The 70,379-nt window shown below is 36.1% G+C and overlaps 9 protein-coding genes across 10 annotated transcripts in view; 7 read left to right on the forward strand and 2 right to left on the reverse strand.

The window, feature by feature from the left end:
* The first annotated feature begins 385 nt into the window (after positions 1-385).
* LOC109008907 lies at positions 386-13,155 on the forward strand. Its single transcript, XM_018989189.2, has 7 exons — positions 386-741; positions 2,534-2,563; positions 9,879-9,971; positions 11,125-11,266; positions 12,124-12,433; positions 12,567-12,621; positions 12,965-13,155. Exons 1-7 carry the CDS (start codon positions 601-603, stop codon positions 13,037-13,039), a joined length of 846 nt encoding a protein of 281 aa, XP_018844734.1. The 5' UTR covers positions 386-600; the 3' UTR covers positions 13,040-13,155.
* Positions 13,156-14,017: 862 nt separating this feature from the next.
* On the reverse strand, positions 14,018-14,952 carry LOC109008908. Its single transcript, XM_018989190.2, has one exon. It carries the CDS (start codon positions 14,839-14,841, stop codon positions 14,263-14,265), a length of 579 nt encoding a protein of 192 aa, XP_018844735.2. The 5' UTR covers positions 14,842-14,952; the 3' UTR covers positions 14,018-14,262.
* An 8,828-nt stretch (positions 14,953-23,780) lies between these two features.
* Positions 23,781-26,748, forward strand: LOC109022077 (protein BOLA2). The gene is made up of 3 exons (XM_019004877.2): positions 23,781-23,957; positions 26,224-26,246; positions 26,348-26,748. Exons 1-3 carry the CDS (start codon positions 23,895-23,897, stop codon positions 26,541-26,543), a joined length of 282 nt encoding a protein of 93 aa, XP_018860422.1. The 5' UTR covers positions 23,781-23,894; the 3' UTR covers positions 26,544-26,748.
* Positions 26,749-29,159: 2,411 nt separating this feature from the next.
* LOC118349623 (replication protein A 70 kDa DNA-binding subunit B-like) lies at positions 29,160-30,203 on the forward strand. Its single transcript, XM_035695115.1, has 5 exons — positions 29,160-29,319; positions 29,398-29,497; positions 29,599-29,723; positions 29,804-29,882; positions 30,053-30,203. Exons 1-5 carry the CDS (start codon positions 29,160-29,162, stop codon positions 30,201-30,203), a joined length of 615 nt encoding a protein of 204 aa, XP_035551008.1.
* Positions 30,204-37,921: 7,718 nt separating this feature from the next.
* Positions 37,922-41,495, forward strand: LOC109008910 (receptor-like protein EIX2). The gene is made up of 2 exons (XM_018989192.2): positions 37,922-41,013; positions 41,155-41,495. Exons 1-2 carry the CDS (start codon positions 37,943-37,945, stop codon positions 41,156-41,158), a joined length of 3,075 nt encoding a protein of 1,024 aa, XP_018844737.2. The 5' UTR covers positions 37,922-37,942; the 3' UTR covers positions 41,159-41,495.
* Positions 41,496-42,129: 634 nt separating this feature from the next.
* LOC109008911 (50S ribosomal protein L15-like) lies at positions 42,130-45,808 on the forward strand. Its single transcript, XM_018989193.2, has 4 exons — positions 42,130-42,707; positions 44,855-44,938; positions 45,021-45,110; positions 45,305-45,808. The coding sequence occupies exons 1-4, from the start codon at positions 42,318-42,320 to the stop codon at positions 45,566-45,568; spliced, it is 828 nt and encodes a 275-aa protein (XP_018844738.1). The 5' UTR covers positions 42,130-42,317; the 3' UTR covers positions 45,569-45,808.
* Positions 45,809-54,942: 9,134 nt separating this feature from the next.
* LOC109019685 (NAC domain-containing protein 82-like) lies at positions 54,943-58,886 on the forward strand. Its single transcript, XM_035694477.1, has 5 exons — positions 54,943-55,079; positions 55,501-55,743; positions 55,848-56,122; positions 57,281-57,769; positions 58,510-58,886. The coding sequence occupies exons 2-5, from the start codon at positions 55,584-55,586 to the stop codon at positions 58,663-58,665; spliced, it is 1,080 nt and encodes a 359-aa protein (XP_035550370.1). The 5' UTR covers positions 54,943-55,079; positions 55,501-55,583; the 3' UTR covers positions 58,666-58,886.
* LOC109008913 (NAC domain-containing protein 82-like) lies at positions 55,524-66,694 on the forward strand. Its single transcript, XM_035694476.1, has 5 exons — positions 55,524-55,594; positions 62,176-62,324; positions 62,429-62,703; positions 65,317-66,102; positions 66,264-66,694. The coding sequence occupies exons 1-5, from the start codon at positions 55,584-55,586 to the stop codon at positions 66,465-66,467; spliced, it is 1,425 nt and encodes a 474-aa protein (XP_035550369.1). The 5' UTR covers positions 55,524-55,583; the 3' UTR covers positions 66,468-66,694.
* An 872-nt stretch (positions 66,695-67,566) lies between these two features.
* Positions 67,567-70,379, reverse strand: part of LOC109008914 (2-oxoisovalerate dehydrogenase subunit alpha 2, mitochondrial-like) — a 5,888-nt gene continuing 3,075 nt past the window's right edge. For both annotated transcript variants that reach the window (XM_018989196.2, XM_018989197.2), the window contains exons 3-9: positions 70,290-70,379; positions 69,997-70,154; positions 69,697-69,796; positions 69,214-69,325; positions 68,968-69,107; positions 68,678-68,863; positions 67,567-67,926 (exon numbers count right to left, since the gene is read on the reverse strand). The exon at positions 70,290-70,379 is cut by the window's right edge and continues 93 nt beyond it. In XM_018989196.2, coding sequence (XP_018844741.1) covers positions 67,759-67,926; positions 68,678-68,863; positions 68,968-69,107; positions 69,214-69,325; positions 69,697-69,796; positions 69,997-70,154; positions 70,290-70,379 — 954 coding nt within the window. In that variant the 3' untranslated portion in view covers positions 67,567-67,758. The remainder of the gene's footprint in view (positions 67,927-68,677; positions 68,864-68,967; positions 69,108-69,213; positions 69,326-69,696; positions 69,797-69,996; positions 70,155-70,289) is intronic.

Genomic DNA, 70,379 nt, shown 5'->3' on the forward strand with positions numbered 1-70,379 from the left:
CATGGGAGAGAGAAGCAGCGGGAAGGGAATATTTTAATCAAAAGTAATATTTAGCTAGCCTCCTTTGATTCAATAAATTTGGCCAGTCAATTCTTTAAAGTTAAAATTAATGTACATTTAGCTAGCCTATTATTATATTTTATTTTATACTTTAATTATTCATCGGCTAAAATTTGATTTTAGCTACACTGATGTTCATAGTTCTTAACCCAAATCCATGTAGTATCAAACACTACTACCCAAAACTTAAAAAAGAAGAAAGGGTTCACATTGAGAGAGAGAGACTGTTGTGGTGGGCAACTGGGCGATTTGCACATTCTAAGCCCAGGCCCAATAGTCTCTGGACTGTGGTGAGAGACCCAGCACCGAGAAAAGAAGACAAAAAAACAGAAGTGAAAGGGGCAGGGACGCAGAGAGCAGAGCTTTTCCCGATACCTCAAGCAAGGCACCAAAAGGTAGCCATGAAAATAGCCTAATAATTCGTTTGCTTGAGGATCAGCGCTTCCTTCTGCGTGAAAATAGGCTAACAAGTTCTTCGAGCAGAGAGTAATAGAAAAAACATTGTTTGCTAGCAAGTGTTTTTCTTCAATTTTGACGGACATGCAATTTCAGATACCCAGATGGCGGAACTTTTCCATGATAAAAATTTCTTTGATTTCATCAACTTCACTGGAATCTCATTTCGCTTCGTTTCATTCAACACCCACTTCATGTCAGAAGTGGAAGAACAAGTGGAAGTCTGTGAGTTTATCAAAAGCTTTATTTCTTTGGTTGTTTTTTGATTGTGTAATGCTGTTTTGCGTATTATCCATTATCCATATAGTGAAATTTTGTATTTTGTATGCATATGAGTTGTTCTGTTTATTCTTATGTTTTCCGGCATGCAATTCTGCTTTGCATTTGAATTATTTGCATACGAAATGGATCCATTTCCATAGTATATTGAGTAAGAAATTTTATTTTATAATGCTAGGAGTTTAGATGGTGTACGCTCCTGGATTTTTATAGTGCAAAGCTCTTATCGAAAAAATTCTTTAAAGTGCCAAGTTATATTACACATAAATCAATTGGCAGTACAAACCTTATTTGGGATAGTTCATTGGCATTTTGGAAGCACTTCCTTTATTTTTGAAAACAAGATCCAATTATAATCTTGTTATTAGCATATGGTATCAAAATTCGTCCCCGAGCTTCCATTATAAGGTTATTAATTTTTTAAACCAATACAACATTACAAATAAAAATGGATATTCAAAAGAAAGGGGTGGGGGCCCTAACAAATCACCATAATAATTATTATATTAAAGAAAAGAAAATATTTAGGTGTACATATCGTATTTAGGCGTTCTTTTGTATACCTCATGTGTATATAGACTATGCCTATTTCATTCGTATCAATAAAATTTACCTCTTACTTATAAAAAAAAAGAAAAGAAATGGGGAAATGGAGTCAAACGAGCTTGTTTGGTCCTCCTATATTTGAAGGTGGTTGCTGAGGCAGTTTATTAGATGGATGGATTGCTTTGCTGCAGTAGGATCTCGAAACAGGAGGTTGTGTGCCACTGTTGATTGTGTTGAGGTAGTCGTTGAAGATCACCGCTCCCACATCCTTGGACATGGGAGCACGAACCAATGTTAGCTTTCGAAAAAAGAGAAGACGAATCCCACGTTTCGATGAAATAAGCTTCACTGTCACAAAATGAGGTGGCACATGGCAGAACAAAAGGTGGAGAAAACGGTGGTGGGGTGTGTGCGGCATGGACGCAAAAAAAGTGCAGATATAGCTTCAATCATCCAAGGGAAGAAGTGGAAGAGGAGAAAGAGGAAAGAGTAAGGGGCAGAAGAAGGGAAAAGGGGGAGGAAAGGATGGGAAGAACCAGACCACCACCCCTCTCCTCAGAAAGCCAATCACAGAAAGTTTCTCTTGCTAGATTTAAAGAAGACATTGGGGAAGATCCATTATAAGGCTATTTGCATCCATTATTTTTAGTCTTGCTTTATGCCATGAGTATTGACAAAATATCTGGCTTAGTTTCTTTTTTCTTGTTTGGATATGTTATTTGGTTTCTCAACTTCATCACATTTTTAGCTTAATTTAGCGGAATGGTTTCATGATTGGCCTAGATGTCAGACAGAGATTTGCTTTTGGCAGTTCTTAGATATACAACACGAACGTAGTTCAACACATGTAAAATAGATTAGTTTTGGCATTCATTTAGTTCCTACATTCTCTTATTTTTCATCCATTTGATATCTTCCCAAGCACATAGGCTTCCAAATATAATAGTTCTCCTGTATTAAAACTAATTGGAGGGGAGCTCAGTCATCCTTCAAACTATTTTTTCAGTAAATTCTTGCCGCTATCAGCTGTTGGTAATTGATTAATGGTGAACACACTCACAATGTACACCCATGTGCGCCATATACTTACATATGTACACACTCACGTGCACACCTATACTTACATATCTTAGGTATCAATAAATTTATTTTCACAATCTTTAAAGAATTGATAGGAAAAATGCTTTTGCAGGGTATAAATGAAAGCCAGGATCCTACTAAGGTAAGCAAGTCTGTATTTATTAAGTTGAATTTTACCTGTTACAGAATAGACCAGATAAACTTGGCATGGTACAATAGCCATTTCTTTATAGATAGACTTGTTTCTTTTTTGTGTTATTTTGCTATTTATTTAGTTTTTATTAGAAAGCTTTTATATTACGGATTTATTCAATCTAAGACCTGATATATCAACAACATGGGGGGTGTTCGCCCGTACATGTGTGTGAGTTGGTTTACCTATCAAAAGAAGGAACTGCGTGTACATATATGTGTATGCAGCTAACATTCAACCCTAATATGAATTTGACTTAACTATTAACACCAAAGTAAAGAACTTTTAAATCTAAAAATGTTTTGATGAATAAATTTAAAACTTTTTGTTTTTTGATAAGTTGAATAAATTTAAAACTTAATTGCATGGTAATACCTATGGATGAAAATGACCGCTCTAGGTAGAAATCTGAAAATTGCAAAAATACCTGACTTGTAAAATTTTTTTTTGATAAGTAATAAGTTATTTTATTGATATGAAGGTAGGCGTAGCTCAGGTACACTAGAAGTATACATGTGAATACACCTATTTAAGAACTCGAAACAGTTACAAGGAAATCATGAAAACTAAGGAGTGGTTTGGATTCAGAGATGAGTTGAGATGGGTTGAGATGGTTTGTGAATAGTAGAATAAAAGTTGAATTATTTATTATATTTTGTGTGAAAATTTGGAAAAATTGTTTTGAAATTTGAAAATTTTGAATTGTTTATTATATTTTGTGTGGGAATTTGAGAAAGTTGTAATGATGGGATGAGATGAGTTGAGATAGGTTATGAATACAAACAAGGCCTAAGACCATTCAAATCAAGAGCAATGGTCCACACAAACAAAGTCTTCCAGAAAAAGCTCCTAAACTCTTCCAAAGAGCGTTCATGATCCTCAAAAAGTCTCTCATTACGTTCGTTCCAAATACACCAGAGAATACATATAGGAACCATCTTCCACACTGCTGCAATCTGTGATGTTCCTGAGATCCCATTCCAGCTTGCGAACAAATCAACCACCCTACCCGGCATCACCCATACTATACCCATTCTACTGAAAAAATAAGTCCAGATATCTCGAGCAAACTCACAATGAGTTTCCCCACTTTTTTTGCACAAACAGCACCAGTCCATAATAATGAGGCCACGTCTTCTAAGATTATCAAAGGTCAAAATCTTCCCTGGAGCCGCCGTCTACACAAAAAATGCAGCCTTTGTAGGTGCTTTAGTCCTCTAGATGTTCTTCCAAGGGAACATATGCCTTTGATGCATATTAATAGAATCGTAAAAAGAGCTTACCGAAAATTTCCCTTTCCTAGAGGGGCAACATACCATCGTATCTTCCAAAGAGGCAGCAGTAGAAATGTTATACAGCATGTTCAGAAATCCCACCAGCTCATTCACTTCCCAATCGTGTGCATCCCGAGTGAGGTTAATGATCCACTCCTATGTACCTTGGTTAATAACCTGCAAGTCAGCCACCTTAGCTTCTTTTTCCCGTGCAATTCTGAAAATCATAGGATAAGCATCCTTCAAGGCCGTGTCTCCCAACCACACATCTTGCCAAAAGCTGATCCTTCTACCATCCCCCAAACGCAGTCGAGTATTACTAGCAAAAGAGCACCAATCTTTTCGTATAAACTTCCATAGCCCCACTCCATATGTCCCCCTATCCTCTTTAGAACACCAACCCCCTCTTTCACTTCCATACTTCATATCCACCACCCCTTTCCATAAAGCCCCCCTCTCATGGTTATAACGCCACAACCATTTCCCTAATAGTGTCTTATTGAACGCCCTCACATTCCAGACCCCCAATCCACTGTCTCTCAAGGGGGAACATACCTTTTCCCAGCCTACTAGATGAAACTTAAGCTCATCTCCTAACCCACTCCACAAAAAATCCCGTTGAAGTTTCTCTATTCTAGAAGCAATACTAGCGGGGAGGGGAAATAAAGATAAGTAATATGTGGGGAGATCGGATAAGGTACTCTTCATAAGTGTGATTCGCCCCCCTTTAGAGAGATACAACATTTTCCCCCCGGCCTACCTACACTCAAATTTTTCAAGCACCCCTTCCCAAATTGTCTTTGCTTTGAAAGAAGCCCCCAACGGGAGTCCAAGGTACTTCAATGGCAACGAAGCAACCCCACATCCCAAAATATTTGCCAACCCTCTAATATTGCTAACATCGCCAACCGCAACCATCTCCGTCTTGGCAAGATTAACCTTCAACCCGGATACCGCTTCAAAACAAAGTAAAATGGCCTTCAAAGATTGTATATGCCCTTCATTTGCCTCACAAAAAAGCAAAGTGTCATCTGCAAACAAGAGGTGAGAAATAAGAATGGAACCATGGGTATCTCCTACTGAGAAACCTGAAAAAAATCCAAAAATCCTCCTTCTACTGCCGCCGACACCATACAACTTAGAACCTCCATAACTAGGACAAATAAAAGAGGTGATAGTGGGTCACCTTGTTGTAGGCCCCTCAAGCTATTAAAAAATCCCGCAGGATCAATGGTATGGAAGATGATTCCGTCGTGCATCATGTGGTGTATTTGGACGGAAAGGAATGCGCGCTGCTTTGAAGATAAGGAACGCACACTGGCCGAGTTGAAGAAATATTTGTTCCACACATTATTGTCTTGGCTTTCCGCCATTGTATTACAGGGGGCAATGTTCATGATTTTTTGTCTTTAATCTATCGCACGTAGAATGTAATTAGGTGTTCTTTCGTATACTTCCTGTGTACATGGGCTATACTTATTTCACTCATATATATAATATTGATCTTTTACTTATCAAAAAAAAAAAAAAATCCCGCAGGATCACCGTTTATCATAACTGAGAAGCGAACCGATGACACAATATCTCATCCACTTCCTCCATTTTTCTCCAAAACCACATCTCCTCAGCATATACATAAAAAAATCCCAATTTACATGATCATTAGCTTTCTCCATATCGAGTTTGCATAAAATACCTGGATCTCCCGACTTGAACCTGCTATCCAAACATTCATTAGCTATAAGAACCGAGTCCAAAATTTGCCTCCCCCTCACGAAAACATTTTGAGACTTAGAGATAATCTTCTCCATGACCGTGCTCATCCTGTTAGCAAGAACTTTGGCAATAATCTTATACACACTACCCACAAGACTAATCGGTTTGAAATCTTGTACCTCTCTTGCATCGGCCTTTTTAGGGACTAGTGCAATAAAAGTAGCATTTAAAATTTTCTCAAATCTGCCATGAGTGTAAAATTCCTGAAAAACTAGCATTACATCCTCTCGCACCACCTCCCAACAAACTTGGAAAAAAGCCATTGTGAATTCATCTGGGCCTGGAGCTTTATCTTTATTCATTTTCCTGATTACTTGTTTTACCTCTTCCTCTTCAAATGGTCTTTCCACCCAATCCATACTATATTGGTCAATTACCTCAAAGGCTAGACCATCTACCGTGGGCCTCCATGCATGAGGTTCCGATAACAAATGTTCAAAATGCCCTACCACATGCTCCTTTATCTCAACCTGATCTGAAGATACATCTCTATCTATGCTCAAGGACTCAATAGAGTTAAACCTCCTATGTGCATTGGCAATGCGATGAAAGAACTTTGTGCTTCTATCCCCCTCCAGAAGCCACAAGGCCCTTGACTTTTGTCTCCACGAAATTTCCTCCATTAGAGTCAGTCTTTCCAATTCAGAAACTACCTGACCTTTTCTGATGTTTTCTTCCCCTACACCCTCCAAACCTTGTAACTCCTGAAACAAACTCTTCTTTTGTAAAGTTACGTCACCAACTACTTGTTCATTCCAAATCTTCAAGTCCTTCTTCAAGGCTTTCAACTTTCCAGCCAATACATAACTCGGATTGCCCTCAATAATGTATGAGTTCCACCATTGCCTTGCCAAATCCACAAAGCCATCCACCTTTAACCACATATTCTCAAACTTGAACGGTCTTCTACCCCCTTGAATACCTCCACAAGCTAACATTATAGGAAAGTGATCAGAGCATATCCTTGGAAGCTTAGTCTGACTTACATCTGGGTATTGTGTCTCCCATGAGAGAGAAATGAGAAATCTATCCAATCTTGACTAGGCTTGATTATTAGACCAAGTGTAATCGCCTCCCATTAACGGTAAATCCATAAGACCTACCTCAAAAATGAAATCCGAAAAATCCACCATAGTTTGGTTTTGTCGTCCCTCTCCTGATCTTTCGCTGGAAAATCTTGTCACGTTAAAATCCCCACCTATACACCATGGGACCTCCCACCAAGAAAATAGGCCAGCAAGCTCATCCCAAAGCAATCTCCTCTCACTGTCCAAATTAGGACCATAAACCCCAATAAACGCCCATAAAAAATTATCTTCAGTATTTTTAAAAGAACATCCCACCGAATATTCTCCCACAAACCCAGAACTATTTTCCACCACCCTCTTATCCCACATAATCAAAATTCCATCTGAAGCCCCTTTTGAAGGTAAATATGACCAGCCTACATATTGACAGCTCCATAAGCTCCGAATAATACTTCTATTGATAATCTTCAACTTTGTTTCCTGAAAACAAATGATTTCCACTTTCCATTGCCTTAATAAAGCTCTTATTCGCATACGTTTATTAACCTCATTCAGCTCCCTAACATTCCAACACAAAATTTTAGGTTTCATTTATCAACTTTTCCAGCCCTCCCCTTATTTTTTCCACGACTTGCACTCCCCACCTTTCCATCATAATTAATAGACCACGTCAGCTTCTTTAACTCCCTATCTCTTTTTGATCCTGCACCATGTTGTCCTGCCTCAATGGCTATAATCAGTGCCTTAAACTGTTTTTCATAGCCTTTACATGAAATTCCCATGCAACTTTGAAGTTTCTCTACCTTTTTCAATATCCAATCATTTGAGACAGTAGGAAGAATCATACTTATTGGAGTAGGATCCACTCCTGCAGACTCCTCTCCCATTGTAGAGCATTTACGTGGCTCAAGCATCATCAACTGACCTTCCCCTTCCATCTTTGATACGCTCCCACACTCCACTGTGACTATAGCTTCTGTTCGAGCTCCCTCAGAAAGTATGCTATGCGCCAAAACCACGGGCATATCCACCGAGAGGTTTTGTGACAACCCGGATGAGAACAATAGATCTAAAGGCATCCCCTGACTCCTCGAGGGGTTCTGTAGCATCCCAGATGAACACCCATCCTCATAAATGCTCAGTTCCAAACCTTCCCCTTCAACAATTTCCCCCACCTCCACCTCCGTCGGTTGTATTGCCACCTCCGAACCACCAACTAATTCGCTGTATGCCGCCGCTCCCTTCTGTGCCATCCCCTGCCCAAGACTCGGTCTTGGTATACATGTTTCGGGCCCCTCTAGGGAACCCGAAACATCGGAATCTATGGGTAGGTATATCAGGATCTGCTTCTTTGCCGCCGACAAAGCTTCCATCGAGGCCTCTACTTCCTCCGTCGATTGGGGTTGCGCCGGCGTCGGTGTCACTGGCCCACCCCCCGATGGGCCTGCTGACCCACCCCCCAATGGGCCTGCTAGATGTCGTGATTTCTTCCTCCAAAAAGAGGACGCCTGTGGCGTGGGCTCGGTTCTTCAAGCTGGCCCATCACCAATTCCTACCCAATTACCCTGGGCCTTCCCTTTGGGCCCAGCCTCCTGACCCACTCCCTTCAAGTTTTCATTCCCTATTACTCGCCCACTCCCCAAGCCCTGCCCCAATTCTTCTTTTCCCAAAACGATGCGTACAAGTCCCTTTACTTTAACACTCATCTCCTCCAATGAAGCCTGCATATCCCGTAATTCCTTCAAAAAATTTATCTCAATTTGCCCAGACCACCTGCCACTTCCATCTTGTCTCTGATTTTCTCCCAAAACAATAAGATCACCTGACCGTATTAGGCCTGCCATATCTGACTTTTGCACGTCTCGAGTTGACTGTAGAGCCTCCTTGTACGACCTAGATGACGTGAAAGCTTCTGCCGGCGAAGACGGAAGAACTCTCCTCTTCCCACCTTCGCTTCCAACCTCCCTCAATGCCTCCACAAGTTTTCTCCACCCCCACCCATTTCTGTCTCCAGGTATAATGATGAAGCTCCGGCTACCACCTCCACTATAGACCACCAGAGACAAATAACTGCCGCAGGAATTTGAGCCTTGTTGCGCGACGAAAGCTCTGTTACCTTCTCTATAAACAGAGTAATATCCCTTACTGCCATGCTTTTGACAACCCTCCAAAGTTCTTGATGCCCAATGAGCAGTGTCCAAACCCAGCCTCAAGTTTTGCACTCCTTTCCACCCCCTCTCAGTGATAAGCACTTCATTCCCATCTGCCCGTACCTCAAAAAACTTGGACCCAATTGCTACACTTCTCACAGTAGGCATTTTCCTTCTAATACCACTCCACACAACCACCATCAAACACCCACCACCACCTTAAGTTCAATGAAGAGGTACATAGAAGATGTACTTAGTCTGCGCCTTTTGAACTTTTAAGAAAACCTTCGATTACTTCACCCACCATTCTGAACTTAACACCCAACTGGACTACATATTAATCATCACAAGGAACTACCACCATTGACGACCCAACACCAGAAGCAAAAACACAAAAAAAACCAAGAAAAGCAAAAAGTGTACGGAGAGAAAATTTTAAGAAGGGAGAGAGAGCAAAAAAGGATAGCCCTGTAAATTAATGTCTGACTTGTAAAATTAAGAAAACTAAACCAGCCACTTGCCTCTGCATTGACTTATCACCATAGTCATCAAGCACATGCTCCATCTTGACTTGGAACGAAATAGATCTTCGTCATTTTCAGTTAGTAGCAAAAGGTTAATGGAGGATATTGTAAGTTGACTGCATTGACCAGAAAATCCTACATTTAAAAGTAAACCTTGTAAGTTGACTGTTATAGCTATCTGGTGCTGCATAGATGCATGAGACCTTCATCACTCGAGTTGGCTGTAAAACTGAATTTATATCGAAGGTGCTGAATGCTAATCTCTTATAGACGGAAATAGTAAGTGTATATTACTCAGCTTTTATGTCAATTTCAGTTGCCAGTTAGTTTCCATCCTTATAGATGGAAAAAATTTATCTTTTCTTTGTGAGAGCTACAAATGTAATCTTAAATCAATTTATTGCTTCCACCACTCCCTTTGGTTTTCTCTTATTGTTATTAGTATTTTTTTTTTCAAAAAATTATGTGCTTTTCTGGATTCCAAGCTTCTCACACCAAGTATATTCAATCAGAGTCAAATCAGATATGCAGTACGTCAAAAGCGTGCTGACACAAAGAGAGCTCTAAAAGACCTCCTCTTTAAAAGTGGGTCCTCAAAGGTCCAGGTACACTTTCTTTATCCTGAATGCTTGATGAAACATCATATTATTATAACATGGCATAAGCAATGGAAGATATATGCACACATATCTGTGTGTGTGTGTGTGTGTAATGGTTGTGTGCAATTTTTGCTTGTTGAACCTAATTTATTTGGAAGTTACATTTAGAATGTGTCTTCAATGTGGTTAATCTACTTTGATTGGGAGTATTTTAGTCTTTGGGTTTCAGTTTTCGCTCAAATTTGATCTTGGTAGTAAGCAGGATGCTTAGCTTATTATAATGCACCGGCTTGATCAGGCAAAGCCAGATGCATTATTAATGTATTTGTGCCTTTTCTTTTCCATATGTACGTAACAAAAATATATTAAAAGAGGCATGGGGCACAAGCTGTCATGAATTTAGTTTGAGCTTTCTCAACTAGAAACAAAAGTCATGGAACACTCTTGACCTTGTCAAGACTTTCAGCTTGTTCGTTGCCATTGGTTGAAATAATGTATTGGAGGATTATGCACCCACTGGCTCCATTGTTTGCATTGGGCCACTGAAACTGGAATCAATCAGTAGTACATCCTGTGCTTGATTGGCGAAGGAAAACCACCCACTGGCTCCATTGTTTGCATTTGGCCACTGAAAAAGATAGCTATCATCCCAAAAGTGATGGCAGCAATTTCACATTTCCAGGAAAGGTGCTTCTCATGTATACTACCTATGTACCTGGGCTTTGCCTATTTCTATGAATAAAATTTCTTAAATACCTATAAAAAAAAAAACAACATTTCCATGAAAACTTGTAATGTTTCTATTCTATTTACTGGGGTGATTCTTCTAATTATTGCAATGGCCTCTCTCTCATGACTAGGATTTTAAAGTATACATGCCGTGTAAAGCATAATGATGCCCTTAACTTACAAGAAGTTTTTAAACACTTTCTTTAACCAATCAAAAAATTTTTTAAACAAACCTTTCACTGTTTTATAATCTTAAATAAAATGTTTTTTCTTCATCAGCTAGATAATGCTTATCCACTACTTTCACGAGGCAGAATCTTTGCCTACAAGCTTCTAATGATTTTTTTTTCTCTTATTCTATGGCTTTCTTGTCAAAATTGTGGGTGAGCTTCGGGAATTGACCCAAGCTTTGCCTTAATATTTTACCTAGGACGAAGAGAGGATGTTGAGAGTTCAAATGGGAACACAATGGTTTGCAAAGCAGGAGGCTCATCCATATAGCTCTGATAAGAGAGGTCGATCAAAGTCTTCTGCTCACCGAGCTGACAAAATTCACAACCAGAAACTTAAACGTGAGCTTTTTTACCCCTATCTCATACATTAGTTCCCTTTTATTTCTTTATTTTTTTTTCCATAATTAATTTGTTTTGATCAATGCCTATTCTTGAGATTTTGCTTGAAATATTTGGTGTGTGTTTGGTTAATGAAATTTTGAGAATGTTCGAGATTTTTTTTTTTTGAAAAATAATGAGTTGTGTTTTTTATTATATTGTGAAGGCAAAGAAAGAGAAAATTGAATAATTTTTATGAAATATGTTTTGTATTGGGATTTGTGAAAGTGGATGGGTAGATTTGAAAAGTTGTTTGAATATAAGTTTTTGTAAAGGTGATTTTGGTTTTTGTGTTTTTGACTTTTCACTGAAATATAGGCAAATGATTTGATGAAAGTTGAAATAGATTTTTTTTTAAAAGATTGAAAGATGTTTGTATTGAAGTTTTTGGTTTTTGAAAAATTTTGGAAATTTGTGCAAACCAAACAAGGCTGCATTTCCTAGATTTCTTTATCCGCATCCCAGCACATAGGGCAAAGTGACAAAATAATCCTCAAGATATATTTCCAATTTCAGTAGAAGTGACTGTTATGCATGTACGGCATGCGAAGTTGGATGAAGTTATGGTTGAGGTTGAAAAGCTCATACTTCGTAGTCAGTACTAAAGACGGTGTGGTTATTGCAAGAGTTAAAGAAATCACTAACGAAGTGAGGGATGTAAAGGATAACTTGTCTTGAGCTGAAAGTTGTCTTAATGTAAAAATGTAGAATATTTAAGATGTAAAAGCTCAGGGTGCTTGATGGTTGGAAACTGTCATGATTTTGTTATCTGTAATGCTCTTGACAGACTTCATGCTTCCTTTTTACAACTTTTTTAGGTAAGTTGAGACAAAAGAGGTTCTCTGAGGACTTCGATAAGGATCCTGAGCCAATCTTTAGAGCAACATTTGGAAACAGATGGTATACGTGGTCATTTAACTCAGGGCAGGAATCTTCTTTCCAGAAGTCAACATCTGGATTCGAGTGGAGAGAGGATTCGAGCTGTAAAAACAGTAGAACTAGAAGATGGGAAACCCTGGGTGACACCGAGTCTGATGACGATTCATGCCCTGTAGGATCACGTACTGACAGAACTATTCTTGGTCTGCCTCCAACAGGCCATTTAAAGATTGAAGATGTTAAATATGCGTGAGTGATCTAGGGCGTTTTAAGTACTTTTTGATATATTACATACATATATACATAGCACATATACGTCTATACAATATACATTTATCTTAAATTCTCGACTGCCACCTTATGTTTGGCACTTTCCTTGCAGTTTCCGTTTGTCAGCTTTGAAATGGCATCCTGACAAGCATCAAGGTCCTTCACAGGTCAGTAATATTAGGTTTCTCTGATCTCTCCGCCGAATCTGCTACTAAAGTTTCTTGGATGTCCTGTGGTAAAAAATTATGTGTTGAGTCTTAGAAGATGCCAGACATCTTTACTGATTAAATATCTTGGTGGCATACTAAATTCTTTTTTGGGTGATGGGGGTGGCAAGGATTGGGTATTTGCAATGTATGTGGGCCAGTGTACCTCCATGAAATTGCACTAGGAACCCAGATTTACAATTTTCCCTCAATTAAATGGATAAAACCCAATTTCTTGAGTGGACATGTTACTGCTGAACTGTAGGATTTATAAGTCTTACAAGAGAGCTTTGGATGATTGCAGGCAATGGCTGAAGAGAAATTCAAACTGTGTGCTAGTGCTTACAGGTCGCTGTGTAGTGCCCTCTCCCCAGCTTAGTTTGTAGGGTTTTGGTTCAAATGTATTCAATTCCCTTACATGATTGTTCTTTTTTTTTTTTTTTAATCACATTGAAGTATATGATTATTCTCAATAATGTCTCCTCTTGAAATTGAGTTCTCAATTATGTACACGGGATCGGGATTTACTTTGTGGGTCCGAAAGGCCCTATCGTGGAGAGGTTCCCAAAAAAAAAAAATTCATAAACCAAAAGCTTCCAATTACAGAATAACGCTGTATCAGCTTAGGTTATAACCTCTGCAATTGGATTGCAAATTTGGATTATGTTCTTTTTAGCGTACCTCAACCATTGGCTGTAGTTGTTCTTTGAAAACAATCTGAGATTTCAGACCAATCCGTGGCCTATTAGTTTATAATTCCTTTTTCTCTTTCCAAAATTAAGCAATAATTCTTTCTCATCCTCTTGGCCTCATTTTAATCTCATTATTCCCCTTCGCCACTTATTAATGGTCACCAATTTCTGTGAAGAGATATGTAAATAATACGAAGCTTAAAAACCAGAGCGAGAGAGAGAGAGGGATTGTATGAAGATTCCTTTGCATGGTCAGTGATAGCAACGGTATAGATTTCAACGTTCCCTTCTCAAAACAAACCGAGTACGCATATTTGCAATGCCCTCCTTGTAAATAAATAACAGGTATCTTAACACACACAAAAAAAAAAAAAAAAGATGCGCCCAAAATTCAAGATTCTGATATATTTGTCAACTAATGAAAAGATAATATTTTTGTAACTCTTTGGCTCTTTGCAGCAGACAAGTTATTTCAATTTCCAAAGTATATGGGATTGGATGGGATCGGAGTTTATTCTGCAGGGATGGCTATGTCTTGGAGAGGTTTTCAATATTGAAAAAACAGAACGAAAAAAAATTCCGAAGTATATGAATGTATATTTCCTCCAATAACAAAAAACAAAAAAAAAAAAATTAAAGAACCCCCACGAAATTTTCCGCAAGAAAGGAAGCATCAATCTCCTTAATGATTCATATACCATCCAATCAACTATCAACTCACTATCAAACAGTTCTCCAGTTGAAGAAGTTTGAATTTATGCAGCTGATTCAATCAACCTTCTGTTTTTAAAAATCCTTACACAGGTAGCTAATAGATTCAGTCAAACCCAGCTGCTAAGAAAATGAAGCAGCATTGAAATTGAAATTGAATCCAATCTGAGAAATTTCCTAAAGACAAAGGAGAGAACAGCTAAAAACAAAGGACGACAACAGAGGATGAGACCATAAAACCATAGATCAACATCAAGAACCCAAAATGCAAAGCCCAGCTCCTCTTAAACTTACCAAAGTAACTCTCCGGAGGCTCCTGGTAATGAATCTCAAAGTCACCGTCGCAAGCCCCATCGAAGTGCTCGCCACCAGTGGCACTCATTTTCACCTTCATCTCCCTGAGCTTCTCGGTGGCCATTCCAAGAGTCAGCTTGTGGCAGCGCCTCTGGTACTTGAACCCGTTGATGCACTTGAGGGTCTGGGCCACGGAGACGTAGAAGATGAGGTGGGAGAGGGAGAGGAAAGTGATGGGGATCCAGCAATGGCGGCACTGGAGGCGAGGGGACTGAGCCTGTGCAAGGAAAATGAGACCCAAGAAGATGAAGAAAAGCTGGAAGAGCTTGTGGAGCTCCTTCTTTTGGAGGTCTATGGAGCGCTTCTTCTCCAGGGTCTTCTCGAAATGGAGCTGGACTATGGTGTTTATGGCCTGGAGGGCTGTCTCTTTCGGAATTGCTTGAGGAAGGAGGTGGGTTTCGTGGTACGATTCGCATTCCGCCATTGATGACACAGACAAGAGAGAGAGAGAGAGGGTTTGGAGAGGGAGGGGTTTAGACTTTAGACTTGTGAGAGTGACAAGAACGGAGTTTGACTTGAATCTAGTGTTTCTTGTTCTGATATCGACTTGTCTAAGGATTTTCCAACTTTACAAGAACGGAAGTGAAAAGACGGTTTTTTTTTTTTTTTTAAGCATTGAATTGATTTTATCACGGATATCTCCAAAATTTAGTTAAAATTATATCTTTTACGTAAAATCAAAACTATTCAAGATATAATTTCACATTAAATTAGTTAAAATAATAATATTTTTCATATTTTACAACTACACTAATCTTATATTAATTATTAATTTAATAATTTAATAACCTAATATTTTGCCTAACCTAGTAGCAAGAAAATGAGCAATATCTTAATATGTAGTTGGTGCATTATGTAGATTTTTATAAAAAAATAATTCTTTTGAAGATGAACAATGTATCTCTAAATTTGAAGAAAATTTTGATCGTCCATATGTGAATCTTCATTTTGATCACTCTAATACAGGTAATTTTATTGATATTTAACCAAATTTTATAGATAATTTTTTAACCAAATTTTAGAGATGCATTGACATTTTACTCTTACCTTCTTTTTATTTTTGAGGGCATTGTAGCGATTGTTGATGGCTGTAAAACGATAGAACCGATCTGTTAATCGGAGGTTCTTTATTTTTTTTGATAACAAACTTCAGTATCTATATTTCATTTAAACTCAGACATTACAATTTTGTCCTGTATTACAAAGCTGTAAAGACCCTCAGGGCCATCTTCTATCCAAACCTTTTCTTCATCTACAGAAAAAGCAAATTTTGCTAAAAAATTAGCTACCTTGTTTCCTTCCCTATAAGTGTGTTGGACCTTCCAAAAAGATCTGTTTGCAAGGACTGTTTTGATGTCCTCCACCTTCTGGCCATTCTATTCCCAATTCTCATCTTTACTATTTACTGCCCTTATAATTTCCAAAGCATCCCCTTCAAAAGTAGCACGCTCTATTCCTAATTCAGCACTCAACTGCAGTGCTCTCCACAAAGCATTTACTTCAGCCATACCTGGAGAAGGTATATTCGATCTTGGCATACATAAAGTTGCAAGGACTTCCCTTTCAACATCTCAAATTATCACACCAGCCCCCATCCTTTTCTCTTTTTGGTCAAAAGCTGCATCCCAATATATCTTCACTTCACCTTCCCTTGGTGCGATCCACCTCACCCGACCTCTATCAAACTGTTCTCTTCCTGGCCAGACCTGTAGGGTGGTTTGAGCTTGTCTAAATTCCTCCAAGCTAGCTTTTGCCTGATTAAAACCCTTACCCGGGCTGAGGAAAACATTCTCAAAGACAAACTTGTTCCTCCTCAGCCAGATAGATCTCATGACTGTTGCAATTAACTCCAGATCTTCCTTTTTTAGTCTTTCCACCATCTTTATCCAAATTAAACCCATGTCTTCTTCACCATAGTTCCATTTTTGTACCGGGCTTCCTATCTCATCCCACACATCTGTAGCAGCTGGACAACACCACATAGCATGGCTTGTAGTTTCTTCTTCCCTCACACATATTGGGCAGCAAGGCTTTTGAATCACTCTTCTTTGGAACAGATTTCTACTTGTAGGAAGGCAATTATTCCAAGCTTTCCACAAAAAGACTTTTACTACCCCTGGCACTGTTAGCTCCCATAGAGTTTTCCAGCCCTTTATACCTTCTGTTCCATATGAAGTTTCCCCAACCAACTTTCTTTTTCTACTAAGTTCCAGGTGGTAGGCAGATTTTACACTAAAAAGCCATTTCTTTGATGGAGCCCATATCCGTTTGTCAGGTAAGTCTGATTGGCTGATTGAGATACTACAAACCAGGTCTGCTTCTTCTTCACAAAGGACTTTTCTAACCAGATCCTCATTCCATCCCCTTTTTCCTTCATCAATTAACTCTGCCACTTTTGCTTCCTTATTCAGAATCTGATTTGGTGATTGAATCATGTAAGAAGACTGCTTAGGTACCCATTTATCTCTCCATATCGGAATATTTTGCCCATTACCAACCCTCCAAACAAGTCCCTCCTTTAATAGTTCCATAGATCCCATCAGACTTCGCCAGATCAGAGAAGGTCCTCTACCTAAGCTTGCCTCCAACACCTCAGTTTTTCTATGGTACTTATCTTTTAGGACTCTGGCTGCAATTGAGTTGGGATTTGTAAAAATTCTCCAATATTGTTTTGCTAAGAGAGCTCTGTTGAAACTCTCCAGCTCCCTGAAGCCCAACCCACCACTAGTTTTTGCCAACCCCATCTTCTTCCAACTCCTCCATTGTATCTTCTTTTCATTTTCCCCATGACTCCACCAGAATCTTGACATTAAAACAACTATTTCTTTGTGTAGCCTCTTAGGAAGAGCAAAGACACTCATATGGTAGGTCGGTATTGCTTGGATAACAGCCTTTAACAAGACTTCCTTCCTCGCTGGTGATAGAAATTGGTTCTTCCAATTACTGATCTTCAACCATATCCTGTCTTTTATACCTCTAAAAGTATTGTATTTTGACCTACCTACCATTGTAGGCAAGCCTAAATACCTCTCATAGTTGTTTTGCACCCTTGCTCCCAAGTCTTGTAAGATCTGGTCCCACTCTTCCTTTCTTCCATTTTTGCTGAAAAGAATTGTAGATTTTTACTTATTCAAACATTGTCCCGATGCTTGTTCATATAATTTCAAGAGGGAGCTGATCTTCTGCCATTCAGTCCAGTTTTCCCTCCCAAAGATGATGTAGTCATCTGCAAAAAGTAAATGTGTTAATCTAATTCCACCCTTAGCCAAAGCCACACCCCTTATTTTCCTCCTTATCTCAGCCATATTTATGAGGTTGCTTATCCCTTCAGCACACAATAGAAAGAGATATGGGGACAAAGGGTCCCCTTGCCTTAGGCCCCTTGTAGGCTTTATCACACTTCCAGGGCTACCATTAACAAGAACAACATATGAAACTGAGTTTATGCATGTCATTATCAACTCAATCCATCTAGCACCAAACCCAAGCTTCTTCATCACTGCCGCTAGAAAGGGTCATTCAACCCTATCATAGGCCTTGGAAATGTCCAGTTTTACTGCCATGCATCCCATTCTCCCCTTCAATCTAGTCCTCATTGAGTGTAAAGCCTCATAAACAGCTATGATGTTATCTGTTATCAACCTCCCAGGAATGAAAGTACTTTGATTTTTTGATATAACCTCATCAAGCACAAACTTCAGTCTATTTGCAAGAGCTTTTGCCATTATTTTGTATAGCACATTACATAGACTTATGGGCCTATAATCCCCTACCTTTTTTGGCTCAGCACACTTTGGAATTAATGCTATATAAGTAAAGTTCAATTCAGGGACCATCTTACCTCCATTCAAGAAATCCAGGGTTGCTTCACATACATTATCTCCTACTGTGTTCCAACAGCCTTGATAAAAGCATGCACTGTAACCATCAGGGCCAGGAGACTTATATGGCCCCATCTGCTTCAGAGCTATCTCGACCTCTTCTCTCACAAAAGGTTTCAGTAATGCTTCATTCATGCTACTAGTAACTCGAGAGTCAAGCTGCCTTAAACATTCTTCTATTAAAAGGCTGGGAGGGTTTTCAGTTTTAAAAACTCCCTCAAAATGATCCTTAAAAGCTTCAGCAACACCCTTTTGATCCTCTCTCAGTATTGATTGGCCATCTTCAATAAATAAAATCTGATTTCTCTTTTTCCTTTGATTGGCACAAGCATGAAAGAATTTTGTGTTCTTATCACCCATGTTATACCAATTTCTCTTGACCCTTTGTCTCCATTTTAAATCCTCCTGCTCCAAAAGTTTGCCTACCTCATATTGCAGCTTAATAATTTCACTACTGTTGTGAGGCCCCTCATCCTCCTGCAATTCCTTAATTCTGGCAGTAATCTGGTCTATGTGTTCACTTCTTTCTCTATCTTTTTTCCTAAACCCTTGACTAAGTGTTTCACCGCATATCCTTAATAACTTTTGCACCTTTTTTATTGGTTTACTTGACTGCACCTTTTTTGACCAGGCCCCTTCAACCATGCTCTTGCACTCCTCCTCTTTCAACCAGCTAGCTTCAAACCTAAAGACAAAACCTCTCTTGTTTAGCCTTCTTTCACCTCCCACAAAAGACAGCAACATTGGCTTATGGTCAGAACTTCTTGCAACTAAACCTTCCACCACCACCTTTCTAAACATACCCTTCCATTCTGCATTCATCAAGTAACGATCTAGCCTTTCCTTTGTATATGTGTGATCCAAGTGTCTATTACTCCAAGTGAAAAGATTCCCCACATAGCCTACATCATACAACTCATTACTCTCCAAGGCTCCTCTAAACTGTGCCATTTGGTATTCTGCCCTCATTTTTCCACCAACTTTTTCACTTTGAGTCAAGATCTCATTAAAATCACCAGCAACACACCATGCAATTCCTCTCCCTGGATTCACTCTTGCCAACAACTCCCAAGAGAATCTTCTTTTTGAAGTATCCGGATGCCCATAAAATCCAGTGAACAACCATTCTCTTTTGTCATCCTCCCTAACTTTAGCACTAACATGCCAATGAGAGAAAGATTTAATTTCAATTGCCTCTTCATCTTTCCAGAAAAGAGCTAAACCCCCTCTCCTTCCTATCGGGTCTGTTGCAAAACATCCCTCCATGCCCAACTTCTTCTTCAAAGCCTCCATTCTCCTAACTATGCTCATAGTCTCAATGAGAAATACAAGCTTGGGTTTCTTTTCCTTAACCAAAAGGCTAAGATCTTGAACTATTCGAGGGTTCCCAAGCCCTCGGCAGTTCCAACTTAGTAGACTCATAATTCTTGACGGGGCTGTTTAACAGCCTCCGCCATTGAGTTTACCATCCATTCTTCCACCTCTTCCCCCTCCCTCCTAACCTTCTTCTCCAGTCCACCCCTCAGATCTCCTCCTTTCCCTAAACACTCTACATTTCTTTTTATGGGAGTAGTAGACATAATAACCTCACATTGAGATTTTACACCCCGTGCCTTTCTTTTCCAACTACCCCTCTTTTGACTTTTTCCTTCAGTTTTTTTAACTAGCAACTCTCTCATAGAATCATCCCCCTCCTGTACTACTATAGAAAACAGGTTTGATCCCTCATTCACTTCCTCTACCCCTCTTTCCTCTTCTCCCTGCACTGTCTTCAAGACTAAATCCTCCTTTATGCAAACCTCACCACCACCCTCACTCACCTCATTTTTTGTTTTCTTTCTCTCTCCATGGCCCTCCCCATCACCATCCACACTTATACCACCTCTCAGAATTTCCCATGTTTCCTCTTCACTAGTTTGGGTTTTTGATTCCCCTTTCCTTTCAAAATTCCTTCGATTACCTCCTTGTGCTCTCAACCAGGAACCAAACTGAAAAGTTCCATCTACACCATCAGCTTCCTGTTTGTCACATCCCTCCTTATCATGTGAGATGCAACCACATTTAAAGTATATCTTAGGTAGTTTTTTGTATTTAAAAGGAATCCACATGCTTCTGCCATCAAAATGGATTGTTCTTCCCCTCGCAATAGGCTTCCTCAGATCACATTCCACTTTCACCCTAAGATATCTTCCCCATGCTACATTACTCTCATTTGCATCCACCTCCACGACTCTCCCTATCGAATTTCCAATCTGCTCACCTATTATGCGGTTCATTCCTCCCAGTGGAAGATTAAACAATTGGATCCAGAAACTTTCACTCTCAAAATCCAGCATATGTGATTGCGTCTTTCCATCGAACAACTTCAGTACCAAGAGAGAATTATCAAATAGCCAGGGACCTCCCTCTAGTACTCTGTCTCTATCTCTTTTATTTTCAAAAGTTATCACAAAACAGTTTCTTCCAATCTCATGGAATTCTACCGTTTTTCTCACCCGCCACACCTTATCCATCATCGATGTAACAAGTTCCTTTCCAATCATCCTCTCAAAGCAGATCTTCCCTACCAGACTTCATTCTCCTTTCGTTTTGAGTTCTTCCACCTCTTCTGAGTTAATCACTACAGGGCTATTCTCTTCCTCATTTAACTTCAATCGCTCCCACCTCTCTGACAATCCCTCCATTTCCTCCCCACTCCCAACCGCCGTGGTGATTGGAATCTCCTCCTCCCTATTTCCGCAGGAGTAGTAGCAGAATAAAACTGCTTCACCTCAGTCGCCTACGAGAGACGTTTGAGAGAAGAATCCGGTACATTTCTTAATCGGAGGTTCTTTATTATTTATTCGGTACAAGAGTTTTGTTGAATTTGTTTATGAGCAAAATTAAATCAAACTTAGATGCAGTAATATCATATTTAACTGTATGATTATAGACAATAGATAAATATTTGGTCTATGCACAAATTTTACACAGAAAATTTACACGTCGACTTCTTTTGATTTGATCCATTATAATGTAATTTTTTTTTTTATTATAAAATAGATATAACGTAAGATAAATTATGTAGAAATTTATATATTTCCAACTTTTGCACACATGGGGTGTGGACTGTCAAAAGGAAAGCTGTATTAAATTACAAAGCCAAGGGTTGTCTCCTAGGCGTCCTATGTTTGCCATTAGGAGTGTGCATCCGGACAGGTTTTTTTTTTTCGGTCCGGTCCAGAACTCGAGAATCTGGGTGTCCGGGTGGTTATCCGCCCGGATTACACCCGAGCAAGTGAGAAAAATCCGGATCCGGTTACAACCCTTGCTACAACCTGATAATCATCCCCATCTTGGTCTTTCTTATCTACTTGAATCTCATCAGAATTCTCTCCCACCACCTCCACTGTCGATTCCCTTTGCTGCTTCCTCAGCTACTCTTCTTGTCCCCTCATCGTAATATGCATGAAAAAGCTCCTCAACCTTCAAGCTATTACCAGAATAAGGACAGGTCTTCGAGTCCTCAGCCCTTTTCTTGCTGTTTTCTTTTACTTTCTTGAAGTACTTAGTTAAGCTAATAGGAATAAGTATATTTTATTATTTATTTTATATCTTAACACTCACCTTCATGTATGGGTCAGACTCTCCCTCAATAGATGACCCAACATGTGAAATCAATGTTTTGAATATCGTACCAGATGGCGTATCGGTCAAGGCACTAGAACGACATATTTCGGAACTGATACAGTTTCGTGTACCGTTTCGGGATAATCGATATATGAATAAATTATATTTCAAAATAATAATCTATATACGAATAAATTATATACGAATACATATACATTATAAATAGTCTAATCTGAATTGGGGGTCAAAAAATAAGCTTGTAGTTTAAAAAAATAAAAAAAAAGCCAAAATATCGACTGGTACAGGCCGAAATACAGGCTTGTACAAGCCAAAATACAGGCCGATACGGCCAGTATTTGGACTGGTACGAAAAATTTCGGCCATACCGGTCGATACGGTACGAAATTTAAAACATTATGTGAAATATTTAATTAAATATAGTAGAGTATAGAGTCAGAATTCATTCAAGATCTATGTCCAAATACCATATAAAATCATAATTTATTCAAAAAATCTAAATTGATAAGAAAATATAAATTTTATTATTTATTTTATATATTCTCCTATAGCAGCACTTTAGGCCCATCAAGCAAATTATCTTCTAAGATATTATCCCTTGTATTGCCAAGTTAAGTTTCTCACTCGATATTATTTATCTCTAATAACATACTAAACCATCATTTATGTGGTGAAAATGCATCACACGCCGATAAATCATGATTCAATATTGAATTTCGACTGTCCAAAACGTCAAAAAAATGTACTTCTTTCTATAAACGTATTATATTATTTATCCGATGGTTATTTAGACTCTATTTGAATTTAGAGATTAGTTGATATTGTTTTAAATGATTTGAATAAAATATTATTAAAATATTATTTTTAATATAATTATTATTTTAAAATTTAAAAAGGTTAAATTATTTTTTATATTTTTATAAAAATTTAAAAAATTTATAATAATAAGATGAGATAAATTAAAATAAATTTAAAATTTAAACAAATCTTTAGTTTTAATTTATTTTAGTAGTATGTAAAATGCGGATGGAGGAGATTGTGTTGGTTGTGCTTCAAAGTCGGCCTGGGAGATTGTGTTGTTTTAAATTTTGAATAAATCTTCACAACTTATAGTATTCGCATTAGATTAGTTAAATATATTTTTATTTTTAAATTTAATAAATATCATCTATATTTACTTCATATTGAATTAGTTAAATTGTTTTCATCCAAATTATAATTTATAGTAAATCTATTATTCTTTTCAAATATGAAAAGAATTATAGTAAATTTAAAAGTATTTTTTTAAATTATTATATTATAAATATGAGATCTTTATTCATATGAGATTTTATTATCTATATACATATGAGACTATTATATTATAGATTGTTAGATTGTGAAAATAAAAATGAATATAATTTATTGGATGTTATTAAAGATTATGAAAATAAAATAAAAAATTAATTAAAAAAAATATAAATAATAAAAAATAATAATATTTTATTATTATAGAGAGTGTGATGACTAATCTAACTTAGATTTCAAGTTTTGAATGATTAACTAAAGGTAAAAAAATTACATATTAGTCAAAATTTGAAGAATATAATGGTCAATTCAATGCTAATGCTCTAACACTCTATATTCTACATTTTTTTTTAATTTTTATTGTTTTTTTTATCAAATATTTATTATATTAATAATGATTAGAAAATTTGAAATAATTTAAAAAGAATAAACTTAAAAAAAATTTAAAAATTTAAAAAAATATAAGTGTAGTGAAAGTTGTATAACAAAATTCTTAAATTTTAGATATGAAATTTAGGAAAATGAATTTAAAAATTGTTGGGCCATGTAATTGGATGCATTGCAGGCCACCCATTAGAATCGAATTTTCTGAGCACATCGAATCTTCAACTCACAGCACGTCAGAGCTCAGAAGCCACTTCAAGCCAGATCCAGGTAGAGAGAGAGAGAGAGAGAGAGAGAGATGGGGGTGACAAAGGAGCAAGTAGAATCTTCGTTGAGGGCAAAGATGAATCCTTCGCAGCTCGTAAGCCCTATTTACTCTTTCAATTGCTGGTTATATGCTTCCTATTCTTGTTCTTCTGATTCATGTAAATTTTTATTTTTATTTTGAAAGTCAGCTAGGGTTTTACCCCCAAACGAGGATAAATTTAATCTGAAACTAGTCGGAAAATACCCATGAGTCTTGCAGTAGAGAGGTTATTATAGAATTGCAGATATAATATGAAATCATTCAGCTAGGACTTTTTGATAAGTTAGGTTGGAAACAGAATAAACACCACCACCGAAACGGCAGTGAAAACTTTAATGGCTTTCTAGGAGCTTGATTCCTTCCACTAGATTGGCCACTATATAAATTTTGAGCTGAAGGTTTCTGTTTGATTTGATAAATTAGAGCTGAGATTCTCATGATCATTGTGGGGAAGCAAATTATATGTCAGATAAATGCTTTAATAATGTCCAGTGAAATATATCACATCGTTGTTCTTGTTTTTGTTATTTTCCTTTTGAATAATGGCTCGGAGTTCTGTTTTTGATGGAGCTGTTTATCACTGTATCTCGTGTCTCCAGTGTGAGAGAAATACATGGGCTGGTAACAAACTGTAACTCGAGTGGGAGTGACGGAATTTCATTGCCTGTTTAGCAGTTACATTTTTATTGCATGTAAAATAACCCCATTATAACTGCCTTAACGCCAACAGCATCTACCCGTTCTCGAAAGAGAGTTCACCTTTAGGGAAGCTTGGTATCTTTATTTGGATAGGAAATCTGAGGTCCTCGATCCTGTTAGCTGTTATGATGCTTTAGGGAGGTCATTCCTATTAAGGTTGTTAGGCTTTATCAAGTCAAGCCACTTTGTTAAGTTTTCAGATCAAACATGCATGTTTTTTCTTCTAGATTGAAAGTCTAGACATAGCTGGTCCATGTACTTCAATTTTGGCGCACGATTTTTTTTGTGGGAAGTGGCATCTATTCCCCCTCAAGGTGTTCTGAATCTTCTGATACCATGTGTACAAGGAGTGAGTGACCCTATATGTTTATGAGTTGGAATGAGGGAATCCGATGGTGCATGTTCAAGTTTATTTGTGGGCGAGAGGGAGAAATTCAGGGACTTCTTATGTGGTGTCTGGTGAGAAGACAGCATTTCAAGTTTTACTAAGTTCATTACCCTTTTTTTTACATTTCCTTCCTCTTTCTATTGCATTAGAAAAAGGGGAAGTAGTTTTGATATTCTACAATCCTAACCTTGAGGGGCAGCTCAGCTGGTCCGGCCTTGGGTTTTCTTCCCAATGGTCACTAATTCGAGTCCCCTTAGGGCCACTGGAGGTTTACCTGATCGTTAACTTTAGGGCCCCATGAGATTGGTCGAGGTGCGCGCAAGCTGGCCCGGACACCCACGGTTATATAAAAAAAAAAAAAATATTCTACAATCCTGAAGGCTTGACTATGCAAGTCTTAAGAGAAGTTTGATAGCTAATTGAACATGCTTATTCTTTTAAATATTGGGCTTATGATAATTTTGGTCCTTTTAGAAGGTGAGAGGCTTTTACAAAGCAGTCTTTCATATACTTTAATGCTCTACGAGGATTTGAGTTGTATAGGTTGAATATGAACAAACTTAGGGAAAATATTTATTGCATAAACTTAATCTATTTTATTATATCTGCCTTACCCTTTATGAAATTTGTTAGTAGTGTTGAAGAAAAAGTTCTGGCCACAGACTTGATCATGAGAAATCTATATTTAACATACAGGCATTTAAGACCAAAAATATTGCATCCTGATGGGAGATTGGTTCACTAGCATGATAGCATCTGCTTAAGCTTCGAGATAATTTACCTAAGTCTGAAAAGAGACCGCAGCTTAAATTTCTCCCTGTTGGTCCATGCATGAGTCAGCTCAGCCTTCATTTTGTGCTGGCTGTTTAATTCCTTTTTCTTAATCTATTCCCTTCATGATGAAGGCAGTCATGATAATCAGCTTAGAGATCTTGATGATTGTATACTACAACCCAAGATTATTTGAAGAAAGCATAATACAAATGGAGGGAAGGAGGAGGGAGAGATAGTGAATTGACACTAAGAATTGTTTTCTAATATTCACTCAAATGTGCACTTCTTGTTTCTATAATGATTCTAAGAAAAATCATGTGGGTTACAGATAGATTTCTATTTGTTTTTTGTTTTTCATGATATTTTTCTATTTAGATTTCCTTTTCAAATTCTACATGGATACATGTGGAATTTGAAAATTCTTCCCTCTAAACTTATTCTTCCATTTTCTTGTTTCAGGAGGTCATTGATACATCTGGAGGGTAAGTTATCTCTTGCAAACGAATGCAATCAGAAATTTCATCTGATTTTTTGTTTTGTTTCTCAACCTCGTTTTACTCAAATAAAGCCACCTGATTTTCAGATGTGGTGCAAGTTTTGCGATTGAAATTGTGTCAGAAAAATTTGAAGGGAAGAGGTTGTTGGAGAGGCATCGGTTGGTGAATGCTGCCCTGGAAGAAGAAATGAAAGAAATTCATGCTTTATCAATTAAGAAAGCTTTGACCCCAGAGCAGTGGAACCAGCAGCAACAGACTGAAAAATCTCATCCTTCATCTTAGAACATGAGTTGAAAATAGTTGTGGAACTGTGTGCTATTGCTGATAAGCATGGAATGACTTGGGAATATCATATTGAGCTTGTTGAGACTTGGCTCCAAGTTTATTTATGTAAAAAATTTAGCGTCAATTCTATACGAATTTGAATTGATCCAGCTAACTAGATGTGTTTTAAGAGGAATGCAGGGGATAACATCTCATTCACCAAGTTAGTCCCTGATGGCCTAATGCTCATGAACTATTTGCTGTGTGTCCTAAGTAGATGTATAATGACAAAATTGGGCGACAATGAGTAAAGGATAAAATAGACAGTTACTACAATCAAAGGGTAATGGTGACACTGACACATGACGTAACAATACCTCATTGAAGGCTCCATGCCCATAAATCATTTAAAGGTGTCCTTATAAATAGATCGAGTTACTGCCAGCAAGGGTTCTCCGATCAGATGGCAACACATAACATGATAATATCTCATCAATGAACCATTTCCAGTTAAAGAATAAAGTATACGGCTACCACCATAAGGGTCCTCCCATAAAATGGTGACACATGACATAACAATATCTCATTGATGGCTCCATGTCCGTGATTTCATTTGCAGGTGTCTAAAATAGATCGATATTAATGACAAAATCGAGTGTCAGTGAATATCCATATAAAAGATAGGATTAATTACATTTTATCTTCTCAAACTTTTACTTAATTAATAATATGTTTTTGAAATTAATAATTGTATCAAAGTGGATCTCGAACTTTCAAAATTTTTCAATCCCCCCATTCCGTCTACTAGTAGCGTCAAATCTAACGAAAATTCATTATAAAGATGTAATTTTTATTTAATTTATTATTATTAACCATATATTTATATTTAAGTTGCAAGTAAATATGAATAATCTATATACATAATGAAATTATTTGATATTCATTAACCATATATAAATTAATAAAAAAAATTATTTAATAATTTATGATTTATTATTAATTGATAATATATATTATTTTATATTTTATATGGTCAATGATAATAAATTAGATGAAAATTATATCTTTGCAGTGAATGCACATGAGCAGCACGTGTAGTGAATTTTCGTTAGATTTAACGCTGATGGTAGACGAAAGGGGAGGATTGAGAATTTTTTAAAATTCGAGGGTTTACTTTGATACAATTATTAGTTTCAAAATTATATTATAAATTGACTGAAAGTTCAAAGGGTAAAGTGTAATTAACCCAAAAGATAAAAGTTGCCGGTTACTATTATTAAGGGGTCCTCGAATCATATATCAAAACGTGGTATAATAATACCCGTCTAGAGACTCTACAAGAACTAAAGAAAGAAGAGTACTGCTAGAGCCACCCCACTGGGGGCTATTGTTAGCTCTAGCATATGTGTTTTCATCTATTTTTTTTCAGTTATTTTTTACAAAGATTTTTGTAGTACTTTTAAATATTAAAAAAAAATAAAATAAATTTAGAACATTATTAAAAAATACTTCCTTAATCATAAAATAAAAAAAAATCATTAAAAAGTATTTCCTTAATTACGAAATAAAATAAAAAACTTATTATTTTTATTTACTTCGTGATTAAGAAAATATTTTTTAATAATATTATGAATTTTTTATTAAAAAAATTTATATAAAAAAATTTAAAAAAATATATAAAAAAAATACATACTAGAGCCGGCGGTAGCTCCGCTCCAACGGTGGCTCTATAAAACAATACTCAAATGATGAAAACTTTCTTGACTTTTTTGTCGAGAGGATTTGTGTGTGTATATCTTATCTTATATATAATAAGCGTCGATAAGGCATGAATAGTATTTTCGTCTAACAATTTTATTTCCTATTTTGCCCCTTAGCTTTTTTTATTTTCCAATTTAATCCCTCAGTTTATTAAGCGTCGATAAAACATGGAGCTCAAAACATGGAGCTGCTTTTATTTTGCCCCTTAGCTTTAACCTTTATTGCTGCTTTTACGTTTTTATCCATATCCCTTTATTGCTGCTTTTACGTTCTTATCCATTCGTTTGTTTCCAATTTTCCTACTTTATGCTCTTTTTCTTTTGTTTGCCGCCTTACTTTTTAGTCTTCTTCTTTGTTATGCTTATCCTACCATTTTATCTATTTATCCACCGTCTTTATATATAATTTTTAGTATTCTTGAACCTACAGTTATATCTATTTATCCAAATCAAAACATCTTCGAGTTCTGGAAACTTTTTTCTCTGCATCTCACGGATCGTCTGGTACGATTTCTTATTTCCTTCTTCTTACTTAATTTTTTTGATTGTTTATTACATAATATGCTCACAGAGCAGTTAGATATAAACAACAAATTTACGTAGTTATATTTTTTTATGACTTATTACATATTTTTTCCAGACTTAATAGTTACATCCAAAAGATAATTTACATAGGTTCATAACAGAATAGACATATGCATGAGAAAGAAAGTTGAAATTACAGGTAAAGAAAAAAAGTTAAGCCTAAACAGATTAGTCAAGACGAGCTTCCAATTTTCACATCTTCGGACCCAATATTTACACGTAAAATATAAATAGATATTTATTGGTTTCCCAGCTTTTTTTTTTAAATGCCATTGCTTTCCAGTTAAATATGAATTTTGAGTGCTTTCATGAAATAGCTCAGTGGATAATTAATTCTCGAACCATTGTCGAAAATATTGAATACGAGGAATCGCCACTTAAACCACCAGATTATAATATTATTCCTTTCAATCAACTTGATATCTACAAAGATACAGATGCAGAAGTAGGTATGTATTATATAAATTTTTCAATATTTTTATATGTTTTTCTTCTTACATAATAATGATAATAAATTTATAAATTAGATATCCTGGCAATAGCAATGATGACGAATGCACCAAGACAAGTTAATACAAGCCATGGCATGAAATCATTGGTACAAGACATATATGTGATCGATTCAAGGTATGAATATATATCTTTTTATATCGATAAAAATATTTTTACCCTAATATCTTATAATATTTTTATTATTGTGAATCTAAGATTATTTTTTACTTTTACAGTTTAAAGGTTCTACGTTTGGCAATGTGGAACAAATTTGTCCACGATGAATGCTCTGAAATTTGTAATATTATTATGGAAAAGCCAATTGTCCTTGCAACAAAAATCAGAGTCTCTTCGTATAACGGTATTTTTCCTTACTATTAACATTCTCATTAATTACTTATCTTGCATTTATATATTTATTTATATATGTTTATAATGTAGGCTTATCATTATCGTCACGACCTACGAGTGTCTTCACCATTGAGCCATTTCTTGCATCTGCCATTTCATTACGTGCATGGTAAATTATATGCCTAAATTAATTTATTATACTTGTTATTTAAATGCAATATAGATTTTATATTAACCTTTATCAATATATTAATATCTTTGAATATATTATCCTATATATTTAGTACATATTTGTTATTATTTAAATGTTTTACTCTATTTATCAATTCAATTGTTCAGGGCAACAGAAAACAACTTGTTACTTGAGGAAACAATTGCCAAAAATTTGGATAGGCCAGTTGCATCAACATCAGGCAGTTCTACCGATCCATTAGTCAAAATATCAGAAATTGTGGAAACCTTAAAGTCTATTCCAGCAATGACGGTATAATTTACATTTATCGTTTACCTGATCAATGAAAATAATTTCTATACAGTTGTTTATTTTTATCATTTTTGAAAATATAGAGATTAAATGTTAGTTTTTATCAAACGAAAATAAAAGAAAACAACTTGTCATTTGTGCCTCATGAATTCGAAAAAATTCTGATGTTTTGAGTAAAAATATTGGTTATTTATTACCTTCAATTAATATGATATTATTATATCTTTATTGATACATTTAATTGCCAATTTTAATGCAGCGATCAACATTTATGGTTAGAGGCAAATTTACAATATCTGATCTGCATCAACCATTTTTTTACTTATCATGTGCAAAGTGTAGTAAAACCACTGGATACGAAAAAGATGAAGAGTTTTTATGCTATAATTGCAAAGAACAAACAACCGCAAAGCCAAGGTAAATATTTATGGTGATATTTGAAAATTAACAATTTTTACATTATAATTGTAATATACTATTTCGTAATACGAAAGAGTAATAACTTATTTATTATTTATAGATCTCGTATCTATTTGGAAGCATTCGATGACAGTGGCTCCATCGCAGTAGTGGCCTTCGAACCTACAATTGAACGAATTCTTGATTGTACAACAACAGATATTGTACAACATATAGAGCAGGTAAAATTGATACTTTCAAACACATTTAACAAATTATTTTTTTATATGTTTTTGTCATTACAGGAGGATCACTCGTACGTAGAGAATATTACAAGTAAAATCGAAGATAAAGAATGGACGATTGTTTTGAGTGCATCTATGAATGAATTTGGGAAGTTGCGCCAAAACAAATTTAATGTATTATCTGTGAATGACATACCTGGGACGACAGAATAGCTATTTCAAAAATTTTCTTTTAGACTTCCAGTTATTATAATGTATAATTATAAGGAATTCATATGTAATTATCAGATAGCTCTTGCTTTTTATTTGTAATTATGATGATAATGCACTTTCAATAGTAACTTTTTTTTATGTATAATAGAAGATTTTATAATTATAAACATGTTCGTGCAAATTCATATATTGTGATTATAAAAATTCTACAAATTATATATATTTATTTTTATAATCAATGTGAATCTTAAAATATAAATAAACTATTTTTTTCTATTACATATTCTCCAATTTCGTAAATATTGTTTTTTAAATATTTGTTATTCTTTTCACATTTGGGCACACGTGCAATGCACGTGTTTCCTTTTACTAGTATATATATATATATATATAGAGCAGTTTACAGATGTTGTAAGAGTTACCAAATTTGTGTCCTTGAGTAATTACAGGAATTGACATAATTATAGGACAGACAACCGTATAGCTATAATTACAATGGGTACATAAAAGGAAAGAAGAGAATAAATGTAATTCCTCAGATCACGAACTGGAGGTGAGCTTGCTGTCGTTTGTTGACTTGCTCTTGCTGTCATATGTTTTGGAAGGTATTTCCTTAATACGCCCCTGCAAGCTCATTGGGGAAGGCTCCACGTTGAGCTTGGACCGAATAAGGGAAAACCTTGTAGAGACTAATGCTTTTGTGAGGCCGTCGGCTAATTGATCCTTTTTTGAGATAAAGCGAACATCCAATGATTTCTGCTGAACTCTTTCACGAACGAAGTGAGAGTCGATTTTCACATGTTTTATGCATGCATGAAACACTGGGTTTGCTGTCAGATAAGTCGCCCCTATGTTATCACACCAGAGAACGGGACGCTGGGAAAGAAAAATGCCAAGCTCACGCAGTAGAGATTGGAGCCAAATAGATTCAGTTGTGGCATAAGCAACTGCTCGGTACTCAGCTTCAGTGCTTGAGCGAGCCACAATCGGCTGCTTTTTAGAGCTCTATGAGATTAAATTGTCACCAAAAAATATGTAAAAACCTGAGGTTGATTTCCGATCGTCGGGGCAGCCAGCCCAGTCGGTATCAGAATAAATTGAGAGCTGTGTAGACATGCTAGGCCGAATGAGTAATCCAAAATTAATGGAAAACTTGAGATATCGTAGTATCATCTTTACTGCTGTCCAATGTTCATCAGTAGGTTTATGCATGAATTGGCACACTTTATTTACGGCAAAGGAAATATCGGGCCGTGTCAAAGATAAGTACTGCAAAGCTCCAACGATGCTTCGGTAGTGAGAGGGATTAAAATATGGAGCACCCGAAAACAGTGATAGCTTCTGGGAAGAAGACATGGGTGAAGATACAGGCTTGGCGTCAAGCATTTTCGTGTGGTTTAGGAGATTGTATATGTACTGACTTTGAGATAAAAATAGTCCCTCTTTCAAGTGATGAGCTGCAACGCCCAAGAAGAAACTTAAGACACCTAGGTCCTTGACATCAAACTCACTGGCAAGAGCAGAGATCAATTTAGATATAGCTTGCGAGGTAGAGCCAGTGATGATTATATTATCAATGTATACCAGCACAAAGAGAGTAACTGAAGCTTGTTTAAATGTAAAGAGTGAAGTATCGGAGCTTGAGTTGACAAAGCCAAGTGATTGAAGGTGCTCTTGCAGGCGGTGATACCAAGCCCGTGGGGCTTGTTTCAAACCGTAGAGTGCTTTGTGCAATCGACATACATCATTTGGAAAGTTGGGAAGAACATATCCAAGGGGTTGATGCATATATACCTCCTCCAATAGATTCCCATCAAGAAATGCTTTTTGTATGTCAATTTGATGGACTAGCCAGTGTTTGGAAACTGCAATGCTTAGAACAAGCTGGATGGTTGTGGGCTTGACCACTGGACTGAATGTATAATCGAAGTCGATACCGGGTTGTTGGTGGTAGCCCTTGGCAACCAACCGTGCTTTACGACGTTTGAGGGTGCCATCGGCTTTGTGTTTGGATTTGAAAATCCCCTTGGAGCCAACAATGTTCATGTTCGGGTGTGATGGCACTAAAGACTAGGTGCCATTCTTCATGAGAGCTGTAAATTCCTCAACCATTGCATTGCGCCACTCACTGTATTTGATGGCTTCTGTATAATTCATGGGAGAGTCAGGAACACCACCTGCAACAAAAAAGGACTACGGAAGTGGGTAGCGGGTTGTTCCATCAGTGAAGATCTTCAGCTTCACGATTTGGTTCTGGGACCGTGTGGTCATTTGATGTGAACGGAGTGTCGGAGGTTTTACAGCAATGGCAAGCTCTATTGACGGCTTGGTGGTGGACGTGTAACTAGAGACGGGGGAGTCATGTGAGGTGGGAGACGACGTCGTTGTATTAATATGGGATATATCGTTGGCAGGAGGAGAGGATTCATGGGAGGGTGAGTAGTTGTTGGTGATGGGGAGTGGAAATGGGAGAGTAACGGTTGGGTTGTGTACGAGCTGGTTGTTAGGGGCCGTGTGTGAGATGTTGGCAAAAGGAAAAATGGTTTCATCGAATATAACATGCTGAGATATGAATATTTTGCCACTTGAAATGTCCAGGCACTTGTATCCACAATGCATGTTGCTGAGACCAATGAAAACACATCGCTTTGAGCGAAAATCAAGTTTGTATTGATTGAAGGGACATAGGTAGGGAAAACAAGCACATCCGAAAATTTTGAGGAGTGAAAAATCGAGATTTTTTTTTATAGAGTTTTTCAAATGGTGAAATAGCAAGAGAAGTTGTGGGAAGACGATTTATGAGATGCGTTGCCATTAAAAAGGCATGATCCCAATAGACATGAGGAACACTGCCTTGAGAGAGAAGAGAGAGACCTGTTTCAACGATGTGACGGTGTTTCCTCTCAACGGACCCGTTTTGTTGTGATGTATGAGGAAAAGTTACACGATGTTGAATGCCAATTTTGTCAAAGTATTTGTGGAGAGAGCGATATTCTCCTCCCCAATCCGTTTGAACTGCTTTTATTTTTCTTTCAAATCGGCGTTCAACAAGTTTTTGGAAAGAATGAAATATTTGCATTACATCCGATTTGTTGGGTATGGGAAAGAGCCATGTGAATTTACTAAAATGATCAACAAATTAGACATAATATTTATTTCCATTGGTTGACATAATAGGTGATGGACCCCAAACATCAGAGAAAATTAATTCAAGAGGAGAATGAGAAATAGACTTGGAATAAAAAAATGGAAGACGATGACTCTTCCCTTGTTGACAAGCGGAACACACACCCGCTGTTTTATTTGATGAGAGTGGTAGAGAAAACTTGGAGATGAGTTGCCAAACGGTTTGATAAGATGGGTGACCCAGCCGACAATGCCAGACATCAAGAGGGGCACGTTGGGAGAGGAAGGATTGGTGAGATTTTGTTGGTGTAGTTGGCGGTGAGAAAGAGTAAAGGCCGTCTTTAGATTTGCCGCGCATTAGAATTCTCCCCGTGGCTCCGTCCTTCACCAAAAAACAAAATGGATGAAACTCAATATAAACATTATTTTCACTTGTAAATTGACTCACAGATATCAAATTTTTTTTAATCTGTGGAACATGTAATAATTGAGATAAAGTGAAAGAGTGAGTTGGAGTAGATATAGTGGCAGAACCAATATTCTTTGTAGGCAAACCTGCCCCATCGCCGATGTGAATTTGATCACTTCCATGGTATGGCTCCAAGTGTAAGTTGAGGTTCTGTAAATCATTGGTGAGATGATTCGTTGAGCCAGTATCAGGGTACCAATTCGTGTCCGGAGTTGGGGAAGACGAGGTCATGTATGCTGTCATGGTTGGAGGGGCACCTTGGTACGCTTGATCGAAGCGATAGTAGCGTTGTATGGCAGTGTAACCAGTTTTGCTACACACTTGGCAAGATGGTCTCGAGTTGGATGTGTTACTCGGGTGTGAGCTTCCTCGCCCACGTCCACCACGACCCCTGCTTCGGGAGTTGGAATTGTTGTAGGAGTGTTGAGGTTGTGAGGAACGCTGGTTTTGTTGGGGTTTTCCACCACGATGATGTGGATCGTTCTGAGTGGCCACATTCACCGAACTTACTGTGGTCTCAAGAGCAGATTGTGGTTGCTCTAGTCGTAACTCGAAACTGAGTAGATGGTTGAACATCTCTTCGGAAGTCATTTTATCAACTTGAGTTGAAATGGAAGTCACAATGGCATCATATGATGTGTCGAGGCCTCCAAGAAGGTAGGTAGTGAACTCATGACTTTGTAGAGGCTGTTCAATGGTAGCAAGAGTGTCTGAGTATGATTTCATTTTCTGGAAATAGTCAGAAATGGACAGATTTCGTTTCTTGGTAAGAGCCAAGAATTGGTGAGTTTGAATCGCTCGAGCCGAAGAGATGGAGGAGAACATTTTCTCAAGGGAAACCCATACTTCTCTGGAAGTTGAGAGACCTACCATCCGAGTCAAGATTCCCTCGGACAAAGAGGAAACTAAGGTACTGAGAACAACTTGATCTTGGTCACACCAGGAGTGGAATTTTGGGTTAGGAATTTTTGTGGGGGCAGAGGTGGAGGTGGCTGTATCGGGGTTGGGTATGGTTGGTGGGGGTGCATATATGGCTCCATAAAACAATACTCAAATGATGGAAACTCTCTTGACTTTTCTGTCGAGAGGATTTGTATATATATATATATATATATATATATATATATATATAGCAGTTTACAGATGTTGTAAGAGTTACCAAACTTGTGTCCTTGAGTAATTACAGAAATTGACATAATTATAGGACAGACAACCGAATAGCTATAATTATAATGGGTACATAAAAGGAAAGAAGAGAATGAATGCAATTCCTTATATCACGGACTGGAGGCGAGCTTGCTGTCGTTTGTTGACTTGCTCTTGCTGTTGTCATCTGTTTTGGAAGGTATTTCCTAAAAACTTTAGCATTTTCAGGCCTATGGATTAGACACCATTTTCTATTACGTTACGTGTGAGGAAGTTTCAACTTGCAAGCGACCAACTTACATACTACAAATAAACCAGAGATCAGTAGTCACGTTGGAATCCGGTTTGAATATATAAAATCAAATTATTTTATTATTATAATTATTTTAAATTTTTATATCAAATATAATAAATAATTTAAATTTTTAATATTTTAAATAATAATAATAATAAATTATATTTTAATAATATTTTATTTAATTTTTAATAAAATATCTCGCTTCATCTATACTGCATAATAATTAAACGAGACACGTCCCTTTTGGTGTTTTCTGACGGAATCGTCAAACAAATATCAGACTCTTCGAAGTCCAATCCCTTTCAAAGCTACACGACGAAAACCCACGACTTAGATAATGCAATAGAAAACAAGGAACAAGTCAAATTTGACCACCGTGGCAAAGTGCCAACCATCGCATGCAGCTGCCCCGGGCCCCATGAAGCTTCGGACTCTTCTTCGTAGACAAGGGTGAGGGTGATCCTTAGTGCAGCGCTAGAGCTAGCTTGGAAGACCCGCGGGGCGTCGAGGCTGAAAATGGTAAGTTTCTTCGACGTCAAGTCGCTGTTCTCGGATTATTGTTTTGGTCCAAGTCCACTACTCTCCAAGCCTATAACATCGATCGATCGTCAACGGCATAAGACAAAATGAAATGAATAAAACCAATTAAAATCGAAAACTCTAAGGAAGTCGAGACCAATCTGTATCAAAATTTCAAATTAACGAAAATGCGATGACTTCACAGCAGTACTAGTTCTGTCATTTTCTTTGGCTCTAGAAACCACGACGTTTAATTTGTGTGTAGGATTTGACTCCTCTCTACTCTCTAGAACGTAATTAATCAATTCCCTTATATTTCCATTAACTCGAGTTTTCGGAGAAGTTACGGTGAGACGTGATGAGATTAGATTAGATATATATAAATAGTAATAAAATAATTTATGAATGATAATAAAATAATTCGAGTTAAAATATTTTGTGAGATTAAAAATGAGAGATAAAAAGTAGAATAAAAATATTATAAAATTAAAATATAATTATAATATAAATTTTTAATATTATTTTTATTTTAAAATTTTAAAAAGTAGAGCTATTTTATACGTTTTGTTTGAAAATTAAAATTTTATAATGATTAAATAATAATTAGGTAAAAAAATTAAATATTAAAAATTAAAAAAATTTATGTTTATGATATTTATATATATATTGAGCCCTAAATGTAAGTTGGACCTAGTCAATGAATTGAGCACAGCCACTCCCACTGAATCAGGTCATGATTATAGCGAGCATTGCAACTTGCAAGTTGCAACCAAAGTCTGATCTATAGTTTCCAACTCGTTGATACTTTGACTTCAGTACTGCACCAATGCACCAATTTTTTATATGTTTATTTTTTCTCATGTGTTTGCAATCACAGACATTTCCGTTGTTTTCAATAGTGCAGTTGAGCTACGATCCATGAGTCATATTTCAACCATATAATTAGGTATTTTGATCTCGTTTGAATTGAGAGATGATTTGTAAATAATAATAAAATTTATGAGTTAAAATTTATAAATAGTAGTGAGATGAGTTAAAATAATTTGTAAACTAAATTTCTTCCAACTTCCAGAATATATATATATATATATATATATATATATATATATATATTCTTTTAATTTTAGAAGTGGAAAAAAAAAGGTAAGCACCGTATTTTTTTTAATCTTTAATTTTAGAAGTCTCAGCCAAATTCATTGACTGACTTCGGAAACAATTGGCGTTCATGGCCCACCAGTGTGGGATATATGCAGTACTAATCTTTCTGCTTCTATATATGTAGCTAATTCTCTAGTTTAGCTGATTCAGACATAGTGACGGAAACTTGAACATGGTGCGGTACATCTATATCGTCCTTGCTCTTGTTGCTTTCTTCCTTCAAATCCCACGTTTCTGTCAGGGTGCAACCTCAAGCCTTGGCTGCAAAGAAGCAGAAAGACGGGCTCTTATACAGTTCAAAGACAGTCTAAACGGCAGCCTGAATCGGCTCTCTTCATGGACAGGCAACGATTGCTGTAAATGGGAAGGACTTGGCTGTAACAACGACACTGGACATGTCATTAAGCTCGACCTCCGAAACCGAGTCTATCGAGACTCGAATGGATACTTCATTAAAGTTTCCAACCAGTTAAAAGCCAACGCTGTCAACCCGTCTTTGTTGGAGTTGAAATATTTGGAACACTTGGACTTGAGCTGGAACGATTTCATGGGAAGCCCGATTCCCACTTTCTTAGGCTCAATGCAAAGACTACGTTATCTTAATCTTTCGAACTCACGCTTCAATGGAGTTGTTCCTGGTCAACTTGGCAATCTGCATAGGTTGCATGCTCTCGATCTTAGTAGCGGTCCAAGTGAATATGATTTTCAGCTTTCAGTCCGCAACCTTCAATGGCTTTCCCATCTTTCATCTTTGCGGCACCTTGACATGAGCTGGGTGAACCTTCAGAATGCCTCTGACTTGGCTCAGGTACTCAATAAGCTTCCCTTTTTGGTTCGTTTACGCTTGTCATCTTGTGGAATTGGTAATCATGTTAATCCGTTCAATGGTTATGTCAATTCCACGTTTCTTGAGCACTTTGATGTTAGTGTCAACGCACTTCAAGGTCCTATCCCTGATGTTATCCAGCACATGAGTGCGCTCAAAGTCCTCGACCTTTCAGCCAACATCTTTGATTCTAAAATTCCTGTGTGGTTGGCTAACCTGAAAAGCCTTGTGCATCTCAATCTTGGCTTCAATAACTTCAGTGGTGAAATCCCAAATGTTTTGGGAAACCTCACTCCTCTGATAGTCCTAGACCTGTCTTTCAATTCATTAGTGGGAGGCATACCAAGTTCCTTGTGGAATCTTTGTAGTTTGAAAGTTTTGGATTTAACTATGAACAGATTGAATGAAACAATATCAGACCCTTCTAAAAATGCATCCGGATGCATCGGAAGCAGTCTTGAGAAACTGAGTTTGAGATGGAACAAGGTTAGAAGTCCTTTGCCTGATTGGTTTTCTCAGTTTTCGAATCTAAAAACCCTTGATCTCGCAAACAACTCGTTCTATGGTGCGATTCCAGCTTCATATGGGAAATTGCTCAACTTGAGAAAGCTGGATTTTTCTCATAATCGTTTGAATGGATCAGTTCCAGAATCTTTCGGGAAACTTTCTTCTCTTGAGAAACTACTCATGTCCACCAATTCCTTGCAAGGGACCATGTCCGAACTCCACTTTGCTAACCTTTCAAGATTAGAAGAACTAGACATGGGAGTTAACTCTTTGGCTTTGAAAGTAAATTTAAACTGGGTGCCCCCCTTTCAACTCAATTACATAAACATGAGATCCTGCAATATTGGTCCTCAATTTCCTACTTGGCTTCAAAACCAAGAAAGGATCACCACGTTGTATCTATCCAACACAAGCATCTCGGATGCTCTGCCTCTGTGGTTTCCCAACCTGAATTTTACCTATCTGGACCTATCCTTCAACCAGATCAGGGGCAGGCTGCCAACATTTTCTCAGCCAGCTTCTCTCTACATGAACCTGTATTTGAGTTCCAACAAATTCGAAGGCCCCTTGCCAACTTTACCTTCTATTCTGAACAGATTGGATCTCACTGACAACCAAATTTCAGGTCCAATTCCAGAAGATATTGGCAACATGACGCCAACACTAGACAATTTACTTCTCTCTGGTAATCAAATAAGCGGTTCTATACCAGAGTCATTGTGCAAAATAAATACCCTACGAGTTCTGGACCTCTCCAAAAATCGGCTATCTGGTGACATTCCAGATTGTTGGAGCAATTTTAAGATTTTGGTGGTTCTAGATTTTTCTGCCAACAACCTTTCTGGAGTCATCCCAAGTTCATTTGGACATGCAACATCATTGCAGTCCTTGCACTTGAGCAATAATAGTCTCGAAGGAGAGCTGCCATCGTCCTTGAGAAATTGTACACGCATGGTTATTTTCGATGGTGGTGAAAATGGATTATCTGGAAATATACCTAGATGGATTGGAAAGAGCATGTTGAGCCTTGAAATTTTTCGAATACGAAAAAATAAGTTTGATGGCACTATTCCTTCGGAAATATGCGGCATCACTGATCTTCAGGTACTTGACCTTGCACAAAATAATCTATCGGGAACAATCCCTACTTGTTTTGGGAATTTGAGGGGCATGATTACTGGGAATGGTACTAGTGATATTGGCATATATCTATGGTCAACTACGTACGGAGAAAACATGGTTCAGTTCATGAAAGGGAAGCAGCTCGAGTACACCAAGACGCTGAAGTACCTAATTAACATGGATCTCTCCAGTAATACACTGATAGGAACTATCCCGGAAGAATTAACAAACCTTGTACGATTACGTGGCTTAAACTTGTCCAACAATCATTTGACAGGGAAGATGCCAGCCATGATTGGCAACATAAGGTCATTGGAATCTCTGGACTTCTCAAGAAACCAGCTTTCTGGTTCAATTCCACAAAGCATGTCTGCCCTGACTTCTCTAAGCCATCTCAACTTGTCCTCCAACGACCTTTCTGGACAAATTCCAACAGGCAATCAGCTGCAGACCCTTGATGATCCCTCCATTTACACAGGCAACCCTCGACTCTGTGGCTTTCCACTACCAAAGTGTGCAAGTGCTGAGCCACCTCCGCCCCGCAATGAAGGGACAGATGAAGGAAATCTATCTGAAAAAGACTGGCTTTACATCTCCATGTCTGCAGGTTACGTGACTGGACTATGGGGAGTTCTTGGTGCCATGATGTTCAAGAAGAATTGGAGAGATGCTTATTTCAAATTTGTGGATGACATGAAAGAAAAGACTATTTCAGCATTTAAAAGAAAGGCGTCAACCCCAAGTAGAAGAAGGTCCGCTACCACGAGCAACCGCATGGAATGGAGTTGGTAAGCAATTGTATCGAACTTCTGTCAGAGTTTACACCTATGATGATATCTCCTCTACTTCTTTGGGGATGGGAATTAAATATAAGCACCTCTGTAATGAGATCTATCTTATGTTCTTCTGTTTCAACTTTGAATGTATAGGTAAGCATTGAGGATGATAAAGCAAGGTGAAGACCGTGTTCAGGGGAGAGTTTTTCTGCTTACATTGGAGGATCTCAACTACCAGTGAGGTTGTAGCTGTTGAGCCGAAGAAATTCAAAGTCCCTACAAATAAATATTGCAGCATCGCAGTATAGAGAGACAAGCAATTTGCATCAGTTAATTTCCCCCAGTACCTAGTTTGGGTTGTGTAAGATCAAATGGTCAGCTACCATCTTTGCTTTCTACTGGCATGTACTCGGACATTTCCATCAGTAAAGTTCTAGTTTCTATCATAAATTCGGTATCCACCAATACAAAATAAGTTTACTTTCAAGGATTAATGTGTCTGTAAGCACCAGAGTTTATTTGCCAAGAAAAATGGAAAGCAAACAGAGAGTAGAGTAATATTACTCCCAACACTCATGAAATGATTTTGGGATGGATAATATATTAGTTGAGAAATATTTTCTCTGTAAAAAGATTTTACAAAAGTAAACTGACAAATTGACGTAAATTTAAAATAAAATAGATATAAAATAAACTCACAGAATTATAGGTTGATATTGAGATAGTTTCATGTGGTACGTTACAATATAAAGTTATTTTTATTTTAAAAAAAATCTAACACATCATATAAAGTTACGTCAATTTATAAATTTATTTTTATGAAATATAACACTTCCCATGTTATTTCAATTACTGTAGTTGTGAATTTGCGATAATATAAGCCAAGTAGTATAGGGCCATTGAGGACATTAAACTGAAAGTTAAGGACTTTGAAAAGCTAATTTTGTTATTTTACTAAGGTTTTAAATGCTCTGCCCTTAGTTCGTGGAGGGTATTATGGAAATAAATGAGTGGGTGAGACTTTCCTAGCCGTCCGATGTATAGAACAATAACTCGTACGGTCAGATTCACAACACAGAACAACAAGCAGTAGCGCACTGGATCCCAACCCATAAAACAATTCCTAAAACCTCATGAAGCTCCTTAGCCATGGCCAGCACTGGTCTGGTGCACCACTATTGGTCTGTTACCAGTCACCCGTTCGCAACCCTAGAACCCCCCGCATGAGCACCACCCACAAAAACCGCTAAGATTCTAAGGGACTTACTTTACAGAAGAATTTGGAAAGAAAAAAAAGGTAGAAAGGGAAAAGGAAAATGTTCAGAAGAAGACTCGCTTCACTCGTCTCCTCCTCAATCCTCATCCCTTCACTTCGCACCAAAATTATTCCCCTACCTCATCCCCTACCCTTTCCACAAGGATCTTTCCCTAGTTCGATTGTTAAACATAATGGGTTCATAGGTTTTGAGGGTTTTAGGGCTTACAGCCTTCTGAGCCTGAATGACCTAAGGGACAAGGTGCCCAGGAAGCAGAAGACGAGGAAGGGCCGGGGGATTGGGTCAGGGAAGGGTAAGACGGCTGGGAGGGGTCACAAGGGCCAGAAGGCAAGAGGGTCTGGGAAGCTCGGGTTCGAAGGGGGTCAGACCCCGCTTCGCCGACGGTTGCCCAAGCGTGGCTTCAAGAACCCCTTTAGCCTCACTTTTCAGGTATATTTTTTCGTTTTCAATATTTTTGTAGTTCTAAGTGTGTTCTATGATTTCTCTGTACTCAGTAAGCTAATAAACTTGGGGGGGTGGGGTGGAATTGATAGTCACATTAGAATCTTCGGGGATGTTTTAGCTGGAAGAACGATAAATCTGTCTGTAAGTTAAGTTTTGTTTTGGAAAGAAATCTTCTTTTGTCATGGAATGATAGGAAATTATTGTTTTCTTTCTGAGAAAATGGTAGGAAGAGAGGGAATTGAAAAATCAAGTGTTTTTAGGTTTCTTTGAGAGTGTCTATGCCCTTTCAAAGATTTGGTATTTGTATTGTGTAAAAATTATGAGTGTTGTTTCATTTCTTTTTCTTCGCGCCCCACCCACCCCCCCAAAAAAAAAAAAAATGTGATCACTGTCACTGCCCAGGAAAATTTTGAGGTAAATAAATGTTATTTCTTTGAGATTCAAATTTTGTTTTGTTTACTAGAATAATGAATTTATATGCGATTAACTTATGAGAAGAGTGAATTTCAATGGTATGTATGGTGAATAAGCATTTTGTCTGTTGGATGGGAATTAACCATATTCAACTTGCTATCCAATCGGTAGGCCAATCCAATATCAGTCAGTAGATCAGTTTCAATTCCCCTGCTCATGAATATGTGTAAAGAAAGTAGAATTAGCATTCTTTTCCTCTAATCCATTATTTCTTCTTCGGCGCAATGGTAAACTTTTCTGGCGCATGAAACTTTTAATTTTGGATTGGTGGCTCTAGATGCAATGGTTATAAATCAAATTGATTAAATTAAATGTTCTTGACCAGGTTATGATACTCATTTTGAATATGCAACTTATTATGGACAATGATATTCCTACCTTCCTCCCAGAAACCCCTGTTCCTAATACTCATATTGTCAGTCAATTCATACTCCTTTCAGCATTACACTCTTTTTTGTAAAATTCATCATCTTATTTTGGGAGTTGGTTGAAATGTGACAGTGGTAAGCATAGGAACCATGCAGTTTTGGAGTGAATTCTGCTTCACCTGCTACCCGCTGTGGCATTTTTGGTTTTAGCATGACATTTGAATGTTTGTGGATATTGAAGTTCTGGCTAAGTTCAAGATGGTATTTCTAAAATCTTTCCAAGTGGATGGCAATATTGTGTTGCTATTCTTCTTCTTTGTTTTCTGAGTTCTTGATTTTAAATTTGATCATTTAATGGTTTTTTTTTTGGTGTTCTCCTATATACTTTCCATGTATTGGGCTGTGTCCTCTTGCAATTTAAATTGTTCCCCTATTTACAAAAACCCTCCAAGATACTAGTGAATTCTGATATTTAAGAACAATGGAACAAATACTGGAGCATCATCTTGCTGTCGGTGCCTGTTTCTTACAGTAACTCTTTTACCAAAGTAAGCCTCGGGTGATGACTTTGGAGGTAGATTTAAGTAATTTTTCTAGTGGGCCTCAGAGTCCAGCTCTTTTGGCTTGATGTTATATTCAGAGTCTTTAGAAGGAACGATTTTGCTAACGATCAACTTCTACATGAGAATAATCTAGTAACTAGTTTCTAAAAATTTATCGTACTTATCAGAAAGAAAAGAAAAGAGGCTTGTAACTTGTGCACGATTAAACAGTGAGGTAAGCAGTATTAAAAGTAGGGGTTACTCTTTTCTCGTTTGATTAATGTTGATGACCTTAAAACACAAGCTCATATTGTAGACCATCTTCTATAACATTTTGGAATGATTTGAAAGTTGTTGCTGAATGTTGCATAATGATCTTGCTAGAAAGCAGAGGTAATCTTTCTATGAACAAGAGGTGTGCTGATCCATAAGTAGTTTACCCTTTCTATCTTGATTATACTTTCTATCACTACTTTTTTTAGGGTAAGTAAAAGAGAAAAACTGTAGTTGATTAGTACATAGGACCAGCTGAAACAGCATAAGGACCAACTGGGAGGGGACCTGCATGCCGTAACATTCATGTCAACTTTGTAAGCTTGTTGCATGGTAATATATATATATATATAAGATAGGTTAATCTATTTTGGCATTTCTTGTTGAAAAGAGGGTTCCACTAGTGTTACCTTTCATCTAATTCACTTCCTGATTACTAAATGCCAAACTTATAAATCTCTGTCTTTTCTGGCAGCCAGTAGGGTTGGGAAAAATTGCCAAATTTATAAATGGAGGGAAGATAGATTCTTCTGAACTAATTACAATGAAAACGCTCAAGGTACAGTGACTTCTTTCTTGATTTCTCAAATTTGAACCTTTCCTTGTTTGCTTTCTTATTCTGTCTATAACTATTACAATAGGATACAGGGGCAATAGGGAAGCAGATAAAAGATGGAGTAAGATTAATGGGGCGTGGTGCTGAACAAATTAAGTGGCCAATTCATCTGGAGGTAAATCTTTAGCCACTGAAACTGAGAATCCCTTTTGGAAGTTCATCAACTTATCCTTTCATGCGATAAACTGTCATGAAGTATCCAAGACATAATAATCTTAGTTAAATAAACGCTGATGCACTTTATTTCAATCACATGTTGGGGGCACGCTACATTGAACACAAAACCATACTTATAAATGAAGTTGACAGGTTTCAAGGGTCACAGTTAGGGCAAGGGAAGCAGTTGAAGCTGCTGGTGGGTCTGTCAGAAGAGTGTACTACAACAAATTGGGCTTCCGAGCACTGCTCAAGCCTGAGTGGTTTGAAAAGAAGGGCAGGTTGTTGCCAAAAGCAGCTAGGCCGCCTCCAAAACAAAGGGACAAAGTTGATAGCATTGGCCGATTGCCTGCCCCAACCAAACCTATTCCATTTTCAGTTGAAGAAAGGGAGGCAACCTCCAGTTCATCTGCATAATAAACCAACCAACCAATCTGTTTGTTGACTCACTAAAGAATTTGTAACTTTGATGATGAGTAATCATCATGCAATGAAATTTTGTTTCCTGCAGATTTTAGATGCAGTCTATTTCAATATGCTTTGCACAGGCTAGTTTGCCGTGCTTCAAAACCAAATTCAAGTTCACTAAAATCAACAAAGCTCAGGAAAGCTTGTACTCAATCAGTGTTTACCTTATTCCAAACCTTTTTTTCCCTATATTGGATGTTTTGTGATACACTCGATGAAGGATTCTAGACACATTTGGATACGTGTTTACTTTATTGCCCAAAACCAGTTTGATAAAGAGAAATGCTAGTACCTACTTTTTATCATCTTTGGATAAATATGAAAAAGTTATCCCCTCTGAAAAGGCTACATAGGTTTTGTTTAAAAATGATTGTATCTTTTGCACTGATTTCCTCATTTGGTTAATCAATCATTCAACCTAATTGTTTATACAGTGTTGTCTTGACATATTACACTGTAACAATCTTAAATATGACTCGGTCTCATTGGCATCACTTAAATTATTAGGATTGCACAATTTAAGGCTATCTTCGAACGTCAAGATCATTTTGACCCATCTCAAACTAATTATTGTTGGCATCTAAAACTTTTTCGACTTTTCATAAAAAGTTAAATTCATCTCAATCTATTTCATATATTCAAACACATATCTCAATTTATTTACATTCAAATACATCTCAATAGGATCTATAAATGACTACTATTCACATATCAACTCAGATCATCTAAGATCATTTCAGCATCCAAACGTAGCCAACCGCACACTCAATCAGACCCAAAACGAAATGGGTTGGGAATGGAAATTTCTAGGGCCTGGTTTGGTTTCAAAACCTTTCAAATCATCTCATCTCAACATCTAAATACTATTCAAACACGAATACTTTTTAATTTTATATTTTCAATATTTTCATCTAATCATGACTTAATCATTACAACTTTTTTAAACTTTCAAACAAAACACAAAAAACAATTCAACTTTTTTCAAATTTTAAAATAAAAATAATATTAGTTTAACCCTTTTTTAACTTTATAATTTTTTACCATTCGAAGATGTTTTGCTAGATGCGGAATTTAGGTTTCATTTGGCCGTGTTTTTGTTGCTACTGAAATGGAAGAAAAGCATCAAGGACAACATTTTTTAGATATGTATTTTTCCTGCTCTTTCTTTTCCCGTAGCATGTGTTTGCCAATATGATCCTTTTCAGCTTTCAGTTCTAGAGACGGACTTCTTTTGGGTATCTGAATCCGTCATGCTTAAACTCCAGCAAAAACTTATTTGTTTAATAAACTAGAATAGAGACATTGATTTGAGGTAGATAGCCCACTGTAAAGTAAGAGTTTGCCGCACATTAATAGGGATAGGCCGCTATAAAATCATCTTATATTTGCAGAAGGAATGGAGAGAGAGGAGAGATGGTTTCAAGAAGGTGGTCAGCAGGTGTGTAAGAAAATCACAAGAAATGTTCTAATCCATCCATCATGCCACGTACAGTGGGGGAACTGGTAACTGGTGCACCGGGAAATATGGCGGTCCCCATTGCATGCTTTTGAAGTTATCACACTCATTTCTTTATTTTTATTTTTTTCTGCTTTCTCTCAGCATATATTGTCAATTGTAGGAGTTGGAACATATGTGTATTCAAATGCTTTGGTTGCTATTTGGTGACCAGCGGTCGATCTGGTTGGGTACTTTATGTCATCACAAATGTGGAATGTGTTTTGGTTTAGTTGTGAATGTCCCCAACATAGAAAAATTTGTAGACAAGCTAACAGAAGTGAGTCGATCGGATGCCTCCCCTAATGTTTGAAGTATGGAATTTCCCAGTTCTGCTGTTTCTTCTTTTTCCCTTTTGCACTGATAATTGTTAGTTTGCAAACTGAGCAAGTGCTCCTCATCGTCATGGTACTGTCTTTCTTTGATATTTGAAATCAAAGAGCTTTGTTTTTGTCTCTTGTCGCTCAATTGCTTTGTTTGAAATCTTTTTTAACAATTTACCTCATATGTGCATCAGGCATGACTTCTTTTGTTCAGTAATCTTGGCTTCATCATTGTTTTAGTAAAATATCAAGCAAAGTCACAGATTATTCACACAAGCACTAAATGTTGAGAAGTCTCACACGGTTTAGAAACAAACACATCCTGATCTTTATAAGAAGTTACCTCACTCCTCCTATTAAGCATTTTATGGGAGAAAATAGGTGTCTCTATATGGTATCAGAGCAGGTCAATATATGACCAATGATGAGTTCCTACGACCCACCCATGATGATGGTATCGGAAATATTGGCCCACACGTGAGGAGGCGTATTGAGAAGTCCCACACGGCTTAAGAACAAACTCATCCTGATCTTTATAAGGACTTTTTATATAGAGAAATGAGTGTTTCTATACTAAACTTGATTAATGACTTCTTTGTTTGAAATATCATATATTTTCATGTGGTTTTTGTTAATAATTATATTTTTAACATTTTTTTTTCTTGGTGTGGAGATAACTTTGAATAATGTTTTGAATATGGAGGCTGAAGAATACGAGGTATTGTAACTTTTTGATCAATTGGGGTTTGCATTCATATATCAGCTTGCTTAAGTGAAGGAGAACAAGATTTGAGAATGGCCATCAATATGATCTATTGAACTCAACTCTGATTATCCTTTTGGTTATTATTATAGGTATATCACACGGGCAAGTTGCAAGCAGTTCTTTTGTTAACTCCACAAGTATGAGATGATCAGTAATGCCCTTATTGGGTACATTAATGGTAGGTCCTCACAAGTGACAATGTTTTCTCTACTCCGATGAACGATACATATCAACTTCTGGTGTGGAAGCTAAAGATATATAGTTACCCTATAGACGTATTTGCAAGATTATTTCACAAACATATTGAAAAAGTTGAAAGATATCAAGGCACAGTCCAAGCAAACTCACATATACTTATGAATGAAGCAATGTTTTAAATTCCGTTCCGGTGATCATTCCGATCTAAATATTGGAATGGAATATTTCAGTACAAGTGCGTTCCTGTGTATCGTTTCAAGATTAACTATATATTATATACATATTTATATGCATATATAAACTAACAACTAATAGAATAAATACATGTATATGTAAGTGCATATCATGTATGTGTGTATATATATGGAAGAATTGACTATTTATAAAATAATGAATATACGTCGTTGAAAAAATCATAAACTTAAGTTGAGACACAAAAAATAAAGGAAAAAAAATAGAGAAATTATTAAAAATAATTATATTTAAAAAAAGAGAGAATGATGAGACATATTTAAAGTTACAAAAAATCAAAATTATATAAATATCTTTTATATTAAGAATTAATTAAATATCATCTAGATTTAAAATTTACAAAAATTCTATCCAAGCATAAGAAAATTACAAAACTACCATTAAAACGGTCTGAAACGAATAGGACCCGAAATGCCAATTTCGACTAGAGCTAGAATGGCTGGAATTTGGTCGGAATGGTCAAAGTGCCACAAAACTAAAACCCAAGGCAAGGCAAGAATTGAGTGAGGCCAATGATTAAAAAAATAATTTTTTTTCAATCAAGCGCTACACAATATTTTTGAAAAAGAGTATGGTCTATTATTAAAATATTAATTTTTTTTATGTGAATATCATATTTACTCTTTTTTTTTTTTTAAATATTATGCAATACTTACGCATTCCACGACTACAAATATCGTTTCTAATAATTGGTCATTTGTTTCACAACTCGATGCAGATTCTTTTTAACTCATTCGTGTATAAGTTAAATAGTTGGAATTGCAATACAACTCATGCAATAATAATAATAATAATAATAATTTGATTAGGATTTATATATATATATATATATATATAAACACACTCCCATTTTATATTTAAGAACAATTAAATTTAAAAAATTTGAAATAAGGTCCGGTTGAAAAAACCATTTTTCCCGTCGTAAAGTTTGGGTTAGAAACTCAGCCACGTATGATAAAATGCTTATTCGGGATTGTGACATTTTCGGATCGGGACGGAAAAAATAAATTTCGGGTTGGGTGACTATTCTTATTTTGATTATTTTTAAGAATTTAGATTAATGGCCCCAAATTTATTGTTTAAAATCTACAATTAATTTATAGTCATCATAGTTTCTAATATTCTTTTTTTTTTTAAAAAAAAACTATGATCATAATTTACATTTATTTTTATGGTAGCAAACACACGAGCCGAAATTTATAAATTTGTTAGTTCATTTAAAGAATGTAAATGGAAAGGAAAAAAACTCTTATGGTGGTACTTTTAGTTTTTCACCATCAGATGAATTAATTCTCACAACCCGATTTGATTTGATTGCTAAATCATCAATTATCCTATTAGAATTGGAATGGGATTGATATAATTGTAATCGTTAAAGATTTGTATCTCAAGAATATGTTAAGGTTTTGTTTGTATTGAGAAACTATCTCAATTTATTTTATTATTATAATTTTTTTAATTTTTATATAAAATATAATAAATAATTTAATTTTTTTAAATTTTAAAATAATAATAATATTAAAAAATAATATTTTATTTAATTTTTAACTTTTATCTAAAATTATAAAAAAGATACAAGTTAAAAGTTTTAACTTAACTATTCAAACAGTATTAAGTTGCTGACCCTTGCTAAGTCAAGGAAGAAGAAAACCAAATTTCAAAAAGAACTTTCAGGTGAAAACGAAAATGGATAGAATTGATAGCCATGGGAATCAAGGCATTCCGAACCTCCACAAGAGAATTCACATTCCACAATTGATGATTCCCTCTCACTCCTTTCTTACATATATCCCTCTTGGCTATGCTAACAGAATAACAAACTATTTCATGAGAAAGATAAGGAGACACAAGCTAGGGTTCCTCTCTCTCTAAAATCTCTCGCCCAAACATAGTTGGGGGGAGGGGGAGCTTCGGCTTTCTCTTCCCCTTCTCTACCGTTGTCTCTGACTGTTTTCTTTTTTATTTTTTCAGATTTTTTGGCCTAATAAGGGGAGGGTAGTTGATCCGAGCTTCTTCGGTGACTATTTGACACGCACATCACCAAGAGAATCCTCACTTGCCGATCTTGCAGCCGTCTGCTTTGGGCGCCATTCAGAGCGGCGTGTCGCACCCACGCGTGGATCACAGCGAACGTGTGGCACACTCTAGCCACCGTGTATCACATTGTGTCAGTGCCATGTGCGGCAGCTCAGGGCCCATTACACCGCACTGTCTCGACCGACCGATCAACCCCTTCCCAGTGTGGCGCGTGTCATTCACGCACCACCACCGATTTCCCTTTACTGTTTTTTTTATTCTATTTGTTTGGTAGTTGTTTGTTGTTTCCGTTTCTGTGTTTCCGACTTAATGTCGGTGTGTTTTTGTTTGTATTTGTTTGTAGGAAAAATAAAGTAAAATAGGCTATTGGACTTATGTCCATAGCTATGTGGGTTCCTCTCTCCTCCGATTAGGAGGATGGGTGTGTTGTTCACTTCTCCTTTTTTAGAGGATGGAGTTTGGATGCGGAGTTTTTTATCTCTATTTTATATAAAGATTAATACTCTCTTTTGAGAGATTTATGAAGTTCAAACAATATCCATCGCATAATATTTGTGTACGGGGGATGCTTACAACAGGAGTTAGTTTAGCTTGTAACTTCCTTATAATGAGATGAGGTATATTTCCTATAAAAAACAAAAACAAAAACAAAAGAATAACAAACGAATCCCTTCGTGGTCTAATGAAAGTAAAGAAAGAAAATACATATAACTCAAATAAAAGAAACAAATAGAGGCTCAAGCTCCATACACTTAGGCTTCATTTGGATGTTGAGTTGAGCTAAGCTGAGCTTAATTGAGTTTTTTTATAAATAATAGTGAGTTGATTAGTGGATGGAATTATGTGGAGCCCATCTAAACTAAGTTTAAAGTATGTTTAGATGTTAAAATGAGTTTAATACTTTTATAGGAAATTAAAAAAGATTGTGGGCCTCACGTATAAAAATGTTTTAAGTTGAAAAAGATTGTGGGTCTCACGTGTAAGAAGGTTTTGAGTTAGGATGAATTTAGTAATTTGAGAGTTGAGTGTTTAGATGTTAAACTCAGCTTAAAATTAGATTGAGTTGAGTTTGGGAATTAGACGTAGCCTTTAGATGTTGAGCTGAGTTGAATTCTCTATGAATAATAGTGAATTGAGATGATTGAGTGAGTTTTGTGGGGCTCACTTAAGATGAATTTAAATGTGTTTTGAATGTTAAGATGAGTTTAGATATATATTTATATAAAGTTGTAAATATATGGGACCCACCTGACATGATATGTCACAACTGGCGCAACCGGTAAACAAAAAAAAATTAAAACCATGCAGCTGCATTCCATTCTTCCACATTTGTGTAAAGCCAGAAGATGAAAACACGAAAATCAAGGGATGGAAAGAAGGAATCGAGGTATGGAAAATGAAACAACAGAAAATGTGATCTGATGTTTGTCAATGTGGGGCTTAAAGATGAGTTGAAAATTGAACTATATTCAATAAAAGTGAAACTTGTATTTGGATGTCGGATACACTCTAAAAATGAACTCATTTGAGATGAGTTCATCATCCAAACGAAGCCTTAACTCTACATTCAATTCTTCCAAACGTGTGTTTCCTTTTAATTCCTCATGATGTCGTAATCTGAAAATGGGATAATTCCTATAGTTTCTTCCTTGACCCTTGATTGATGCATATGTTCTCCCGGAACTCGTAACAGAATATCTTACAATTTATAAACCCTAAATTTAAGTATTATTATATGTCTTTATAGTATTCCAATAGTAGTGTGTACGAGGCCTTGACATGCTTCTACCTAGGGTTGAGAATCGACTTTGTAAGAGTCGATAGTCAGGAAATGCGATTCCAATTCTGACTTAGTTGGAGTTTGAATTTGAACTTCAACTTCGACTTATCCAGAATCTGACTCCGACTCTAACTCCATTAAAACAGAGTCAGATTTTAGTTTTTTTTTTTTCATGAATTTTTAGCTCACATTTTTAAATTTGAGTTGGGTTCATTATTTGCCAAGAAACAAGACTTTACATATTACAAGATCATTTTTTTGTGAGCTTCAAGTTTCAAGTTAATAAAAACATTACAAAAAGAAACAAATTTTAGATATGTCAAAAACAAAAAATATAACTAAAATTATTTCATATTCTATGCAAACTTGGAAAATCAAAAAATAAATAAATATAAAGTAGACCTTTTTGACTATCTTTTATGTATTATCCTTCATATTAGAGTTTTAGACTTTCAAATCAACTAAAAATAATAAAAGGATCGCTCAACTGTCTAATTACATATTATTATACTACAATATTACATGTTATTAATTTATTATACTAGACTATTACATGTTATTATAATATACTATTACCAATTTTTCTAGTTACACGTTAGACTATTACATATTACTCACTATTAGCTAGTCAGGTCTATTATTTATATATTTGAATGTGTATGATAATAATACTATGATGTTTACATATACTTAACTATTAGGCTACTTATATTATAGTGTAAGTATATTATTATATAATAATTACCACATACTAATATAATATTAAATTTAATTATATAAGTTATAGACTTTTATATGAGTATATATAATTAATTTTTTTTGTCAATAAATAAGAATTATTAAAATAGACAAAATCAAGTACACGAGATATATATAAGAGCAACATATATGCATGAATGTCTAAAGATACAAAAAAATCATGTACGTTCATGCCATTAAAATCTATTACAATCAACCAATAGGATAAAATAATATAGAATCAATATATAAATAATACACAGTTTTATAACTTATGTATAATAATATTGGAGTCAGAGGTATAAAGTCAGAGTTAGATGTCGATGTGGAGTCAAAGGCTAAAATAGGAGTCGAAGGTCGAAGTTGGTCAGAAAACAACTCCGACTCTAATGCCTTGTTTGGTTATACAGATAAGATGAAATTTTTTTAAATAGTAATGAGATAATTTGTGAATAATAGTGAGATAGTTTGAGTTAATGTGTTTTATGGAGTCTTGGGAAAAGAGTGAAAAAATGTTGAATAAAAAAATTTTAAAGTTTGTTATAATATAATTTTTTAATATTTTTTTTTGAGATTTGAATTTTTTTTTTTTTTTTTTTTTTTTGTGTTTTGTTTGTAAGTTTGAAAAAATTGTAATGACTAGATAAAAAAGTTTAAAATTTTAAAATTAAAAATTAAAAAATATTTGTATTTAAATGTTAAGATAAGATGAGATGATTTGAAATATCTTTGAAACCAAATCAAGCTCTGTTTGGATACAAAAGTCTCATTAACTCATCTCATTTAATCATTAGTACTTTTACAAATGGGTAGTGCTACTATGCCACACAAGTTTGACCACTAGGGGTTTTCCTAATGCAAATTACACTTTTTTTTGTTTTTTATTTCAAATATTTTTTAAACACATTTAAATATTTAAAAAAAAAACACCAATACAATAGTAACTTCCATAACCATTGTGTCCCGTTTGTATTCGTAACTCATAATTACAACTTTTGTAAATTTTTAGATAAAATATAATAAACAATTCAATTTTTTCAAATCTTAAAATAATAATAATATTAAAAAATAATATTCTAACAATATTTTATTAATTCATCTAAAATTATTTCAACTCATCTCTAAACACAAAGGGAGCTGAAGAAAAAATATTAAAAAATAAAATAAAATAAAAGACATAAGCCGTTAAATTGAGAGGTCAAACTCAAGAGATATAATATCATTATCTTTTTTAAAATTTTAAATAAAATATAATAAATAATTTTATTTTAAAATTTTAAAATAATAATAATATTAAAAAATAATATTTTATTTAATTTTCAACTTTTTAACTCAACTTATTTCATTTTAAATCACCCTCCAAAATCCAAACCTTCGAAAGTCCAACTCCATGGGGAAAACCTGAAAAGAAAAAAAAAAAACAAATCACTCCGACTTCATTTTCTTTATTGGAATTCCGACTCCAACAATGCAGTCAGTACTAAAATCAGATTGTCAAATTTTGGGACGCGCTTTGAGTGAGATTTGGACAGTTGGTTGTATATTTGCTTGCGTTGGATCGAGAGTTAAATTTTTGAATAAAATATTTTATTGTAATATTATTATTATTTTAAAATTTTAAAAAAATTTATTATATATTTATATAAAAATTTTAATAATGAGAAATTAAACGCTTCGCTAGTTCGCTGTCCAAACAGCCTCCTCAATCTTTCCGAGCAAGATTCCCTCGGCTTTTATTTATAAACCCTCTCGATCCCCCAGATTGCGGTGCTCACTCTCTCTCTCTCTCTCTCTCTCTTGCTATCGAATCATCGATTCTCTCTCTCCACTCTCCTCTTTTCTTTCCGCTCCTCGCCTCTCCCTCGCTTCAGGTGTGGTCTCTAGGGTTTCTCACTCTCTGTGAGCTGCTCAAATTTTTGTTGTTGTCCATTGGGTTTTTGGTTTCCCTGTTTGTCATGAGCTCATGATTTCATCTTATTTCCTATGCTAGGGTTTTTCTGCGTTTCTAACTTTTCCTCTTTTTTCCGGGCTTATTATATTTGTTAATTGGTTTACAATCTGGGAAAAAACTGCTTTACTTGTTTGGGGGTGAATTATCGGTAATTTGGCCACTGTTTTGCTTGTCAAATTTATATGCCTGTGTGTCAAGCTTGATGCTTTCATTGTGATTTTCTCAAAGATGCACGGCCTCGTTAACTACTTGCCCCAATCTGATTAGTTGGCTGCTTTATGTTCTTATTCGGTCTGTGGTATTTTTTTGTCGAGTTGCGTGCCTAATGATGTTGATAGCAGGGTAATCACTCGCACCAAATGTCTATTGATCTCAACGAGAAACATTTGTCAATTTTTCGGTGTGATTTTGGTTTCAAGAATCGATGGGGAAAACATCGCGGCTGCCTCCTGGCTTTCGATTTCATCCAACTGATGTTGAGCTAGTTATGTACTATCTAAAGAAGAAAGTAATGCGGAAAAGATTCTGTTCTGAACCCATTGCAGAGATTGATATATACAAGTTTGCCCCGTGGGATCTTCCTGGTACGTGGAAAGTGTTATATACATGCTTCTTTTTTTTTCACGATTAGCGTATTGTGCTTTATGTGTGTTTCTACTAAAGCTTCTTTGTTTTTTAAATCCATCAGAAAGGTCAAGTTCGAGAAGTGGTGATCTGAAATGGTACTTCTTTTGTCCGGTGGAGAGAAAATACTTAAATGGGGCCAGAATGAATCGTGCTACTGAATTTGGGTACTGGAAAACCACTGGAAAGGATCGGCTTGTTCATTACAGTGAAGAGTTGGTGGGTTTGATAAAAACTTTGATTTTTCATCTAGGAAAGGCACCGGGAGGGGAACGAACGAATTGGGTTATGCATGAGTACAGACTGGACGGGAAATATCTGATTAATAATGGAGTTCAGGTAATGTCTGGTTATTTATCAATCTTTTTATCATACTCGTTCGTAGGATCGAAAGTTTTGCTTTGCTGTAATATATGTGCGCGTGTGTATGTGTGTATGTATGCATAAACTGCTTGGAATTATTAGTTCTTTTCTCTTGGTACTGGAGATTCAGCGATCTTAGCTCATGTGCCCGTGTAATGCACGTGCATTTCAGAGGCCTTCTTAACCTGGCCATCATTTATATGTTTAGGCTTGGTGCAGAGCCATATAGGTTTCCAAAATGAAGTTGTTTACGTCCCATCCCAACGGCCAATTATCTAGCTGCACTTCTGGGACTTTTCCCTGTTCAGCATGTTCTGAAGAAACTCAAATGGTTTTTTCTATATTTATGGAAGCTTCTGTCCTACTTGGCTGTTTTAGGCATGTTTCCGTTGCCTGAAAGCTCATTTTTGTTTGGTCAGTGTGGTAGTAATAGCATTACAAATGGTAAACGTGTTGTCATTATTGGTTTAGGATGCTGCAGATATGAGCAACACAGTTTGTGGTAACGTAGTGTTTTTTCTATGCATCCAGTGTGAATGCTTGTCTCTCAAAGCACAGCCACTTGACAACCATAATCTCTTCTTAAAGGTTTACTGTTGATTGAATTTTATGTTATGCTGACACAGCATAATGTTGATATGCATTTACTGCCTCCATCTTTTATTATCTGTCAATCGTTCTATTTTGTAGATGTTCCATTTTTCCATCTGCTAAAATGAATCCATACAAGTATGCGACCTTACCTAATTGTGCCTAAAAAGTTGCGTCCTTCAAAATTTGAGAACAATATAAATTTATTTATTTTTTTACTTATCCAAAGAATTATACTATTCAAGACAAAAATCAATAATTTCTTACCTTTTTTCCATCTGAAAAATGGAAAAAAAATAGAGAAGAAATTGACAGAGAAATAATCCCCGTCCGTTTAAACGTTTACCAATGTGGACAAATAGAATGAGGCAGAGGAGAGTAATTTATAGTAGTTATGTTTTGATTACATTATTGCACTTGTGCTTTTGCTCAAATTCTATATGTCATTTCTAGTTCTTTTCCTACGTATATTATAACTAATACACTTGATCTTTATATGGTAGCTATATTTGAATTCATTCTCGTGGTGATTTTGTCTTGCAGAACACACACGTGCTTTGTATGATTTTTCAGAAGGATGGCCCAGGCCCAAGAAACGGTGCCCAATATGGAGCACCATTTAAGGAGCAAGATTGGAATGATGATGAGGAAAACTGTGTAGAAGCTGGCCCTTCTGTTTGTTTGTCTACCCCAACATCTGTGCTGCCTGGGAACTGTAGCAGTTCAGTTATGGCTATCAACTCTACTTTGGGTGACACAGTTGCTGAGTCATGTTTATCTGAAACCATGCGATCTGACTCTGAGAGGCTCCCAGCCACCTTCACTAATAACATTGTTTCAAAGGAGTTACCGCAAGCTTTGGATGATGGGGATATTCTTCCAGCCGTGCTCGCTAATGATGGTGATAATGTTCCTTCAAAGGAGTTACCGCAAGCTTTGGATGATGGGGATATTCTTTCCACTGTGCTTGCTAATGATGATGATAATGTTCTGTCAGTATTTGCTTGCTTTATGGAAGATGACCAAAATAAGGTGTGTAGCAGCCTTTGCCAATTTTTTTATTGTGTTAGTGATGGTGGGACTTATAGGTGGAGCATTAGCATTGGTCTATGTATATGCATATGTAAAGTCATATTTGCATAATATGACCATAAAATCTTCCACATTGGCTTATGCATATCCAAATATTTAGCTACCTATGAATAGTGGTTATCTAAATTTAGATAACTACTATTCACCCTACAAATCATATTTAAATAATTATTTCTCTCTCCTCCTACTCTCTCTCACACAATCCCTTCATTTTCTCCCTCCTTCAACAACAAAACAAATATTTACTTGCACGTTCATTTTATTATTATAATATATTATATATATTTTTTTCATTTTATTATATTTTTAACATATTATTATTAAAAAATTATATTTTTTTTATTATTACATTTATATTATTAATGTCAAATGTATGTAGTGGATGTTAATTGCAAAATATATATAAAAAAATTGATTTTAGCAAAAAAGTAATAATAATAAAATAATAATAAAATATTATTATTTTGTCTCAAATATGCATAAGTCAATATGAGAATTTTGCTTGAATGACAAAGTGGATATATAAAAAAGGTAATTTTGCATATACATATGCATAAACCAATACTAATGCTCTTACTCATTCTTTAATGGTCATTATTCATTTCTGACTTACCTGGAAGTTTGTATCTGTACTTCAATTTTCTGAATATTTTTCTTGATCCCTCTACTCTCTTTTGCAGAATCTCAGTCATGGACTGAATCATGAAGCTGCACATTATTTGGATATTTACAAAGACTTGGAAGATCTGGAAAACACAGCTAGTTTTCCCGTGCACCTTGGTATAGATATGAATGATCTCGAGCTGCCGCTGGATGCTTTTCCCAGACTCCCATAATAACATTCTGTCGGTATACAGAAGCGAGTGGTTGTATTGATCCAATTTTCTTCTACTGTGAAATTTGTTAAGATGCAACTTATTATGTACCGTGATTGTATGATGTTTCCTTTCATTTGGGTTGCTGTAAGCTAAGCAAGCTCTGCCTGCTTGTATGTATGGCCTTAGATTATGCTTTATAAAATGAAATTTTGGTCATCTTTTCTAATCTCGCTTGCGAATTCCTGGCGTGCGTTTTTGCATATTACCTGGAATCAATTCTATGAAGTCATGAAGAGAAATATGCCTTGTACCGGAGTTGAAGTAGACGCAGCCGTGCATAAAATTTGAAAGACACGATCCTGAGTTGGATGGCTCGGACTCGAAAGTTTAAAAGGTCCGCATACAGCTATAGATGGTATCCTTGTTGACAAATTATGTACGATTGGAATCTAAATCCTTTTATCTTCGTCAAATCAGCTCTTTGCTATTATTTTCATATTCTTTATTGGTTTATTTTTCAAAATTAGAATTTCCAACCTTTTATGTTAAACATCTTAATTTGTTCCAGGATGCAAGTGAATATGCATTCTCTTGCCTTGTCGTTTTCTTTTTATTAGATAGTAATTCTTACACTTGGTTTTATAAATCTAAATAAAAAACTTTTGTTTTGATCTTCAGAATAATCATCCATAACTTCTCATGTAAAACAAGTGTTTTCTTTCTTCTAGTAGGCACCATTTGAACAATGAAGTTGGTATAAGTAATTTGTTTTGAAAAAGCAAAAGAAAATAAAAGCGACAGTGTAAGTGTAAATAAATTTATGACTCTTGAAATTTTTTCTTTAAGTACAGTAATTTATACCTGTGTTTTCACATTGTTTCTTAGTTCTGACTCAGCTAATTCACTGCACCACTAATCTGAAAGAAAATATGATTAGAAAATAGTGTGTTTGCACACTATGATGACATCTGTTAAGATATTTGTCCCACAAGTTGGTTGGTGGACAGGAAAATTGCAAGCATTTGATTTGTGCACATATAGTCTCTATTTATAAATTGGCAAAGGACAATACCATTGACAAGGGATACAATTAAACGGTTCTCTTGACACTTCCTCAACCAACACTCCATGGGGAACCATTATCTTAGAGAGGATGAAAACCCAATGGGTACACCGCTTGGTGAGTGATCACACCCCTCAAATCTACCCAACCATTTTGGTCATTCAATCATTCATCCTAATTGTTTATACAACTATGTCTTGACATATTACGTATTGTGTAACAATTTTAATATGACTTTGTCTCATATGTAGCACTCAAATTATATAGTTTCTTCTTTATTTTAAGAATTTTAGATTAACGGCACTCAAATTATATAGTTTCTTCTTTATTTTAAGAATTTTAGATTAACGGACTTAAATTTATTGTTTAAGATCTCCAGCCTCCTCTTTCGGCTCCTTGCCTCTCCCTCGCTTCAAGCCTTCAAGTGTGATCTCTAGAGTTTCCCACTCTCTCAGAACGTTTTCTATTATTTTCTTTTGGTTTCATTGGGGTTTTAGAGCTTCTGTTTTGTTGTTTTTTCTTGGGGTTTTTGGTTTCCCTGTTCGACATTAGCTCGTGATCCCATCTTATTGTTTTCTCCGGATTTCCAAATTCTCATTTTTTTTTTTCGAGCTTCTTGGATTTGTTAATTGGTTCAGAATCACGTTTTTTTTAAACAACATAGGAAAAAACTGCTTTCTTATTTTTTTGTTGAGAGCGGTATTATCTGAAATTTGGCCATTGTTTTACTTGTCAAATTTATATGGTTGTGAGTGTCAAGCTTGATGGATTCATTGTCATTTTCCCAAAGATTCATGGCCTCGTTAACTCCGCTATTATAGCATTAGTTTTGGTATCATCAAAATTATCTGTAAAATTTAATAAAAAGTACATATATTTTTTATAAATTCAAAATCTCTCTGCTATAACTCCACATTAGATTAGTTAAAATAATAATATAATATTATTTTTTTAATCATAATATTTTTAATTTTTTTTATATTTTACAATTACACTAAATATATGTTAATTTATAATAATATTTCTTCTTTCACATATTTCAAAACTAAACACAAAAATGAAAGTGAAGGGAAAACCGTAGAAAATAAAAATTGAAAAGCAAAGTAGTTGAGCTAATTTTTACAATAAAATATTACTTTTGAAGATGAATGATACATCTTTAAATTTAAAGATATACTTAAAATTATTTTAGCTCAAAGTTAAAACTTTTACTTTTTGAAGAAGTCAATATAGATCATTTTATCTACATTTATTCAATGGCTTTTGAAGAAGCCAATGCCAATGCTCTGTATAAAAATTTAAAAATCCAACTTCGACTTTAATTCCACATCGTCGAAATCAAAGCTCCAATAAAATGGAATCAAAGTTTGGTTTTTATTTTATTTTATTTCAAGTCAAAGTTGGACTCGAAGTTGTTTTCTGATTGACTCCGTCCTGCTTCGACTCTGACTTTGCCTTTAACCTCCGACTATGATTGTGTACATGAGTTTAAAAAAATGTATATTATTTATATATTGATCATATATATACTCATATAAAAAGTCTAGAACTTATATAGTTAAATTCAATACTATACTAGTATATGTTATTTATTATAAATAGACTAAAAGCTTATTATATGTAAATATCATAGTATTACTATTGAAATAAGTTAGACACTTGGTATTTTTAAGTTTAGTAAAATATGTTAATAACGTGTAATTACTATAATATAATAACCTGTAATTAGACATTAAAAATAAGTCTAGTATAAAAATAAGTTAGATACTATTATGATAAAATGTAATACAATAATATAATAATATGTATTAGACACTACACACCTAGTATAGAATAAAATAGACACTAGCATAAAAATAAGTCTAGTATAATAAGTTAATAATACGTAATTACTATAATATAGTAACATATATTAGTAATTTTTAATAATCAATACTAAAAATTAAATTTAGTATTAAAAAAATTATAAAACCATAAAAAAAATGAGATTAGAATTAATTTTAGGGTTTAAAAAAAATAGGATTTGGTTTAGGATTTAGGAAAAAAGTTTAGAAGCCCAAAACCGCAGAAACAGGGTTCAGGGCCAAATACGGCGTCGTCTAATAAATATAACAGCATAACACCCAACCCAACCAAAATTAAGTAAAATGGTGTCGTTTTTACTTTTTAGAGGAGGAAACGGCACCGTTTAGTATTTAGGGTTAATCCCCTCCTAGGTCGACTTCACAGTCTCACTCTCAGACCCGTGCCTTCTCTCCTCTCCCTCTCTCTTCTCCCGGCGCCGTTTTGTAGTTAGGGTTTCTAATACCCTCCGACCGCGACCTCACTCAGTCTCGCTCTCAGATCCGTTCCGCCCACCGCGCAGACGTCCCTCTACGCGTTCTCAGGACCTAGAATTTCCCCTGCCCCTCGCCGTCGATTCTTTCTCTCCTCTCGGTAATTTTTCAAGAATCGATGCGGAAAACATCGCGGCTGCCTCCTGGCTTTCGATTTCATCCAACTGATGTTGAGCTAGTTATGTACTATCTTAAGAAGAAAGTAATGAGGAAAAGATTCTGTTCTGAACCCATTACAGAGATTGATATATACAAGTTTGCCCCGTGGGATCTTCCGGGTACGTGGAAAGTGTTATATACACGCGTTTGTTTTCACGATTAGCGTCTTGTGAATTCTGTGTGTTTCTACTGAAGTTTTTTTTTATTTTTTCCCATCCATCAGAAAGGTCAAGTTCGAGAAGTGGTGATCTGAAATGGTACTTCTTTTGTCCGGTGGAGAGAAAATACTTAAATGGGGCCAGAATGAATCGTGCTACTGAATTTGGGTACTGGAAAACCACTGGAAAGGACCGGCCTGTTCATTACAGTGAAGAGTTGGTGGGTTTAATAAAAACTTTGATTTTTCATCTAGGAAAGGCACCGAGAGGGCAACGAACGAATTGGGTTATGCACGAGTACAGACTGGAAGAGAAATATCTGGCTAATAATGGGGTTCAGGTAATGGCTGGTTACTTATCAATCATGGTATCATACTCGTTCGTAGGATCGAAAGCTTTGCTTTGCTTTGCTGTAATATATGCGCGCGCGCGTGTATGCATGCATAACCTAATTGGAATTATTAGTTCTTTTCTCTAGGCACTGGAGATTCAGCAATCTCAGCTCATGTGCATGTGTAATGCACGTGCATTTCAAAGGCCTTCTTAACCAGGCCCTGTCACGATATGTTTAGGCTTGGCGCAGAGCCACGTAGCTTTGCAAAATAAAGTTGTTTACGTCCCATCCCAACGGCCAATTGTCTAGCTGCATTTATTGGACTTCTCCCTGTTTAGCATGTTCTGAAGAAACTCATTTTTTTTTTCTATATTTATGGAAGATTCTGCCCTACTTGGCTGTTTTAGGCATGTTTCTGAAATTGGAGATCACCATTTGTTTTGTTAGGGCTAATACTTGTCAGTTTAATGTAAAGTTGTGAGGTTCTTTTTTATTTAAAATCTACCTTTCAACATCACTCGGGTTCCGAGTGAAAGGTCAGGGGACTCTCGTATAAGTCCGGTCATGACTGATTTTTCTGATCTAATTTTTGACTTGGATTTGGTCGATTTACCTTTGGCAGGGGAAAATTTTACTTGGTCGAATGGGTGGCATGGGCTAGGTTGGAAAGATTTATTGTCTCTTCCTCTTGGGATGTACACTTTCTTGACCTATGTCAGAAACGCCTTCCAAGGTTAAATTCTGATTATCTTCCCATCTTATTGGATTGTGGGGGTCTTCATGTGGGGTGGAGATGCTTTAAATTTGAGAATATGTGGTTAAAAGTTTAGGGATTTGTGGACAAGATGAACTCCTGGTGGTCCTCATATCAGTTGACAGGTACTCCTAGTTTGTTTTAGCTGGGAAAATTAAAGCTTTGAAAAAAGACCTCAAAATATGGAATGGGGAAGTCCTTGGGAACATTGTTGAGAAGAGGAAATCCCTCTTTGAGTAGCTTCATTGTCTCGAGGAAAAAGAGGCTGCAGGGGCCCTCTCGGTTGATGAAATGGAAAGAAACAATGTTGTTGCGATTGAGCTGGAAAAAATCATACTCATAGAAGAGATTTCTTGGCGAAAAAAATCTCGGGCCCTTTGGTTGAAGGAAGGGGATAGGTGCACCAAATTCTTTCATAGAGGTGCTTCACTGGGATGGTAGTTTTCTTACGGACTGTTCTGACATTAAGGATCACATTGTTCATTTTTTATGAAAAGCTCCTTACAGAACAATATCTTTGAAGAGCCGAAGGTTGATGGGTTGGTTTTTTATTTGATCAATCAGTCTACTGCGGCTAGGTTGGAGAGAATGTTTGAAGAGGAGGAGGTGCTCAATGTGATAAGAGAGATAGACAAAGACAAAGCCCGGGACCAGATGGCTTTCCCTTGGCTTTTTTTCAGGCTTGTTAGGACATTGGCTGATAATTTGGGTTTTAAGGTATCTTCTTTGCCAATGAAGTATCTTAGTCTTCCCCTGGGGGCAGCTTATAAATCCAAGGCATTGTGGGATGGGGTTATCGAAAAGATCAAATGTGGATTGACTGGTTGGAAAAGGATTTATTTGTCTAAAGGGGAAGAAACACCTTAATCAAGGGCACTTTATCTAACCTCCCAACTTATCTTCTTTCTTTATTTCCATTGCTTGCAGGAGTGGCTAATAGAATGGAAAAGATCTTTCTCGCTTTCTTGTGGGATGATTTGGAGGATGAGAAAAAAATTACATTTGTTTAAATGGGACAGGATTTGTATTTCTTTATCTTTATGGAGGTTTGGGGGTTAGAAAGCTGAGAACTTTTAATAAAGCACTTTTAGGGAGGTTATGGTGGTACCATCAAGAAAGGGATGCCCTTTGGAGGACAGTTATTGATGTCAAATTTGTGAGCATTTGTAGCAACAGTGTTTGTTCTCTGCATCCAGTCCATATATTGTTGAATGATTTTCTCTCAAGCACAACCACTTGACAACCATAATCTCTTAAAGGTTTGTTGTTGATTGAATTTTATGTTATGCTGACACAGCATAATGTTGATATGCATTTACTGCCTCCATCTTTTATTCTCTGTCAATCATTCTATTCTGTAGATGTTCCATTTTTCCATGTGCTAAAATGAATCCATACAAGTATGTGACCTTACCTAATTGTGCCTAAAAAGTTGCATCCTTCAACATTTGGGAACAATATAAGTGTTATTTTTATCACTTATCCAAAGAATTATACTGTTCAAGAGAAAAATCAATAATTTCTTACCCTTTTCCCATCTGAAAATCGAAGAAAATGACACAGAAATAATTCCTGTCTGTTTGAAAGTTTACCAAGGTAGACAAATAGAATCAGGCATGGGAGAGTAATATATAGTAGTTATGTTTTGATTATATTATTGCACTTGTGCTTTCGGTCACATTCTATGTCATTTCTAGTTCTTTTCCTACATATATGTATAACTAATACACTTAGTCCTTTTTTTTTTGATAAGTAATAACTTTATTAATAACAATGTAATAGGCATAGCCCGAGTAAACTAATACACTTAGTCCTTATATGGTGGCTATATTTGAATTCATTCTCGTGGTGACTTTGTCTTGCAGAACACACACGTGCTTTGTATGATTTTTCAGAAGGATGGCCCAGGCCCAAGAAACGGTGCCCAATATGGAGCACCATTTAAGGAGCAAGATTGGAATGATGATGAGGAAAACTGTGTAGAAGCTGGCCCTTCTGTTTGTTTGTCTACCCAAACACGTGTGCTGCCTGGGAACTGTAGCAGTTCAGTTCTGGCTGTCAACTCTGCTTTGTGTGGCATGGTTTCTGAGTCATGTTTATCTGAAACCATGCAATCTGACACTGAGAGGCTTCCAGCCGCCTGCACTAATGACATTGTTTCAAAGGAGTTACCGCAAGCTTTGGGTGATGGGGATATGCTCCCAGCTGTGCTTGCTAATGATGATGATAATATTCTTTCAGTATTTGCTTCCTTTATGGAAGATGCCACTTTGATCTCAAATGAAGATAACAAAAATGAAGATGATTGTTATGATGATGAGGAAAACTGTGTAGAAGCTGGTCCTTCCGTTCGTTTGTCTACCCCAACATGTGTGCTGCCTGGTAACTGTAGCAGTTCAGTCATGGCTGTCAACTCTGCTTTGGTTGGCACGGTTTTTGAGTCATGTTTATCTGAAACTATGCGATCTGACTGTGAGAGGCTTCCAGCCACCTGCACTAATGACATTGTTTCGAAGGAGTTACCCCAAGCATTTGGTGATGGGGATATTCTTCCATCTGTGCTTGTTAATGATGATGATAATGTTCTTTCAGTATTTGCTTCCTTTATGGAAGATGCCACTGTGATCTCAAATGAAGATGACAAAAATAAGGTGTGTAGCCGTGCCAATTTTGTATTTTGTTAGTGATGGTGGGACTTATAGGTGTAACTTATTCTTTAATGGTCATTATTCAAGTCAGACTTACCTGGAAGTTTGTTTCTGTACTTCAATTTTCTGAATGTTTTTCTTGATCCCTCTACTCTCTTTTGCAGAATCTCAGTCATGGAGTGAACCATGAAGCTACACATAATTTTGATATTTACAAAGACTTGGAAGATCTGGGAAACACAGCTAGCCTGAGTAAAAATGAATACAATTTCTATAATGGTCAGCAAGCCATTTTCCCTCCGGACCTTCGAATAGGTATAACTGATCTCGATCCGCCGCTGGATGCTTTTCCCGGACTCCCACAATAACATTCTTTCGCTAAAATTACTGTACAGAAGTGGGCGGTTGTATTGATCCAATTTTCTTATACTGTGAAATTTGTTAAGGTGCAACTTGTTATGTACCGTGATTGTATCCCTTCATTTGGGTTGCTGACTTGCTGCAACCTAAGCAAACGCTGCCAGCTTGTATGGCCTTAGATTATGCTTTGTAAAATGAAGTTTTGCTCATCTTTTCTAATCTGACTTGCGAAGTCCTGGCGTGAGTTTGTGTATATTACCCTGGAATCAATTCTATGAAGTTGTGAGAGAATATATGCCTTGTACCTGGAGTTGAAGTAGAAGCAGCCGTGCATAAAATTTGGCAATATGGTATAGACGCCATCTTGAGTTGGACGGTTCGGTCTCTTCCTTTTTAGTTCAAGGAGGAAAGATTTAAGATTTCATTTACTAAACATTAGTTATTTTGAACTAATGTGTAGTAATATTAGATACAGTCATATCTTGTGTGAGTGTCACACATTTCTTTTAAAAAATAATGGAGTGTCTTGTGTGAGTGTTACACATTTCTTTTGAAAAATAGTAGAATCTATCGTTAAAAAATTAATTTTTTTATGTGAATTATATGTTTATTTATTTTTTTAAAAGAAGTGTAAGACACTTACATTCTTCATTTCTATTTCTCCAAATGATAATAAATGTAATCGGCTTGTAAAGAATGGAGTTTACTTTAGCTCTCCCCTTCAATCACAGGAGAGTGAAATTTAATGCCACCTTGAATCCACTCGACCATGTAAACTGTAATTCTTCTTTGATTATTATTCCCAGAATGACAAAAAAAAAAAAAAAAACACCCTCCCAAGTCCATATTGAAGAGCTACTCTGAAAGTGGAAAGGTCCTCATACAGCTATAGATGTCAACCTTGTTGACAATTGTATACATTTCGAATCTAAACTCTTTTATTATCATCGTACCAGCTCTTCGCTATTATTTCTCTTTTGGGGTTTCAAGGTGGTGAACTTTCTAGTTTAACTAGGATAAATCGCGTATCATTATTTCATCAATGTCAACAGTAACGTTTGTGTTAGCTGGAATTTGAGAATAGAAATAGACGCACAACGAAAAATATACACTAAGGCAAGGACCAGTGCGGGTTTTGCTTCATTAGATGAAGGGCCAAATGCATATTTAAAGTTAAATGGCAGCAAACCATCCCATATGCTTTCACTACCTTTCCTGTAATAGAATAGCAGATGCAAGAAACAAGTCCAAGCTTTCATGAATGAATTTAGCAGCATATCTGTGCATATTTCGATTAATCTAAATAGGAACATCTTGTGGGTAATCCTGTGGGTGTCGTCTGATGGTCTCTCTCAACAGTTTCTCCTGCTCACTAAGATTTGAAGGGGGGACATCATACACGTCGGTGAAAAGCTCGGCAAGTGGAGATTTCTCGATTTTTTCTGCCTCTTGAATTGCCTGCAATAGCTGTTGGAGAAGTGTCATGGGTTAGACATTTGCAACAAATGTATTATTGAATTTAACACACGGCGTGAAGAGTATCTAAAAGAAAAATCACAGGAGTGGTTTCCATAGAGCTGCTAACTGTAGTGGCATCTTTGTTGCAGATTGTGAATCTAATGGCCTATGAACTACGCATTTTGCAGCTTTTAAAGATTGGATTGTGGTATGTCATACAATGTTGGCATTATTTAGTCTATTTCCTAAAATACATAAATGTTAATTGTGCCCTGAACTTACCAACATATACCTATAAGCCTATAAATCATCAAGTTTTTTCAATCTAGTGACAAAGGTATACATATCATTAAGTTTTTTTTTTTTTTGTATTTATTTGTTGGTTTGTTTTTCAAAGTTAAGAGTGCAGAGACAACAGGAAAGACTTTTCTTCCAACCTTTTATGTTCAACATCTTAGTTTCTTTCAGGATGCAAGTGAATATGCCTTCTCTTTGCCTTGTCCTTTTCTTTTTATTACATAGTAAGTCTTACACTTGGTTTTATAAATCCAAATAGAAAACTTTTGTTTTGATCTTCAGAATGCTCATACATAACTTCTCATATGAAACTAGTGTTTTCTTTCTTCCAGTAGGCACCATTTGAACAATGAAGTTGGTAGAAGTAACTTGTTTGAAAAAGCACAAGAAAATAAAAGCAATAGTGAAAGTGTAAATAAATTTATGACCCTTGAAATTTTTCTTTAAGTACAGTAATTTATACCTGTGTTTTCACACTGTTTCTTAGCTCTGACTCAGCTTCACTGCACCACCAACCATTGCTCTCAATCCATTTTCTAAATCTAGCTACAGGATCTCGTGCCGATCTCCACCATTCAATCTCATCAACTGGGCGGTACTTGGTGGAATCATCAGAAGTGGAGTGATGCCCCACACGATATGTAAGCGCCTGTCAACAAAAAGATGGTGTTGAACATCAGAATGTGAGATATGTAGGTTTAACGCTAAACCTTTTAGTGGCCCAATGAACTGACATGTAGAGACTTAATTGACCTCAATCAAGATTGGTCTTTGTTCACTGATTGCCATTTCACGCGCAGCGTGAACTGAACTATAAATTGCTAGAGCATCATTACCATCCACTCGAATACTTCGAATCCCATAACCACGGCCTTTAACAACAACACCATCACCTGCCAGTTAAAAAAAATAGCATGAACAGATTAGAATGTGGACTTAAAAAAGATGCAGTAACAGGAATTTTAAAGTGCAAGAAAGAACAATGATAGGGAAGAGTACTTCGAAACTGATCTGTAGTAGGGGTACTAATAGCCCAGCCATTGTTCCGACAAAAAAATATAACCGGGACCTCCCTAACCGCCGCAAGATTCAGAGCAGCATGGAAATCTCCCTAAAATTATTAGGTGTAGAGAAAACAAACAACCAAAAGCCGCAGTCAGTGAACTCAGTGTCTCCCGGACTGCTAGACAGGTAATGAAAATGTAATCATTAAGTTTTTCATTGTCTAGGGTAAGGGTGTCTGTTCTATTATTATGTATAATGAAGATGAGGAAAAAATATTGAAATCATACTACCTAGTTTAAGGTGTCAATAACTGTCTTGGCGTCCTAAGAGTGGTGCAATAAAGGAAATGGGTTACAGTATAGACAACTATAGTGAAAAGAACTACCAAACACATTCAATAACTTCAATTTTTTATGCTGCATTCAAACTCCCCCCCCCACAAAAAAAAAAAGAAATAGCCTCTGTTCATCTGTTCACCTCACTGGTGCCACCGTCACCAAAGTAAGTAATTACGCATGCATTTCTTCTGTCCATCTTCAATGAATATGCAGCACCCACTGCATGGGGAAGTTGTGTACTGCAAAACAGGAAGGAATTATGTGGCTCTCATTTTCAAAAGATGATCAGAAGCAAAGATACATGGTTTGATGGGCCATGGCAACCAAAACTTTCTTAAATTTATGGTTTGAACCTTTAGATCTGAGCTTAATTGTGCACAGGGTATATTGGTGCTCTCCCTACATGAGAAAACTACGATATAAATAGTTTATAACTTACGCAATTGTTGCTGCCACAGTGAAGTAATTGTGCTTGTTAGACCCATAATGGATAGGCATCTGCCTCCCTTTTCCATTATCAGCTTTGTTTCCAAAACACTGGTTTGCAAATTCCTTCAGAGTGAAACCACGCCACAATAGGACCCCAGGTTCCCTATACTGCAGAGCACAAGAAATTTTATTCTTGCAACATTCTCAGTATCACTCATGTCCAGGGGAATCTAAATCCTACGAATATGTACTGCTTAGAGGAATAGTAAAGCAAGTACACATGTCTATGTGTGTGCCTGTAACCTGAGGGAAGACAAGGTCATCAATGGTAAGAGCTGCTGCTGATGCAATGTTAATGGCCTCTTCTCCAATTGTGGTGGCGTAAAATGAAAT

The sequence above is a fragment of the Juglans regia genome, chromosome 10, assembly GCF_001411555.2.
Source record: "Juglans regia cultivar Chandler chromosome 10, Walnut 2.0, whole genome shotgun sequence".
Taxonomy (NCBI): Eukaryota; Viridiplantae; Streptophyta; class Magnoliopsida; order Fagales; family Juglandaceae; genus Juglans; species Juglans regia.

Excerpts from the sequence above, each read along its gene's own strand:
- LOC109008911 (XM_018989193.2), top strand. The coding sequence starts at position 42,318 with ATGTTCAGAAGAAGACTCGCTTCACTCGTCTCCTCCTCAATCCTCATC. Across the intron at positions 42,708-44,854 it reads CCTTTAGCCTCACTTTTCAG|CCAGTAGGGTTGGGAAAAAT; the intron begins GTATATTTTTTC and ends CTTTTCTGGCAG. Across the intron at positions 45,111-45,304 it reads AGTGGCCAATTCATCTGGAG|GTTTCAAGGGTCACAGTTAG; the intron begins GTAAATCTTTAG and ends TGAAGTTGACAG.
- LOC109008907 (XM_018989189.2), top strand. The coding sequence starts at position 601 with ATGCAATTTCAGATACCCAGATGGCGGAACTTTTCCATGATAAAAATT. Across the intron at positions 9,972-11,124 it reads GTGGGTCCTCAAAGGTCCAG|GACGAAGAGAGGATGTTGAG; the intron begins GTACACTTTCTT and ends TATTTTACCTAG. Across the intron at positions 11,267-12,123 it reads TCACAACCAGAAACTTAAAC|GTAAGTTGAGACAAAAGAGG; the intron begins GTGAGCTTTTTT and ends CAACTTTTTTAG.
- LOC109008910 (XM_018989192.2), top strand. The coding sequence starts at position 37,943 with ATGGTGCGGTACATCTATATCGTCCTTGCTCTTGTTGCTTTCTTCCTT.
- LOC109008908 (XM_018989190.2), bottom strand. The coding sequence starts at position 14,841 with ATGGCGGAATGCGAATCGTACCACGAAACCCACCTCCTTCCTCAAGCA.
- LOC109008913 (XM_035694476.1), top strand. Across the intron at positions 62,325-62,428 it reads TGCCCCGTGGGATCTTCCGG|AAAGGTCAAGTTCGAGAAGT; the intron begins GTACGTGGAAAG and ends CCCATCCATCAG. Across the intron at positions 62,704-65,316 it reads TGGCTAATAATGGGGTTCAG|AACACACACGTGCTTTGTAT; the intron begins GTAATGGCTGGT and ends TTTGTCTTGCAG.
- LOC109022077 (XM_019004877.2), top strand. The coding sequence starts at position 23,895 with ATGGGGGTGACAAAGGAGCAAGTAGAATCTTCGTTGAGGGCAAAGATG. Across the intron at positions 23,958-26,223 it reads AGATGAATCCTTCGCAGCTC|GAGGTCATTGATACATCTGG; the intron begins GTAAGCCCTATT and ends TTCTTGTTTCAG. Across the intron at positions 26,247-26,347 it reads GTCATTGATACATCTGGAGG|ATGTGGTGCAAGTTTTGCGA; the intron begins GTAAGTTATCTC and ends CCTGATTTTCAG.
- LOC118349623 (XM_035695115.1), top strand. The coding sequence starts at position 29,160 with ATGAATTTTGAGTGCTTTCATGAAATAGCTCAGTGGATAATTAATTCT. Across the intron at positions 29,724-29,803 it reads CAGAGTCTCTTCGTATAACG|GCTTATCATTATCGTCACGA; the intron begins GTATTTTTCCTT and ends TTTATAATGTAG. Across the intron at positions 29,883-30,052 it reads GCCATTTCATTACGTGCATG|GGCAACAGAAAACAACTTGT; the intron begins GTAAATTATATG and ends TCAATTGTTCAG.
- LOC109019685 (XM_035694477.1), top strand. The coding sequence starts at position 55,584 with ATGGGGAAAACATCGCGGCTGCCTCCTGGCTTTCGATTTCATCCAACT. Across the intron at positions 55,744-55,847 it reads TGCCCCGTGGGATCTTCCTG|AAAGGTCAAGTTCGAGAAGT; the intron begins GTACGTGGAAAG and ends TAAATCCATCAG. Across the intron at positions 57,770-58,509 it reads TGGAAGATGACCAAAATAAG|AATCTCAGTCATGGACTGAA; the intron begins GTGTGTAGCAGC and ends TCTCTTTTGCAG.